The sequence below is a fragment of the Hypanus sabinus genome, chromosome 6 (genome assembly GCF_030144855.1).
Source record: "Hypanus sabinus isolate sHypSab1 chromosome 6, sHypSab1.hap1, whole genome shotgun sequence".
NCBI classification, from domain to species: Eukaryota; Metazoa; Chordata; class Chondrichthyes; order Myliobatiformes; family Dasyatidae; genus Hypanus; species Hypanus sabinus.
In genome coordinates this window covers 135,212,574-135,284,662 of record NC_082711.1, presented here as the reverse complement: position 1 = coordinate 135,284,662, position 72,089 = coordinate 135,212,574, and the positions used below count along the sequence as shown (strand labels likewise).

The window sequence follows — 72,089 nt, the reverse complement described above, 5'->3', positions numbered from 1 at the left end:
CTGAAAGTAGACAGTATTTTGGTGATTTAGTGCTCCATTTATAGGTGTTTCAGTATGGAATGTGTTGGAATATTATCACTGGAAGGGATTTATGGTGATTTAGCAAATTAATGTCTTCAGGAGTTGTTTTTGGTGAGTTAGACCACTTATTCCACCGCCCACCCACCCACCTTCCCCTTACTTAGTTTCACTTCACCTGCTAACTCATACTCTTTTCCCCCTTTCCCTTCTTCTTCTTTTGGCTTCTGTCCCCTTCCTTTCCAGTCCTGATGGAGGACAGAAACCCAAAGTCACAACTGTTCCTTCTCCTCCATAAATGCTGCCTCTCTTGCTGAGTTCCTGCAGCTCTTTCTGTGTGTTGCTCAACATTTCCGGCATCTTGTGTTTCGATTAGAAGAAGTTTTGCTCTATAATTTGAAAGGGCATAGGGTGAGTAGGGAAAGCATTTGTGATGAGAACTGTCACTTGATGGTATTTTACAATAATTTAATAACTGTTATAAATGGATTTTGTGGCAAGTTTGAATGTTGCTATTGGTAGTATAATGTGGCGAGTTAGAGCACAGCCATGAAACAGGGTTAGTAGTGAGCTGAGCACTATAGTTAGAAGGGAGTTCACAGTGTCTTAAAGAGTTGCCATGAGGAAAGGGTTAAGAGAGTTAGAGAACTGGTATTAATTAAGTCTTATAGTGAGCAGGAGTAGTGTCCATGATAGCAAGGAAGAGCTGAGGCTGGAGCCTCTATTGTACGGGTCATGGCGATTGCCATGATTACACACGTGAATCCTGTAGTAATCGATCCAAAGCTCCCCAGCCCCCCTGCAACATAAAAAAGTATATATATAAGAAGAAAAAAAAATACTATTCTCAAATAGAATAATATACATGTGTGTATATATATCACAGCAAAACACCATTCAACAATATTCAGGACTTCATAAAACACACTATTTACAGTTTCAAATTAAAATATGGTTATCACAGTCTAGAATGTGGTTTAAACCTAGACTGAGGTCATTATGGAGCAGTATAATGAGTTAAAGCACATTTGTTATAAGGGCTCTGTGGGGATTGTAACGGTACTTGAGGTAGTTCATAGTGAGTTTGAGCACTGCCATCAGAAGGTAACAGAGAATTAGACACTGTCAGAGAAAGTGACGGGAAGCCTGGTTTGATTATTGTCACAGAAGGGGGTTTGCTGTCAGCTAGAGCACTGTCAGTAAAGGGGATTGTGGTGATTCAAACTGATTTGACAAGACACGGTCTGGTGATGTAAGGGTATAAGTTCATTTGGAGCAAAGTGATTAGAACAAGGTCTGTAGGTCTGTTGTGAGTTAAAATCCCCATCACTGGGGGGTGCTACAAGACAAGAAGGGTTTATTATATGTCTGGGTTCTCTGATTAGAAGGATGAGTTATGACACTGTCATTGGAAAGAGTCTGTGTGAAGCTGAAGCCTATATAATGGAAAGGGTCAGCATGAAGCTGGATTCTATACATTGGAAAGCATCTGTGTGACATCGAATTCTATACATTGGAAAGCATCTGTGTGACATCGAATTCTATACATTGGAAAGCATCTGTGTGACATCGAATTCTATACATTGGAAAGGGTCAGTGTGAAGTTGAATCCTGTACATTAGAAAGGCTCTGTGTGATGCTGGATCCTATATTTCAGAAAATGTCTCTGTGAAGCTGGATCCTATACATTAAAAGGGTGCTTGTTGTGAGTTATTATTAAAAGTGAAGGTTGCTTGCTAGCCCAATTTCTATTGGTGCTGTTTATTATTATTTATTATGAGGGCTGAGGAGTGACCTGTAAGAAGAGTATAAGATTATGAAAGGCATAGACTTTATAGTTAAAATCATGTTTCCATTCTAGAGGTATTAAAAACAAGATGGTAAAGGGTTAAGGAAGAGTTTTAAAGAGCATTTGAGGGGAAAGTTTTTAACACAGATAATGACTGATACCAATCCTCATAGAGGGATCAGAACTGGAGAGAGTGAGCAGCTTCAAGTTCCTGGGTGTCAAGATCTCTGAGGATCTAACCTGGTCCCAATATATTGATGCAGTTATAAAGAAGGCAAGGCAGCAGTTTGAAAAGATTTGTTATGCCAACAAATACACTCAAAAACTTATGTAGATGTACCATGGAGAGCATTCTGACAGGCTGCATCACTGTCTGATATGGGGGGTGGGGGAGGTCTACTGCACAGGACCAAAAGAAGCTGCAGAGGGTTGTAAATTTAATTGGTTCCATCTTGAGTACTAGACTACAAAGTACCAGGACCTCTTCAAGGAGCGGTGTCTCAGAAAGGCAGCATCCATTATTAAGGACCTCCAGCACCAGGACATGCCCTTTTCTCACTGTTACCATCAGATAGGAGGTACAGAAGCCTGAAGGCCCACACTCAGAGATTCAGGAACAGCTTCTTCCCCTCTGCCATCTGATTCCTAAATGGACATTGAAACCGTGAACACTATCTACTTTTTAAATATATATCATTTCTGTTTTTTGCAGGATTTGAAATCTATTCAATATATGTATAATGTAATAGATTTATTTATTATTATTATGATTTTTTCCTTCTATATTATGTATTGCATTGAACTGCAGCTGCTAAGTTAACAAATTTCACAACACATGCCAGTGATAATAAATCTGATTCTGACACTGATTCTGTCTGATATGTGGAATGTGCTGTCAGAGGAAATGGCAGAATCAGCTAAAGAAGCATTTAGAGAGGCCCTAACTTAATCACAACAACCTATCTGGTATGTCGTTGGACTGTGGGAGGAAACCAGAGTACTCAGGGAAACCCTTCCAGTCCATGGGGAAGATGTACAGAGGCACTTTACAGAACAGTGCCGGAATTGAGCTCCAAACTCTGGAACACCCTGAGCTGCGATCGTGTCGTGCTAACCACTATACTACGGCAGAGCTCAAATTTACATTGAGTTTATTAGTTATCAAAAGAAAGGGTGTGAGGTGAGTGGGAGATCACATGGTAAGGGGTTTGTGATAGTCAGATCATGTTGTCCAAGTCCCGTTGATTAAAAGGAACAGGTGGAACTGATGCCAATGAGTTTAAACAAACGTTTACTGTAAATGGAGAGCCATTGTAGGACAATTCAATCCCATGGGCTGCCCATCCTCTGGTCTCCAGGACCCTTTCTACAGTCAGAATGAACACAGATGTGTCAGGGGCTTTAGGTGAGAGGAGGGTGAGTTCTGGGCTTTGGAACTTGAGCAATAATTTATGCTTCTGATGTCTATCTGTGAGGCATCATGTTTTGTGGTTAGCACAGTTCAGGAGATGGTGATCGTAGAGTACAAAGGATGCAGACAGAGGGGGAATAAATGACCTCTAGGCTGAACAGGAAGAGCACAGAGGTAGTTCAGACGGCCCCCACTCCGTAACCATTATTCTGTTTTTAATAATAATGGGAAATGATCTTCCCCTGGGAAGTGCAGCCAGGGTCAAGACAAACCATGAGTGGTTCAACTGTACAGCAAGGAAAGGAAAGGTTACAGTGGCATTAGTTATACGGGGAATTCTATAATTAGTGTAGTTGAGGGCATATCTGTGGTTGCAGGTATGACTCCAGGAGTTCATGATATTTCTGCTTTTGGACAGGACCAACTTAAAAGTGAGTAAGTAGAGGTATAAGATAGGTTTGTCAAATAAAATCGGTGAGTATAAGGTACCATTCACCTCATGAGATTATGACATTGTGGTAGTAGGAGAGCCGGTTGGAGTAAGGGCAGGAATCGACTCTAAATATTCCTGCATGCAAGGAGTTCTGGAGCTATGGGCAAGGAGAGAAAGGAGGGTGACTGTATAACTGAGTCTCTCCAGTTGTGCAGGAGAGAGACTGTGTCCTGGAACAAAGAACAAAATCTATCTGCTTAGAATTGAGAGTTAAAAATATGTAATTACACTCCTAGCAGATGATGGGAAGATTATTTATTTATAGGGGTATTACATAAGCCTTCAACTGTTGCAGGGTAGAGATAATGGAGAAATTCAAATATCTGCAGATAGAGTGATACAGCAGCAAAGTAAGAGGCATTGAGACACAGAAGTTTATGCACTATGTTCAGAAGAGTTCCTCAATTAATTTGTTTCTGGCCCAAGACTGGCACTGATACAGGGCAAGTGGAACAGATATGTAGGGGGACCATCATGCAACAGCCTTCATAATATCATAATATCTGGGGAAAGAATATAGACTCTTCAGAGATAAATAGCCAATTGAAAATGGGCCAATTTCAATGAGAAGATGTGGCTCTAGCCCTGGTATACTGTCATCAAAATTTGCCAGTCAAAACTATAGTTGATCAATACAAGACATTTAAGATAAAAATGTTTCCCCTTCACTGTAGATATCTAAGTGAGAAAGGTCCCAAAATGACAGCAAAAAGTTGCTAGATGACAAAAAATAGAGGGAGGAAAAAAGAGAGAAGAGAGAGAAGTACTTGATTGATGTCAGATTGTTAGCACAAGCTGAATACAAAATTCAGAGGAAGAAGTACCTTGTGATGCATTAGAACACCACCATCAGAAAGAGTTTGTAATGCTGTTTCCGTAAGAGTTGTTAATGAGCAAACTTGTGGTGAAGAAGAGAGCACAGCCTTCTGAAAATGTTGGTGTTGAATTGCAGTGCTGTCTTGGGAAAGAGTGAAATAGAGAGCAGGTTCCTAGTGACTAGTGGAACACACATTAGGAGAGATTTGTGATAGTCACAGCACTGTCATTAAAAGGGAATTGTCCTGAGATGGAGAATTGAAACAGATTCTGTTTATGGTGAATTAGAAGAAGGCGTGCAGTGAATTGGAGCACTGTTATTAGGCAAGATCAGGTGCATTTGTGTATGACCATAGGGCATGGGAGCAGAATTAGGCAATTTGGCCATTGAATCAGCTCTGCTGTTCCACCATGGCTGATTTATTATAACTCTCAGCCACACTCACCAGCCTTCTCCCCATAACCTTTGATGTGTTGACTAATCAAAAACACATCAAATTCCCTATATACAGTACTCAATGACTTGACCTCCACAGCCATCTATGGTAATGAATTCCACACATTCATCACCTTCTGGCTAAGAAATTCCTCCTTATCTCTGTTCTAAATAGATATCCCTCTATTCTGAGGTTGTGTCTTCTGGTCCTAGACCCCCCCCCCCACCCCACCGGACTATCGGAAACGTCCTCTCCACATCCACTCTATCTGGGCATTTCAGTATCGGATAGGTTTTAATGAGATTCCTACCCATTATCCTAAACTCCAGTGAGTACAGGCCCAGTGTTAAGAAATGCTCCTCATATGTTAACCCTTTCTTTCCTGCATCATTCTTGTGACTCTCCTTTGGATCCTCTCAGATGCCTACACATCATTTCTTAGATAAGGGACCCAAAACCGGTCATAATACTCCAAGTGTGACCTTGACCTTATAAAGCCTCAGTATTACATTTGTGATGCTTCTGATGGGTTGGATAGCTAACAGATGCACTGTCTTCAGATCACTGTTATTAGGTCTGGTTTGTCATTAAATAGAAGACTGTTATCAGAAAACAGATCTTTAGAAGATTTGCTTTTACAGGTTTATGGTGTGATTGGTCTAGTCATTAGAAGGGAATACAGAGCCATTGATTTTAAACAAGCTTTGTTATCAGAACACTGTTATTAGAAGTGATTCCTTGTAAAGGCAGTTGTCTGTCTCACCACAAACCCCATATAATGTCCCCTCGCAAACTCACCAGAAATCTAAGCTAATGACGCCTCTCCCTTCTTCACTGTATTTTCCCTTCTAATAACACAATTTCATCAAAATACAAGTCTCACTCACAACAACCTTTCTCTAATGATATCTAATTATTGTTCTCTATCAACCTATAAATTCCCTTCCAATGAAATATACAGTAGTTCTGTCATTAGACCTGTATTGTCACAATCACTGGATGCAGTTCCTGGTGATTCAGACAATTGACGTTGGCAGAGGGAATTCATGGTGAGTGAGGGAAAAAAGTCATTAATGGGGTTTGTGGTGTGTTGAACCCATGACAACGAGAGTATTAGTGCTGATTTGGAACTAGGGGCACAAGAGCATAAGTTATTGTACTTAAGGATTACTGGATATGGGCTAGATGGACTGGTCAAATCGGACTAGTCCAGGTGGACAACTTCACTGGCATAGATATGTTGGGAAAAAGGACTGGTTCTGTGCTATATCACTGTGACTCTGCTGGAAACCACTGATTTTTTAAAATAATATCTTTTATAAGATCTGTACTTTTCGACAAGCTCGTGTATTTCTTGCACTCACTGGTAGAGGCAGTTTATTGTAGCAGCTAAACTAACCACTTATCACCTTTCTCATTTTCCATTGGCTACCTATTAGCACATGATGTAATTTTTTAAATTATGTGGCCTATTAACTAATTCATTCCTCTCTGAGGAATTTTCCTTAGCATATCTATAAAAGTGATAGATTTTTCAGAGGTGCCATCTTAGCTTTTTAGCCTTTGCATCCATGTACCTCTTAGCATTAATTCTCAGCTCTTTACTTAGTTTGCTTCGTATTTGTGTGTTTGTTTGTACTCTAAAATAAGCTGAAATCCTGGAATGACAAACAGTCTTAATTCCTGACTCCTGGAAGAACCCTAAGGGTCAGAAAATAAACAAAGATCCAACAACTCCCAGACCCCTATAATATCTTAGCTGGTATAGATATGTTAGGACAAAGCACTGGTTCTGTGCTGTATAACTCTATGACTTTCAGACTCCTATAAAAGCTATTAAAAATGTTACTTCCTCTGTGTTTGTTGATAAAGTCTTGAACTTTTTTTTTGGATCAGAGGAGGTTACGAACGTGAACAATTGAGGTACACAACTTATAAGGGGTCCTGAGAAAGACCTATTTCCTTAGCGGATGAGTCAAATATCAGGAGGAACATTTTAGATTAATTCATAGGAAGATTAAATGGGACATTAGAAAGACGATTTTCAGCCAGATAATGGCAGAGGGTTGGAACTCACTGCCTGTACAGGCGGTGGGAGGAAGACCACCTCATCAGATTTAAAAGTCCTCAGAAGTGTAGATAAAACACCACAGATTGGGGATGTGTGCTTTGTTATAGTTTAGTAGTCCACCATACCTCAAGGGTAAACTGACGTGCACCAAATGGCAGGTTTCACCTCAGCTGGTGAAGAAATTGGTGAGGTGAAGTGTGAATGAGCAAGGTGTGCTTCTGTGAAATTCATTGCAGAATGGGTTAGTTGTGAGGGGTAGAGGTACATGGTTGTAAGTGAGGCAGGCATGAGGATCTAGAAGTTCAAGCTGGAGGAGCCTTGGCCCTAGCAATTGTCCAACAGTTGTAAGATTCTTGCAGCCATGTGTTTATGAGAGCAGAGGTGGAAGCATGGACGGGCAAGTATCTTTAGAGGCCATTCCTTTTGATGGAGTGGATTGAACTGTAGTAGTATAGGGGACGACAAAGTTTGTGGGATTTGCTTTGTGCTGACAAGGTTGTGATAACTGTCCAGAGCTGCAGTTGAGGACTTTGTGAAGCTAGAGAGGAACTTGGAACCTGAGGGGGAAGATTCATCTGTCATAGGACAAAACAGGATAAGAAAGGAATCTCTGTGAAGGAATATGAGCAGCTAGGTTCCAAATGTAAAATAAAAACAAGCTGATAATCTCTCCATTACTAAATGAGCCACATGCAAATTAACAGAAGTCTGGTAAGATCAAAGCACTGAAGGCAAGGCTCAACCAATGTTGTGGGAGAAATGGGACTCAGTTCATGAGTTACTGTAGAAAGATGGAGCTGTCTCATTGGGACAGGATCCAACAGAAACAGACTGGGGCCAGTATCCCAGCCCACTGAATAACATAAGCTGTAGCTGAGGCTTTAAACTAAATAGTGTTGGTATGATGGAGGAGGGTGTTGTATGAGCGGAAATTTAGGAAGGTCAAAACAATAGTGTAAAGTAGCTAACCCGAGTCAGTGAGTAAAGAACATACATGCAGAGAAGTATATTTCAAAGTTCCTGGAGCACATCCTTATCTTAACAAGGTCCATGTGTTGTCAGAGGGACAGCAAGTGAGAACATGGTAACATCCCGGGTGTAAGCAGTGTTACATCATATCATTACCATTACATCACTATCTGAACTAGAGATCACAAAGATGTTTGAATCAGTCACACCTTGACAAGCACTGGTAATTACAGGGCTGACCACCACCCCTTCCACTCTATTATTCACATCAACCTGACCTAAAGCATGAAGTGTTAACACTACAATACCAATATACTGTAGAAGCTCTTAAGGACCCATAAAGGCAGCTGTTCTCAGACAGCACCCAACAAACAATTTGTTAGCTCTCTCCATGATCCACAGGATAGTCAAGTTGAGCTGTAGCAACTACAGAAGTGTTTCCCTGCTGTCTGTCCCACGAAAACATCCTCTTCAATAACAGCCTCCCTCAATCTCGATTTTCCTCTCTAAATCTCAAATTCAATCCAATGAGAGACATGTTGGACATAATTTCCTCTAGGCAGCAACTCCCAGAAAAGTGCAGGGAGCTGCATCATTTACCAATCATTGGTTTCCTTGTCACTGCCAACGCCACTGGCTACAGCAACAGCAAATACCCTCCTCACATTTAGCTGCCCAGGCAAGATCTAGCAGAGGTTGATTGGGTAAGATTACTTACAAGGAAAGGAGACCGCATGTTCCTGTTAGGGTGCAAGGCAGGAGTTCAGGGCCTGCATGTTCCTTTAGGGGGCAAGACAAGGCTGGTAGGTTTTGGGGATCCTGGATGATGAGAGATATTGAGACTCTGATTAAGAGCAAAAGGGAGCCATACACTGTGCCAAAGCAATTGGGAACTAACAAATCCTTTGACTACTAGAAGTCCAGAAATGTATTTAAGACAGAAGTTAGGAGGACAAAAAGAGGATATGAGTGATCTGACCGGCGAGGCAAAGCAAATGCCAACAGATTCTACAGGTATATTCAGAGTAAAAGGTTGACTATGGCGAGAAACCTATCTTTTAAATCTCAGCATGGCTGTCTGTGTGTGGAAACAAAGGAAATAGGAGAGATTTTCAATAAATGTGTCTCTTCAGTTTTTGTTGTGGAGAAAACAATGGAAGCTAAAGGAATGGAGAAATGAATGGTGACATCTTGGATCTTACATGAATTAACAGCGAGGGCACATTGGATGCCATAATGTACGTTAAGGTGATAAAATATTCTTGGCTTTATCTGGTGCATTATCACACCCTGTAGAAAGGTAGAGAAAAAAATTGTTGGGCACTTCCAGAGATTTTTGCTTCATGTCTACTCATAGATGAGGTTCTGCAGGACTGGAGAATAGGTAATGCGGTATTTGTCTAAAAAGGATAGCAAAAATAAACAAGCAATGAAACTACAGACCAGTAATTCAAGACAATAGTGATGGGGTAAATTGGTGAAGGGACAGGATCTACCAAGATTTAGAGAGACAAAGTCTGACTTTTGTGTGAGAAGTCACGTCTGACAAACCTCTTGGAGTTCTTTGAGGAGATAACCCAAGAGGATAAATGGGGGTAACTTCATCCTTTGTAACTCCAGAAACTAATCAAAAGAAAAACCCAGAAGCCTGAAAAAGCTTTGTCAACTTTGACTTACTGTGGTGAGGTGCTCGCGTGTGATGTGGTGGGGTAATGACGAATGCCATTTACGTACATCTTACATACAACCCATAATGAATATTGTAAACAAAGAATGCTTAATCAAACAATATGTTTACAATATTACTCAAACGTTAAATACTCTGCACTTCTCCCTGCTTAGCTATAAACTCCAACTCAATATAGAATGCATCTCAACTCAAATAGGTCACGTATTGCTCTTAGCCATCTAGATTTTGCTCGCTCTCCCGCAATGTTCACTCTGCTCTCCACACTGAGCCTGTGAGATGGCCTCATGTCTGTGAGCTTCTCGGTGATTTGCTCCGCTAGTACGATGAACTGAGACCAATGCTTTGGGGCTACTCTGGAAAGCTCCAGGGAGTCGAATCTAAGACTCGTCCTGTTTCAGAATTCTGTTGCTTGCTTCTATTGTTTGCACAATTTGTGTGTTTTTCCTCATTCCCTGCGCATTGGTTGTTGTTTTTTTTAATTGTTTTTTTTTAGTTTCTTGCTTTATGGTTGTCTATAAGCAGACAAATCTCAAGGTTGGATAATTTATATTTTCTTCGCTAATAAATATACTTTGAATTTTTGAACCTTTGAAAAATATATATACATACACACAGTATATACTATATAATTCAACTACTATATACAGACATTCACAACTTAGTAAATTTAATTTGTCCCATTAAGGCCTAAAGATTTAATTACTGTGGAGAATTTTTTACACTTGAGGGACAATGTTTTTCCTGAGGAGAGGGGGTCATACTGCTTGGAATGTGAGACGTGGCTGTGTAACAATCTCAGGTTTTGCGGTTTCCTTCGAAGTGGTTTTAAGAGTTGACTCTGGGACTGTAGGAAGTGGTTCTGTCAGATCTGGACACCTTCCTTCTCTAACAATTGACGTTTCTCTCCGCAGCTGATCTATATGTCATCTCCAGATGACATCAGGCTCATTCTCCACTGTGTAGTAGAGTGGTCCAGTTCTGACTTTAACCTTGTCAAGTACCCGCCTTTGATCACTTCTGTAGTCTTCACCAGGACTGCTTGTCCGGGAGTGAAACATCAAACCTCCTTGTTTTAGGAGTCTTCAATTTGTCAAGCTGTTTGTCCTGCATCGTCCTCCTGAGATTGAGGCAGCGTCTATGGAAAAGAGTAAACAGTCAGCCTTTCTGGCTCAAGCTCTTCATCAGGGCTCACGAAGGGTCTCGGCCAAAACATCAATTGTTTACATTTAGAAATACCCGGCCTGCTGAGTTCCTGCAGCATTTTGTGTGTGTTGCTTTGGTAGGAATTGTACGCAAGCTCTCAAACAATAACAGTAGGACCCTGTGGAGAGTTATGGAACAGAAAATTAGAGGTAATTATAAAAAGAGTTATTAAATAATTATTGGGGACTTTATTCTGCATATAGCCAGGGTAAAATAATCAGTAAAGGTGTCAAGGCAAATTATTGAAGTGTATATCGGATGCTTTCCTGGATCAATGAGGAAGCAGTAAGAAAAATAATTATTTTTAATCTCCTATAGTTTCATAGTTAAGTGACCTTTGGGAATAGGGATTAAAATGTGATAGAACTTTATTTAAAGATTGGAACTGATTTCATTCGATGTGAAACGAGGCGTTTAAACTGAATAATGCAGAATAAACTGAATAAGGCATGACAGTTGGTTTCAGTAGATTGGGAAACTTTAATAACTTGATAGTGGTTTTCAGGAGACATCCCCCCGTTATGTCCTCCCCTCACAGTCTTCGGCAGCCCTATGTCCACCGTGGAGAACTTCAGGTTCCTGGGAATCACCATCTCTCAGGATCTGAAGTGGGAGCAGAACATCAGCTCCATCCTGAAGAAGGCCCAGCAGCGGATGTATTTCCTGCGGCTCTTGAGGAAATATGGTCAGCCTCAGGAATTGCTGCTGCAGTTTTACACCGCAGTCATTGAGTCTGTCCTGTGCACCTCCATCACTGTGTGGTTTTGAGCCGCCACCAAGCGGGATAGAACCAGACTACAGCGCACAGTGAGGACTGTCGAGCGCATTATTGGAGCCTCCCTGCCCTCTATTGTGGACCTGTACTCTTCCAGGTTGAAGAAGAGGGCGGGGAACATCATAAAGGACTCCTTCCATCCTGCACACGGACTGTTTGAACTGCTTCCATCTGGTAGGCGCTTCAGATCCCTCCAGACTAAGACTAATAGGCACTGGAGAAGTTTTTTCCCTACTGCGGTCACTTTGCTGAACAGTTAACTGCCGATTAGCTGTCGGCTAACTATTACTTGGATTGCACTACTTGTATGTATAATCTATATTTTCATTTATATTTATCATTATTATTGTTATGAGCAGAGAGACAACATCTGCCGGAAGTAAATTCCTTGTGTGTGCACAGGTACTTGGCGATTAAAGTCTGATTCTGATTCTGATTCTGATAAACAGGAGTAGCTAATATGTAAAAAAAAATAATATATAGTTTTCTAGTAATATTTATCATTTTAAGTTAAAAAAATGCCCAACGTGGAAATCTGGCAAAGTGAAAGATTTCACGAGATCAAAGGAAAAGGTTCATGATATTTCTGAAAAGAAAACGGTCACACTGAGGATGGGGAATATTTCCGAATTCTGCAAAAGTGGGCAATATCATTGATAGGAAAATGAAAAGGATGATATTAGGATACTCTCACAAGCCTATAAAAGTCAAGAAGTTCTGTTGTAGCTGTATAACACATTAATTAACCACATTGGGAATGCGTATGCAGTTCTGGTTGCTTTACTATAAGAGTGTGGAGACTTTGGGGAGGGTCAATAGGATGTTGCCTGCATTAGAGAGTATTTACTATAAGTTGGTGTTGGACAAATTTACATTGTTAGAGTTTGTGGGGTAACATGTTAAAAGTCTAAACAATTATGTGAGCTACACACAGCACAGATAGTCAGAGGTTTCCTCCAGAGTGAAAATGTTAAATAGAGGAGGGATTAGCATTAAGGTAAAAGGGGCAATTTTAAAAGAGACAGCAAGGCAAGTGTTTTACCTAGAGGGTTGGGTTTGCCTGGAATGTGCTGCCACGGGAGGTGGTAGAAGCGGATACGGTCGGAACATGCAAGACAACCTTGCTATGAGGAACCTTGCCTTTGACAAGCTTAGTCTTGAAGGTGAGATCGCATGGGATCCATGGGGAGCTAGTGGATTCACTCTTGGTTCAGTAGTAGAAAGTAGAGGGTGATGGTCGATAATTGTTTCTCAGGCTAGGAGGCCTTTGTCGACTTGTGTGCCACAGGGCTCGGTTCAGGGATCTTAGCTGTTTGTAATTTATATAAACTATTTGGATGTGAATGTGTAAGGCATAGTAAGTAAGTTTGTGGATGTTATTAAAATAGGTAGTGTCAGACAGTGTGGAAGGTTATGAAAAACCACAGGGAGATTTGGGCTGAGTGTTGGTAAATGGCTTTCAGTCAAATGTGAGGTTTGCAGTTTGGGATGTCAAACCAGGATAGGTCTCGTATAGTGAACGGTAGAGCCCTGGAGCGCTTTATGGAACAGAGTGCACAGTGAATACTAGGAGCACTAGTGCTAAGTTCACTAAAAGTGGTGTCTCAGATCGACAGGGTAGTGAAGAAGATGTCTGGCATTTTAGCCTTCACCGGTCAGGGCACTGAGTCTAAAAGTTGAGATGTTACGTTGCTGTTATATATGCAGTATATATTATGCGGCTTTGGCGAGTTTGCATTTGGAGTATTGTGTACCGTTCTGTTATTAGAAATATATTATTGAACTAAAAAGAATGCAGAAAGGATTTAGCAGGTGTGGTGAACTACATATACCTGTCTGGACACGCCCCCTGCTGACTGCTCCTGTGGCTCCTCCCACAGACCCCGGTATAAAGGCGATCGAGGCCTGAGCCTGGCCTCTCTGTCTCCAGGATGTAGTATGGTGGTCAACCACTGCTTGTTCCTTCTTCCAGTCAATAAAAGCCGATATCTCGCCTTTACGTCTCAGAGTGAGTTATTGATGGTGCATCACCAGGATCTGATGACAAGAATTTGATGGGGGCCTGATAACAAGGAGGGAACGTATAGACTAGGACTTAACTCCCTAGAGCACAGGGAGACCTGATTCAAGTATGTAAGATCATGAGAGACATGGACAGGGTGAAAGTCTTTTTCCCTGGGAGGAGGAGCTAACAACATGAGGCATAGGTTTAAGCTCAAAAGTGAGAGATTTAAAGGCAACATCAAGGCCAGCTCTTTTACGAAAGGGTGACGTGTATTTGGATTGAGCTGCCGGAAATAGTGGTTAAGGCAGATATATAGTTTTGGCATCATTTTAAAGCCATCTAGGTAAGTGCTTGGATTGAAATAGTTTAGATGGCTATGTATCAAGTGTGGACAGATAGAATTAGCTTCCTGGACAACACATTCAGCATGGGCCACGCCCCTTGGGCTTAACCGGCTGTTTCTGTGCTGTACTGTGCGTATTTCTCTACAGTCTCCACGTACCACACACAAAACACTGGAGGAACTCAGCAGGCCAGGCAGTATCTATGGAAAAGAGTTCAATTGACATCGCGGGCCGAGGCTATTCGGCAGGACTGACGTCGCCTGTACTCTGTTCCACAGATGCTGCCCAGCCTGTTGACTTCCTCCAGCATTTTGTGTGCGCTGGCATCTGCAGACTTCCTCGTGCTTGTGAGGCTCCGCACATCTTCGAATCTTCTTGTTCAGTGACTTCTACAAAAGGGTTTTTGAATGTGTTGCCAATGAAACGTATGTAATTGGAAGAATTAATAGCAGTGCTGGGCTTCAGGAGGTTGGAAGTAGGTAATTTTCCTAACGTATATGTCACTTTTGATTATAAGAGGTTGTAACAGGGAGGTAACTGTTCTTGAACCTGACAAGTGGAACTTTAGGCTTCTGTGCCTCCTTGTCCACTGGTAGCTGTGAGAAGATAGCATGGGCCGGATGGTGGGGATCTTTGATGAATCTTTCCTTCTGAAAACAATGCCTCAGGTACATGGTGGGGAGGGCCGTCGCGTGTTGGTGCTGTTTCTCGTGTACAGTATTTAGATTGTCAAGATGCAACCAGTCAGGCTCCTTTCAGGAGTGCATCTCTAGAAGTTTTGTTAGAGTGTTTGGTGACAAGCCAAACCTCTTTAAACCTCCTAAAGCATTTCCATAAACAGAGGAATAGGACTGGCTGGATTGTTCTTGTAGACTTTGTGGTGAACTATGTGCCTGTCTGGACACGCCCCCTGCTGACTGCTCCTGTGGCTCCTCCCACAGGCCCCTGTATAAAGGCGATCTGAGGCCTGACGCTCGGCCTCAGTCTCCAGGTCATTGTATGATGGACACTCACTCCTGGTTCCTTCTTCCAGTCAATAAAAGCCGATATCTCGCCTTACGTCTCAGTGTGAGTTATTGATGGTGCATCAGACTTAAACTGAATAGCCCCTTTCGTCAGTATTTTAATCTCTGACAGTCCTGATCAGGCGCTGAGGATTGGAATTTCTGTGCTCTTGCTCACATCTTATTTCTCAAATTTCACTTGTAAGTAGGATTTCTGCCATGTCTATGCACCGATTTAGAAGCAAGTCTGGAGGTTGTGAAGGGATCTTTGCAAGTGCCTGTCCTTTATATGTACACAGTTAGGACAAAGTTGGCTCGCTATATGCCTCAAAACAAAATCAGAAGTAATCATGTATCTATAATAAACAGTCAATTAATATTAATCTGAGAAAATCTGCGGATGCTGGAAATACAAAGCAACACATGCAAAATGCTGGGGGAATTCAATATGCCAGGCAGGATCTATGAAAGTGAATAAACAGTCAATGTTTTGTCCAAAACCCTTCTTCTGGACGCTCTTCGAGTCCTGAGGAAGGGTCTTGGCCTGTAACATCAACTGTTTATTTGTTTCCATAGATGCTGCCTGACCTGCTGATTTCCTCCAGCATTTTGTGTGTGTTAGTTAATTTTAATTCCTATTACACATCTAAGCAAATAAAAATAAAATATGAAGCCAACAATGTGTTTTTTTTATTCCAATGTACTTTGAGGATTGTAATGAAGTTCAGTAGTTCCATTTAATATCAGAGAATGTACACAATTCTTGTTCTTCGCAGACATCCATGGAAACAGAAGAGTACCCCCAAAGAATGAGTGACAGTAAAAACGTTAGAACCCCAAAGCCCCCCACTCCCCCCACACACAAAGAGCAGCAAAGCATTGCACCCCCTCCCCTACTTACTTCAGCAAAACGCATCACCCACCCAGCCAGCAGTAGCAAACCCCCAGAAAGACCACGGTCTGCACAAAAAAACCCAAAAGAACTGCTGGTTCACCCGGCAGGCTCTCCCTCTCCCTTCAGAAAAACAGTAATAAAGAGCACAAACATTTTTAGAACTGGAGGACAGTGTTTAGAGAGAAGACTAAACCAAGGCTAACTGCTCCAATTCAGAATAAAACAACAGCAGATCCCTTCACGACCTCCAGACAGACACCGCTCTGGTCAGTCTCCTTCATAGAGCCGTACACCAACTGACTCATGCCAACCAAAACTCCCATCTAAGTTAGTTCCATTTCTCTGCTTTTTGCCCCTATCTGTCAAACATTTTCAGTTCACGTATCTGTCCAAGTATCTTTTAAATGTTGCTGATAATTTGTCAGAACTGAGAGCATCATATTTCCAATTGCAGAGAACAAAATGAATATCTCTGACAGGTCAAGGAGCCGGAGAGATATTCATTTATTTGGAGATCCAGTGTGGAAAAGGCCCTCCCAGATCTTCGAGCCTCACCGCCCAGTGACCCCTAACAACCCCTGATTTATAGCCTAACCTCGTCACAGGACAATCTACAATGACCAGTTAACCTACTCACCAATATGACTTTGAACTCTGGGAAGAAGCAGGGGCACTCGTAAAAAATGCACGTATTCCATTGGGAGGATGTACAGACTCCTTACAGAAGGTGCTAGCATTGAACTCCAAGCTCTGTTGCCCTGGGCTGTAATACCTGCTACACTGCTCTCAATGGCAGTGATTGACAGTGGTAGTAAATATTTTGGTTGTTCCATCCTTCCCCACTCTCTCTAAGTTAAAACATGTTTGATTTTTAACTCGTGTCAGATCTGATGGAAGGTCGTTGATCTGAAATTAAATCTTTTATCGCTGTAGATAATCCCTGCCCCTTCCAGTGCAGTTTTCCTTCATTTTTCTCCCATTGTAGATCATTTGAGCCACTAGGTATTCCCTTACAGAGGCAGCAGACACCATTGTTAGGAGGACAGGTACCCAATGTCGCTGATTCTTCACCAATATAGATTTCCCCTGAGTGTAGGCCCATGTTAAACTATTGCCTAGTAACAATCTGTGGTGACAGGATCCATCAAAGAGTAATGTCCCACCACACTTCAAAACTCAGCAGCTGTGTTTGTTTTCAGTGCAGGCGAAGCCCCGCTGTGAGAAGCTGACTGCAGTGTGCGATTAAGAGAACTGCTTCTACCTCAACTGAAGGAAATGGCTCTGATTCACTGTGTGTTTGTTCAGAAAAGTAGATGGCGACTTTCTCTCTTCCTACTGTATGCCTTCATCAGCTCTCTAACTCTTCTGATAATTCTTCTTGGCATCCCCGGTGAGTATATTGTTAGGCATTACAGTACGTAAGAGACTACTTTTGAACCTCTAGTGTGATGGGTGGCTGGGTTGACAGTAAATGGTTAAAAACTCAATGGTTTTTTCCAACTCCCTTCCCAACATTACTCTTATAAAGGAGTAAACAGGCCTTCCTTTATGTGAGGCTCTGCTGGTTCAAATGAAAGCAATTGCTTTCACAAATCGTGATTGAACCACAACTTGGGTTGTGAAAGGATTAAACGAAATTGGCAGGAGAAGTGCAGCCGAAGAGAGGAATGAAGTGCATGGGGGGTCGAGGGTGCTGGGATAGGGAGCCCAGTTTTGGGTGAGGGCAGATTGTGAGACCAGTTGATTGATAATGGCTGGTTTAGAATGCAGGTATCTGAATGTATAAAGGTGGTAAAAGAGGGAGGTGACCTGTAGGCACTAGTAGATGCATGGGACTACGATGAAGTGACCATTCAAGCATAAGAGGAGAGTTGGCAATTTTATATTGTTGGATACAGATGTGGGATCATGAATTAGTGAGAAGTGAAGATATCGTAGAATTAATCTACTTGCTTTGCAGTAGGATTAAAAAAACATTTATTGGATTGATTTGCTTGATAAGAGACATATCCTGAGGGAAATAAGGAATAGAATGTGCCAGTATTATATGGATTTTAGAAAGGATATATAGAAAGAACTTGATAGCTGGAGGGAATGGATGATGGAAGGTCTTTAGCCTGAGCTGGAGAGTTTCAGTCCAGGAGGAGCAATGTTCCTCTGCACTGCTTATTCAATAAAATGGAAGTGTTCAAGTATTGCCTTCCTTCCAATAATTAAACATTAGCCGCATTGACGTATGCAACTCTGAATAGATTAGCAGGAGTATTTTTTAAGTTTCTTAATTTCTTTACATTTTCTTCTTACAGTTTAAGTATTAGAAAATAAACATTGGAAATGGGAAATTGAGTGAGTCAGTTGAAGGGGAGTGGATGAAGTCATGATCTGTAAAGACTACAGTGAACCACTCGATCATTTAGCTCATAGTTGAATATCCGCTCCATGTCTCCATATAATGGCGAATAATCCACAGAGAAGTTTATTTCCTATTCTCACTGCTTTCCTGATTAATTGAAATGTTAAGAAAAACCTTTTAAAGTGAGTCATATAGCGCAGACAAAGGCCTTTCAGCCCATCACATTCATGCTGATTATTAACACTGTTTATCCACTTACTACACTTGGTCTTTCGTCCCTTGGCCACTCTGTTGAACATCCAGATTCTTTTTAAAAGTAAGGAGAAGACTTCTGCCACCTTTTTAGGCACTGTGTTTTAGATTGCAAGCACTGCCAGGTGAAAATTTCTTTCTTTATGTTCCTCTTTCCTCTTACTCCTTTTCTTAAATCCACTCCCTCTATTTTTTGTTGTCTTCATTCTGGGGGAAAGTTTCTCACCGTCCACCCAATCTATGCCACCCTCTGCATTTTGTATTCTTTTTCAGGATTACCCTCAACTTACTTTGCTGCAGGCCCACCAATCTTGTCTCTCCTCTTAACTAAAACACTCCATTCTGAGTAGCATCCTGATATATCTTTTTGCACCCTTCCCAGTGCATTCATGTCGTTCCTAGAGTGTGGTGACCGAGATTGTGCACGGAACTCCCGCTGTTTCCTAAATAATGTTTTAGAAAGTTATGCCTTGATGTCCATGGTCTTATGTTCTCTACTCAGCACCTGAAGGCCAGTGTCTAGCATGTCTTCATCATCACCTATCTCCCCTACTACCACTTCATTAATCAACGCAATTGTACCTCAGTATGACTTATGACCCTACCATTCACGGCGTGTGTCCTACCCATACTAGACTTCCTAAAATACATCATTTGAACTTATTGGGGTTAAATTCAATCTGCCAGTGAACCACCCAGTTGACTAGCTGGCTCTGTTTTTTCCAGAAATACGTTTTTATCACTGCAGTTGTTTTATCTAACTCTTGGGTTTCTGGAAGGACAGCAATGCATTCCTAAGGCAACATTTTAATGTAATGCTCAACAATCTGCTAGAAGCACCATCTGTGGAAAGAAATTGTAAATGTTTTGGGTCAGGACTTCGGGTTGACCTGCTGTGTTTCTCCGGCAGATTGTTTAGAATTCCAACATCAGTAGTCCTTTGTGTCTCCAACGTTTTAATGTACATGGGTGATTATGGATAGGGATCATTGCGACCCTCTCTGAGGCTGATTGTTTGCTCCTCATCCGAAGCAAGAAGCTAAACCTGCCCATCCATGGCACTGTATACTGAACATCTCTCATCCACAGATTGACACTCTGGTAGCATCCACTAACATTGCAATCCCATCACGTAAAGAAAGATACTTTATACAGCAATGTGAAAATGAAAATGGATTCTTTCCTCGTGTGGCATCCAATTATGAACATTTCCACCTTGGTGGGGCATAGTATGATGTGATACCTTTTGCAAACATGTTTGCAGCAGAAGTTAGATGAAGATGTTCCCAGAATAGCCAACCCTGGTACTTTCAGGATAACTAGATCTTTACACTGTAGTGTCAGCTTCTACATCTGAATAGCCATTCTGGTAGGCTCAACAGATTACATCTCCACTCCTGACCAACCCCAGCCCCCTTCCCAATCCCCCGTGCCATATACAACTCAATATAACCTTGCAATTCCCCCAAGACCTCCAGGAGACACTTCAAACCCTCAAGCCCTCACCTAAGGCCAATAACCTAATCTGTGTTCCTGTCTATTGGTCAGCTCCCCCACCCCCCCGTCCACTTCCCCAATCTATGGCCCACACCCTGGGGTAAATCACTTGCCCAAACTCCAGCAAGGGATCTTTCCAGACCACTACACCCCTACACCACCCCAGCTCAGGGTCACCCAACCTCACCCATCAACCCCTGCCCCTCCCCAGTGAATGTTGGCCTCTCTTCACCAGTCTGCCCGGTCTAATCTTTGCCCCAATCAACATCATTAACAAAAGCCTCGGACCTTCTGAACAATGAACAAACTGCTGGAAGAGCTCAGAGGGTTGAGCAGCATCTCTAGGGGGATAGGGATATTCAAGGCCCTGCATCAGGACCGAAGGAGTAGAAGGGTTACAGGCAGCATCATGTCAAGGATGTCATCCCAAATCATTGACCATTCCATCCCCCCCCCCCCCCCCAACAAATGCTGCCAGCCCGCTGGGTTCCTGCAACAGTTTGTAGTTCGCTCAGATTTTAGTACCTGTAGCTTCCACACCTTATGCATTTTTCCTGGTTCTGTCTTTTTAAGGGGAAGGGAAGGAATAAAGTAATTGGACTGAGTGTCAGAGGAAGGAATTCCTGGAAAAGTTTAATTTCCAGCCATTTAGAGCCCAGATGTAACTTTGCATTTTTCAGCCTATAGTGCCCTCTGCTGCCTCTTAGAGAAACTGCAGTCTTTTTGTTCGTACAATGGAGAGACAACAAGCAAGTGGTTCCAGGAGCTCAGTGATTTGAGCAACGTAGGAACTGTCGGTGCTTCAGGTCAAAGCCCTGCATCAGGACAGATGTATGATGTAGGGTTTCAACTCGAAACTTCAATAATTCCTTTTCTCTCACTGACACTACTTGACCTGTTGAGTTCTTCCAGCAGATTGAAACACCAAAAGGGTGAATTTGAAAGATGAAAAGCTCACAAATTTCAGAAAAGTAGCTGTTCAAATATGATTTTAGAATCCTACAACTTGTTATGAGGTGATTGGATCCATTGTGCTCATGCTGGTTTTCCGGAAGAATTACCCAATCTGTTCAATTCCCCTGTTCCTACCCCCACCCCCAACAGCATTGTTTTTTTATTCATCTCCTGAATGTTCTGGGTGGCCATTCCAAGTACCTGATCAAACATGAGGGAGCGAGGTAGCATATGAACAGTAATCCCGAGTTAGGGAGCACAGCACCAAGTCGTTCTGCTGTGTGTGTGTTGGGAGTTCTGCATCCTATAATAAATTTGTCATAATGATTGGGCTGGGTAGAACGCACTGCCGCTCAGTATTGATGTTTCATGAAGAGATATTGTCAAATTAATTGCTTAAGAGATCTACATCCAACTTCATTTTTTTCAGAAACTGCTCATGTTTCAAAGCGCGAAGTCACAAGTAAGTAGTTTATCTTGAAGCCATACATTGAATATTTTAAAGGTGTATCGATGCAGTCATGGACTCACACACCACAGGAAGACACTGCCCCTGCACTGGCAAGCACCCATTTACAATAATTTAATGTTATGAATATTGTCACAAGATTCCTCGATTTAAAAACACTCATGAACATACACCCAGACATGTCCTCATAAAATATACATGCCTAATATACACAGGCATGGGAACAAAGTGTGAAGATGATTAAAAATCAATGTTTACATACACGTTGTGTAGAATTGGGTTAATTAAGGATATAAAGTGAATGGTTTGTCAGCAGATTTTGTATTTGGCATTTACAATACCTCATTCATGCTCACATCTAAAGAAATTAGGAGCCTCAGACCCCGGAAAGAATTGCAGCTCAAGATGCAAAAATAGACTCTATTGATCCCATCTTCAATAGTCTGAGTATGTTAATCTGATCAATATGAGAATGTTTGCTGGCTCAAGTAATCATTACCCCTTGTATAGGGTCATAAATTCAAGGAGGTTAGAAATAATCTGTGTTAGCTAAAAATTCTGATGAGTTAGATCACTACCACTGCACTGAGCTAATTCCTGGCTATCCTTTTAAACTTGCTATGCAATTCAGATTTTGTGAAGTTACACACAGCAGTTTAGAATATACAGTACTCTGAGTAAAGCCCTTCTTGTAATCCTCACCTCATCTTTTGTTTCCGATTTTAACAGTTTTCTGTACGGTCAGACAAACCCGATGAGCTTCTACTGAGAACCAGCTTGCATTATCAAAGCCCAGTAGTGATTTTCATTTCAGCCTGAGTGCTGGTTCCCTGCTATGAGGATTAGCAGACTGAGAGGACTTCTAGATATCTTTTGTTTGTTGGACAAAGGAAGAGTCAGGCAATGGACCGTTTCTTTTGCAATCACCAGACTCTCCTCACCCCGCCAGCACTTATAACTTGCCAAAATCCTTGGAGCACAAGGATATTCCCTTCCACAATGTCCATAACCAGAATTGGGGAAGGTCCTCCAGCAGCTTACAAAACCCAGTCATAATACTACAAACCACCACAAGGTACAGCATGTGTTATTTGTAGACAGACAAGGCAACATCCATTGTCAATTCTCTGTTTTCTTTTTGTTTTGGCTGAATGAGAGCAGGGAAGTTGCCTCAGACAGACATTGCCACCAAAATAGTTTTTTTTTGAAGTTATCTAAACTTAACAGCTTTCAATTGGAATCCCAGATTTCTTCAGGGAGATGTCCTCTGAGATTTCTTTTAACCTTAATCCATGGATTGGGCTTGAATATAGAACTTGTAGAGAGAGATGCTCAGTTGACGTGCAGACAGTAACTGAGGCACCATCTTGTCATGTTGTACGAGGAGATGAGATATCCAATGCTAAAGTGCGGGAGTCATTTGGATGTCATAATCCTCACCAATGGCTCCACTGCAGACCTAATCCCAGCACAGACAGGGGTCAAAGAAAGCTGCTGAGTCATAATGTCAGAGGGAGACACAGCTTGGAAACATGTCCTTCAGCACACCAAATATCTGCTGACTATCCATCTCCCATTTACATTCATCCTACACATCTTTATTTTCTCCTCATCCCCAAGGGTGGATGGTAGTGTAACAGTTAACACAATGCTATGCAGTACCAGTGACCTGGGTTCAATTCCCACTATTGCCTGTAAGGAATTTGTATGTGATCATGTGTGTGTATCTCTCTCTTTTCCTCCTCTTCCCCTTCCCCTCCCCCTCTTGCCTGTCCCCTCTTTCTCCTCCCCCTTCTCTTCTTCCTCCACCTCTCCCTTCCCCTAATTTTAGGCATCTGCGACATTTGGCCCATTGCACCAGGATGGCCTCAACCCGTGGCAGAACCATGATTTCAATTCAAGTTATTCATTAACAAGATGTTTTCTAAACACAAGGTCACTGGACCAGAACCCTTGTAACATGTTTATTTTTATTCTCCACATCCCACATATAAACTTACAGCGATGAAATGGCAGCTGAGATTCTTGCCAAATATGTTCGTATTTCTGCATGCACTTTGATTGCATATGAATGTGTGTAATCTTTGTTTTGAGAGGCAAATTCTGCATTGATGACTCTGGTTGGTAATTTACAGAGATTTTAAAATCTTGTTTATGTCTCACAGAACTAACATGGTGTTTTTCCATTGTAACTTTAGATGCTCCAATAGCAACCCCGTCAACTATAGGTAAGAGAAATGCATTGGATTAACATCTTCCTTTATTTCTAAGCTTTATTCACTGGTCATTGGCTAGTTCCTTCCTAATTGTCCTTGAAAAGCCAACTTAAAATTTTTTAGGGAGCAAATAGTTAAGATCTTCCATGATACATCTTGGTAGGAAATTCCAAACTTTGACCCACTGCTGAAGAAGGGACAGCTAGACAGCTCTAGTTGTCAATTGGTTGAGTGACTTAGAGCTGTGGTGGAGTTTCCATGTTCCACCTTCCTTGGGCTTCTAACTGGAACAGGTTTGGGACGTGCTCTTTGAGAACCCATGAGAAGCTGTTTTACATCTCAGAGTTGATACAGACTGCAACCACTCTGAGCTAATGCCGGAGAGAGTGAATGCTTTAAGTTCTTCCTTCTGGATGATGCTTCTCAAGTGTTTATGCTTAGTGAATATTACCTAACCCTTGAGCCTTCAGAAGGTGGCCGAGAATCAGGACCTTAGTCACCTGCTACAGTAGCTGTTCTCATGAATGAGTGCCAGATAGTGGTCAGCTCAGTCTTATTGGAGTCTAATTCTGATTTTTTTGCATCCCTCAACATTACAGCTCATCAGATGATGTGGTCAATATTACCTTCCATTTTGTGGAGTTTGCAGCATGTAAATTGGCTGCAGTGTTTCCTACATGACAACAGTGGCTGCACATGTCCTGGGGCCATTTGCTGTAGAAAACTCTGTAATGGTCTAAGGGAGTGAAGTCATAGAATTATAGAGCACAGAGACAGACCCTTTGATTGACCTAGTCCGTCCTGGCCTGGTCTTCTACCTAATCCCATAAACCTGAACCCAGTCCATTGCCCTCCACATGTCACTCATCCATGCACCTATCCAAACGTCTCTTTGGAAGTGTGCTCCAAAGTCTAATTCACCGCTCTTTTATTTTATCTCCTACCTTCCTCTCCTTTGCTCCTCTTTGGCATTATTGTTAACGTGGACATTGTGGGCAGTAAGGCCTGTTCCTGTTCTGCACCTCCCTATATTCCTCTGTGAATTGATAGAGAAGCAAACCAGAAAGTTCTTGAAAAATATATCTCCATTTTAAGAGAAGGTCAACAGTTTTCACGCTTCTTCTGTCTTTATTTCATTCCCAGAAGTTCGCTTGGTGAATGGGAGGAATCCATGTCAAGGGCTTTTGGAAGTTCTTTACAATGGTACCTGGGGCACAGTGTGTGATGACGACTGGGACATTGTGGATGCTAGCGTAGTGTGCCAGCAGCTGGGGTGTGGCCGTGCACTCTCTGTGGCAGCGAACCTGCCCTTTGGCAAGGGGACGGGGTTAATTCTGCTGGACAACGTGGACTGCAAAGGAACAGAGCTGTCACTGATCGAGTGTGGAAGCCTGGGCTGGGCTGTCCACAACTGCAACCATTATGAGGACGTGGCTGTCATATGCAATGGTAAAAAATTAGATTTCTGTATTAGACCCAAGAGCTTCATAGTTATCAAAGCCCCATCTTCTGAGTTAATTAGAACTTAAACAAGTGCCTCTTTTGACTTCTCAATTTTCCAACATCCTTTTCCTTTTGTGTTAACCTACATTAAACCACTTCAACCATTAATCTACAGAGTCTCTCGATTAAGAAATATCTCTTCAAATTCTTACTCCAGGTCAGTCCATAGATTTCACTCTCCCCCGGCTGTAACATAAGTCTAGATCCAACCATTTGCCCATAACTGATTTTAACCAGTCAATTTTTTGGCACAAGCACTGTTGTTGACAAATTCCAACTTCAGAAATCCCTCCTCAGCATCCGTCATTAACTCTCTGCATTACCATCTTTCCTCATCGAAGATGCTCCTTAAAATCTATTATACTGCCAAATGCTTCAGTATCCCCTTTAGTATAAGCACCTGTCAATTGTTGTTTGATAGCACTCATGTGCAGGGCCTCAAGCTGTCAATAAGCAATATAAATGTGTTTCTGTTGAAAAAACTTTGCATTCGACTGTAATGTTTTTGTCAAATCATTCGAGTCTTACTCTAGTATGCTTATCCTTCTATAACGATCCTTCTTACCTCGAGCTAGCTCAACTAGCCCTCACCATGTCAACCATGTTCTAAGGCGCAAAGTAAATAATGGCTGGTGGAACAAGTAGCCACATTGTCAGGATCCCACACACCGTTCATCATAGTGACTGCTTCTGGCTTGGAGGGTCCACTCCACTAAATCTATTGAATTGAATTGACCTTATTTCTTACATCCTTCACATACTTGAGGAGTAAAAATCTTTACGTTACGTCTCTGCCTATATGTGTAATGTGCAATCATAGTAATTTATAATAATTAGAACAGCCAATGCAACATAGAAATACACTCAAATCAGAGTGAATTAATCAATCTGATGGCCTGGTGGAAGAAGCTGTCTCGGAGCCTGTTGTTCCTGGCTTTTATGTTGCGATACCGTTTCCTGGACGGTAGTAGCTAGAATAGTTTGTGGTTGGGGTGACTCGGGTCCTCAGTGATCCTTCGGGCCCTTTTTACACACCTGTTTTTGTAAATGTCCTGAGTCATGGGAAGTTCACAACTACAGATGCGCTGGGCTGTCCACATCACTCTCTGCAGAATCCTGCTATTAATGGAGGTACAGTTCCCATTCCAGACAGTGATGCAGCCAATCAGGATGCTCTCAATTGTGCCCCTGTAGGAAGTTCTTAGGATTTGGGGACCCATACCAAACTTCCTCAACCGTCTGAAGTGAAAGAGGTGCTGTTGTGCCTTTTCATCACACAGCTGGTGTGTACAGACCACGTGAGGTCCTCGGTGATGTGGATGCCGAGGGACTTAAAGCTGTTCACCCTATCAACCCCGGATCCATTGATGTCAATCAGGGTTAGCCCGTCTCCATTCCTCCTGTAATCCACAACCAGCTCCTTTGTTTTTGCAACATTGAAGGAGAGGTTGTTTTCTTGACACCACTGTGTCAGGGTGATGACTTCTTCCCTGGAGGCCACCTTGTTATTGCTTGAGATTAGGCCAATCAATGTAGTGTTGCTGGCAAATTTAACTAGCAGATTAGAGCCATGGGTGGTGACACAATCATGGGTATACAGGGATTAAAAGAGGGGACAGTGCACAGCCCTGAGGGGCACCTGTGCTGAGGGTAAGAGGGGTGGAGGTGAGGGAGCCCATTCTTACCACCTGCTGGTGATCTGACAGGAAGTCCAGGACTCAGCTGCACAAGGCAGGGTGAAGGTCGAGATCTCTGAGCTTCCTGTCGAGCCTGGATAGAACTATGGTGTTGAATGCTAAACTGTAGTCCAAGAACTGCATTCTTATGCAAGCATCCTTCTTCTCCAGATGTGTAAGGACAGTGTGTAGAGCAGAGGTTACTGTGTCGTCTGTTGATCAGTTGTGTCAGTAAGCGAATTGCAGGGGGTCCAGTCTGGGCAATAACAAGCTGCAGATGTAGTCCTTGACCAGCCTCTCAGAGCATTTGCTTATTATTGAGGTGAGTGCAACAGGACGCCAGTCGTTCAGACATGTTACCCTCGTCTATTTTGGGATAGGGACAATGGTGGATAATTTGAAGCAGGAGGGCACTCTCCCCTGGGAGAGGGAGAGATTAAAAATGCCTGAAAACACACCTGCCAGTTGTGCCGCGCACATCCTGAGTACTTGCCCTGGGATGCCGTCCGGTCCCGCAGCCTTGCGACTGTCCACTTGTTGGAAACGTCTGCGTACCTCAGCCTCGGAGATGACCATGTTGCAGATTGTAGCAGCGGCTTTCCTCGGAGGCTCAGAGTTAGCGACATCGAACTCGTAAAAGCGACTGAGCTCCTCTGGGAGAGAGGCCGCGATGTTGGCGGCACCACAACATTTGCACAGTACATGAGACAAGAATTGGTGGGTGGATGAGAAGGAAAGCGTGCAGGTTTGAGATAATGGGCCAAAGAGCCAAAGTAGGCTTGAGCAAGGTTTTGTGTTTCTATCTGTCATCAATTGTTATGATCTGAAATACAAGTGACTTTCAGTTGGGATTTCCATTCGTGCTAAAGCAACAGAACTGGGATGCATCTAATTAATCTGAAAGATGTAACACAATATTATTAGCCAAGTGGTCTGCTGAATTGCTTACAACTCAGGAATCCTTTGTTTAAAACTCCCCATTGCCACCTCCCTCTCTCTCTGCTTTGTAAACATTAAAATTTCCACCAAGGTTTTGGTCAGCAGTGTTGAGTTCACCGTCTGTGGCTCTGAGCCAAAGTGCTGTGGACCCTGTCCCAAGGGAAGCGCAGAGCAGCGGCTGCCCCTCAGGGCCAGAGGTCCCACTTCAACCCTGACCACAGGTGCCGTCTGTTTTCACGCTGCTCCCCGGACTGGATGAGTTTCCTCTGTAAGTTCTAGTCGCCACCTGCAAACCAAGGATATGTGGCTTTGTAGGTTAATTTCCCATTCTAAATTACTCCTAGTGTTTGGGTGTGGGGCCACTGATGGGAATAGGAGGATCTGGTGTGATAGGTGTAGGATTCGTTGCGCCTGATCGTCTGCATGGACTTACTGAGCCTGTCTCCATTCTGTGTGATTCCAAGATTCTCCTTCTTATCCTGCAAAATACCTGGGGATCCTTCATTACAACAGAGACTAATTATCAAGTTGTTACCTTGTTCTCTAACAAATGACTTGGAAATGTTTTCACAAACATCCAGTGCCATTTTGTGCTGAATTTGCTCAAACCCAAGTATTGAGTTAGAACAGGCAAGGATATTGGTTATTGATTATTGGTTTAATCTGTTGAATATTGAAAGGCCTAGACAGAGTGGATGAGGAGAGGATTTTTCCTATAGTGGGTGAGACTAGAACCAGAGGGCACTGCCTCAGAATAGCAGGACTCCATTTAGAAGAGAGATGAGGAAGAATTTCTTTAGCCAAAGGATAATAGATCTACAAATTCTTTGCCACTGAAGGCTGTGGAAGCCAAGTCATTAGGTATATATAAAGAAGAGATTGATAGTTCTTGATTAATCAGGGGTCAAAGGCTAAGGGGAGAAGGCTGGAGAATAGGGTTGAGAGGGATTATGGGTCAGCATGATGATATGGCGGAGCAGACTCAATGGGCCAAATGGTCTATTTCTGTTCCTACAGTATGTCTTATGGTCCTATGATTTTATCGTCTTTAATACTGTCATGTGTACCGAGATATACTGAAAAAATTTGGATTGCATGCCATCCGCCCAGATCAGTGCATTGAGCTAGTATAAGGGAGACATCAGAAAGCAAAATTAAGTGTTGCAGTTATAAAGAAAGAGCAGTGTGAGCAGATAATGAGGCACAAGACCAAAACTATGTAGAATATTAGAGCAAGAATCCATCTTGACATACAAGTGGACTGTTCAATACTAGTAGATGGTTTCCTTGCAGAGTTGTAGACAGGTAGGGGAACAGCAGTCAGGATCTGATGAGCATTTGTACTCACGCTAGTGACTTGGTATTGAAGGAATATCCAACTTTCCTCACCCTACCTCTGGTCTTGTAAACCTGGAGATTTGTTCCTTCTGGTAGTCAAAAGGCCCAAGCCAATAAGCTGTACTATTTGTTGGGGTGAAACATGATGAAGATTCATCGTTGCATTCAAAAATGGGGCAGTTTGTATTGCAGAGTACTAAAGATCAAATCGTAGGGCTGGCTGAGATAGTGAAGCTCTGACAACAGATGTAGAGGGTGATAGATATGACAACTGTACAAGTGAGCTCTATTCCACGCTTAAACGAAAATAATGATCACAAGTCCATCACGGGTAAAACCTTCCCAACCATTGAGTGCATCTACATGAAATGCTGTTGTAGGAAAGCAGCATCCATCGTCAGAGATCCCCACCACCCAGGCCAGGCTCTTTTCTTGCTGCTGCCATCAGGTAGAATGTCTGAGATCCTCAGGACTTGTAGTACTACCATGTTCGAGAACTGCTATCCCTCAGCCATCTGGCTCTTGAACAAAAGTGGATAACTACACATGCTTGCCCTTCCGTTGAGATGCTCTTACAACCAACAATCTCATTTCAAGGACTGTATCTCATTATTTATTTATTGCTATTTGTTTATATTTGCATTTGCACAGTTTGTTGTCTTCTGCACTCTGGTTGATCTTTCATTGATATCCTATAGATTTGGTGAGTATGCCCACAGGAAAATGAATCTCAGGGTTTAAATGCTTTATATATCCTTTGATAATAAAATAGATTTTGAAGTTTGAACAATAATTTTAACCTTTTCTTAGATGTACATTAAAATTCACACAGTCACAGAAGTTTACCTCTGTGAATAAAGCCATTCAATTCACTGTCCATGAGAGACAAAATAAATATATTTCATAACATAAACAGTCTGACTCAGAACCTCTCTCCATTTCCAGGAATCAGAGTAAGCAGCGTAAAAGTCAGTGTGCATCATCTTTCAAAATGTTTAGTTGGAGATACAGTGGAGTTGCTGGACTGAAGATTCAACAAATTTCCTTAAAGATCACAAATGGGATTTGGAATAAGTTGACCGCAGGATCTAGAGATGGTTTCAGTTGCCAGTCTGGATCAAAGCATTCCTGCAAGCGTAGAATGGGAGGGTGCTTGAATTATGTTTTCACCCCTCTCCCACAGCTGCTTGCTGCTGTCAGAAGGCGTGCCCGGCTAGGGAACTTCACCCATCAGCATTTTCACTGCCTGGTTCACCTTTCATCTCCCTGGGCACAAGCAAATTCAGTATCGGTAATATTGGAAAGAGTGTAAGTAGGGGGAAGGACAGTTTCTAGTCCTGACTCTATCCAGATATTTGTTAAAATGTCATCTTTTCAGCTGGTTGTTAGAGCCCCTCATTGAAGGCAGAATTACTCCCCAATGCACTTCCAACTACCTTCAAATGCTTCCGTCCCTCCTTTCTCCCTACCCCATATTCCAGCTACCCAGCAAGCATCTTAGATAGTTCTGGACCCACCAGAATTATTTAAGTAACATTCTATTTCCAGCAGTTAGGAACAAAATCATGGGAAGGCTGTGATTCCTACTTTGTCACAATTACTGCCAGAAGATCAGGTAACAGATTTTCGGATCTCCATGATGTAAGCAGGGATTGTCATGATAAACGTACAGAGACACAAACCTCTGGGTCAAGTCATCTTTTCAATGGGTAATCATTTATGCAATGTTATCTTTTTCCCTTTTTAGATTTCAGTTCTAAACCTGCAAGCAAGATAAATGAAAGCAAACTATCAATGTGGGAATACATTCAAGGTAATTATTAAAATTACTTGTGTGTAATTGTCCTGCTGCAAAGTAAATTCTATCGTGTAAAGGTGGACAGAAGTCCTTAGCCATGTGGAAAAGAAGTGAAAGTGCTCTGAACATCTATATGACAGAATAACACACTCAAAATGCTGGAGGAATGCAGCAAGTCAGGTGACATCTATGGAGAGGAATAAACAGTCGACGTTTCGGGCTGAGACCCCTCATCAGGACTGTGTGTGTGTGTGTGTGTGTGTGTGTGTGTGTGTGTGTGTGTGTGTGTGTGTGTGTGTGTGTGTGTGTGTGTGCGCGCGTAGAGTAGATAAGAGAATAAATCAGCCACAAAGGGTCAGAACAGACAACAGCAAGCAAAAATACACACAGCAATAAAATCCAACTGCATTGAAAAAATTACAGTGCCTATAGAAAGTATTCACCTCCTTCAGAAGTTTTCAAGTTTTATTGTTTTACAACATTGAATCACAGTGGATCTAATTTAGCTTTTTTTTTACTCTGATCAACAGAGAAAGATTTTTTCATGTCAAAGTGAAAACAGATCTCTGCAAAGTGATCTAAATTAATTACAAAATTAAAACACAAAATAATTGATTGCATAGGTACTCACGCCCTTTAATATGACACACCAAATCATCAGTGGTGCAGCCAATTAGTTTTAGAAGTCACATAATTAAATGGAGATCTGTTTATGGAGACCTGTGTGCAGTCAAGGTGTTTCAACTGATTGTAGGAAAAATACTCCTGTATCTGGAACAGCTGGTGAGTCAGTATCCTGGCAAAAACTACACCGTGAAAACAAAAGAACACTCCAAACAACTCTGAAAGAAGGTTATTGAAAAGCACAAGTCAGGAGTTAAATAAAAGAAAATTTCCAGGTCACTGAATATCCCTTGGAGTTCAGTGAAGTCAATCATCAAGAACCAGAAAGAATATGGCACCGCTGTAAATTTGCCTAGAGCAGTCTGTCCTCAAAAACTGAGTGACCGTGGAAGAAGGGGACTAGCGAGGGAGCCACTTAGAGACCTATGACAACTCTGGATGAGTGGCTGAGATGGGAGAGACTGCACATACAACAGCTGTTGCCCGGCTGCTTCGCCAGTCGCAGCTTTACAGGAGAGTGGCAAAGAGAAAGCCAGTGCTGAGAAAAACACGCATGAGATCTCGACTGGAGTTTGCCAGGAGGCACGTGGGAGTCTCTGAAGTCAGCTGGAAGAAGGTTCTATGGACTGATGAAACCAAAATTGAGCTTTTTGGCCATCAGACTAAATGCTACGTTTGGCATAAGCAAAACACTATATGGCATCACTTTAAGAAATTATCCCCATAGAATTCCCTGAGCTAGAAATTTTAGAAGGTGACAGAGCAAGGTGCTCAAACACAAGAAAATCTGCGGATGCTGGGAATCCAAGCGACACACACAAAATGCTGGAGGAACTCAGCAGGTCAGGCAGCATTTACGGAAAAGATTAAACAGCCGATGCTTTGGGCCAAGACCCTTCATCAGGACTGGGAAAAAAGATGAGAAGAAGTAAGGTGCCCAGTCACTCACTGGCCAGTGGGAAATTGATCGTCGCTGGTAAAGAGTTCTCCCCATTGCTGTCATTGAGAGTCAATCATCCTCATCGAGAGTTAACAGCTAGAGAATGGATGGGACAAGATTGGGTAGAGAATATACTGTAGCATCAGGGAACTGTTCATTCTGAGTATAACCTGATTAAGTACTCTTATTATCTTTTAAACTGTACCTCATGAATTAATTAAACCCAGGTTCGTGAGAAAGCCTCTAGTAATAAAAAGCTCTCTTTTCTTCTTCCAGGAGAGGGCAACGTTCGATTAGTCAATGGCTACAACTCATGTCAGGGTAGAGTAGAGATTAAGTACAGAGGACATTGGGGAACGGTCTGTGATGACGACTGGGACATGAATGATGCCGAAGTGGTGTGCCGGCAGATCGGCTGTGGTACAGCCATATCTTCCACCACCAATTCCTACTTTGGATACGGAAAGGGGCTGATTCTAATGGACAATGTCAACTGTGACGGGGGCGAGTCATCATTGTTGAGCTGCCACAGTCTGGGATGGGGCGTGCATAACTGCGGCCATCATGAAGACGCAGGGGTCATCTGTGCAGGTATGGTTTTCACCAAAATGATCCACCTTCCTCACTCGTTCCTTCTCTTCCCAACTCAGTGCAGTCTCTCTGACACTATAACGGGTGTCTGCTCATCAAAGCTCTAAGTTCAGTGTCAGGCTCTGAGAATATCGTACGATAGGACATCATTATTCCCAGCTCATTTTGACTCAAATCCTTCACATTCAGTCTTGTTTATAGTAGATATGTTACTAGTGTTTCAAACATGCCTAGTGTTTCACCTCTTCCTAACCCTGTACAAATCTCCTCATGTTTTGATCTGCAAGAAGTATTTTTTTAAATCCCAATGTTATTCTAATCTCCACATACTGGCCCACTCACACTGAACACTACTCATTAGAAAACCTGGCAGACTATAACCCTATTTATTTATTAATTATTCATCACCAGGTTCCCGAGCCTAGAAATTGGATTTCATTGCTTTTGTGACTAAATCATTATCTACTCAAACCTTCTTCTTAACCAGGCTGTTAATTCCTCTACCTTATTCCAGAATTCTAAACCTGCTTAATCTTTTCCACTTGTAAAGTGTTTCAGCCCATCTTATTGTGATAGAGAAGCACTCAGTAAATGCACTGCTTACACACACACACACACACACACACACTCACTCACACACACACGCACGCACACACACACACACACATACAAGCACGCACGCACGCACGCACGCACACACACACACACTCACACACACACACACACACTCACACACACACACACACACACACACACACACACACACTCACTCACACACACACACACACACACACACACACACACACACACACACACACACACACACACACACACACACACACACACACACACACACACACACACACACACCTGTCATTGCACTGAGCATGCCCATTTCAGTGTCTTCCCCAGTATATTCTCATAATGGGTCCTAAACTGAGCCAATGTGCTTGGTTGGCTTTATGTTGCTTTTCCTGTCGTGCCTGGCAGAATATTTCTTTAGTAATGGGGATGTGCTAATGTGTCTATGTTGTTTTTATACTGTATTTAAGGTAGATACTTCTGTTTACTTTGTAATATGATTGTAATTACATTGCAGGGTACATCATATTCTAATTCTTGTGTAGTTTTAAGTTAACTTCGTTGGTAATTAAAGGTGGCATGTCGTAGTGCCTATAAAAAGGAGCTGTTCATCCTTGGAAGGGATGAGAGATGGGGGCTGCTGGGAGCTCACACTGCATAAGAATAAATACAGAGCCATTATTATGTTTTTTGCTAGATAATCTTTTGTAAATATTGGCAGTTTCCTTTTCACTATTTTCTCTAATTTTTGTATGTTTGATTTTTGACGCACCAAATAAACATCCTTGCACTAAAGTGCTAAGCGACTCCAGCCATATTTATCTTTGATCATAACCCACGTATCTGGCACTTATCATATTAAAAATCACCTTTCAATACAAGTTAGACACTGTCCAGTGTCAAACATAAGATGATGTAACTAAGCTCTCTGTTGCTCAGCATTTTAACTAAGTGATCTTTTTTGATTTTCTTCAAGATTCTTGGACTCCCACGGCAGTTCAAGTTGCTTCATCCACTGGATTTTCTACACCATACACAGGCACAGATTCTACTCCATCTACCAATCACAGTAAGGACAGTTGATATAAACTTACCCAAAGCAAATACTGAATGAAAAAAAAATAAAATCGATTAGTCTGTAACATCCCGGCACCTGGGTAATCATTCCCACTGTCTGAACGTGCTGGAAGGTTTGTACTTTGGACCATTTTCAAATGCTTTCCCTAAAAGATAATGGAGGAATTTTCAGAAGAAATGAGGTAATTGTGATTGAACTTCTAGTTGATATCTATAGGGTTGTGTTCTTGTAGTTTCTGCTGAGGTGTCAACTGAAATGATGTTCTGGTTTTAACCTGAAGACACTATTGAGTATTTTATACGGCCAGCCTCCTGCCCGGTAGTTCTCTTGCCAAAGATACAAATAAAGTAACAGTACATTTAACAATAGAGGAGGGAAGGATAGAGTAAAAAGAAAAGTGACATTGCTGGGCTGAGGGAAACTGCATCTGTCAGGAGTGGGTACGCCACAGGGGTAGGATCAGTCACGTGTGATGAGATGGTTTAGAGGGGTTTGCAGCTGGATTCAGGAGTCTGGGCTTTCAGTGGTTACAATGGGGAGATTGTAGAAGTAGGGTGGTTTATGAAAGCAGTACACTGCAGACATAATGCTTCAGTCTAGTAGAAGCTCTTCAGCCATTGATCTAGAAACAGTTCCTACAGATCTAACCCTTCCTTTGTCTTTACAACAAATGTTACAGGTAAAAGCAACCATCCTCAATAATATATTTCAATGTAATCTGCCTGATGAACTCCAACACCACCCTCCCACCATATACCCTCCCCCCCATCATCCATTGTATCCCTCGCAGTCATAGAACTACAAAACATATTCAAAACAGAAATAGGCTTTATATTGATGCTCATGCAATTCCTTATTAACAGCAGTATTATTTCTGGATCAAAACTTCACATAATTTTAAAGACCTCTTGTAGACCATCTATCAGTCTTGACCAAAGGGATCAGTTTATTCATCCTTTCCTCTGACATCTCTGTTGTTATCCTTGTGATTCTTTGCAGCATCCTTTCTAACTCTCTATATCCCTTTTACATTACGGTGACCAGAACTGTTCATCTTAACATTAGATACAAGTTTAGCATAACTTCCCTACTTTTCAAATCTATTCCTCTAATATTAACATTTATTATATGGTTTGGATTTTATATGGTCTTTCTAACTTGTGCCTTAACTTTTAGCAATGTAGTATGTTTGTGCTACAGGAGCCCTTTTTTTCTCAAACCAGTTTAAATCATCATCTTCCACTAAATCATATCTCTATTCTTTTTACCAAACTGTACTACCTCAGAAGTTCATTTGCCATTGACATGCCCATTCTGCATGTTCGTTAATGTCCTCCTGTAGTTTGCCGGCTTCCTCCTCAACCTTAAGTTTTCTTAAGGATATTATAGCCAAGATTGGTAATGAAGATAAGCTCCTGCTAACTATAGCATGCTCCCAATGGCAAGCATCTCCAATAGCCTCTGACAAGTCCAGCTCCTGGCCTTCATGTGCAACAGGTGTTTCTCTTCACACTTCTGACTGGTTTTCATCAACTTACTCCTTCAGCTCGTGGCTGCATTGATGGACTGCAGCAAAGCCAACTCGGATCTGGGTGAGGGCATGTTTGGGCTAGGTGAAGGATGTCCTAGGTTGGGGCACCACAGGGGCAAGATGGGATTTGTCGGGTGCCCCATTGGTGTAATGTTTGCGCTGTTTTGGCCTGTCAACTTCAGAGTCTATTTGTGGCTGTCCAGTTTCCCTGGTAGCTGTAGTAAGGCCTGGGAGGAGTGAGGTGAGGTCATCAATTCTCCGCCGGGTATGGGGGCTGCTTTTTGCTGTGCCAGTATTGGAGCCATTTGGTGCATTTGCTAGAGGAGTCAAGGTTTTTCAAGTTGCAGAAAGGTTTTCGGGATTTGAGTTAGGAGGTTAGAGGAGTTTATGAACTGGAATGCTGTTGGGCATATTTTGGATATGCCTGTGCAATTTGGCTGAAGCTGCTCTTCTACAGATCTCTTGGGGCTCATTGTTGGGAGCCACTGGCCAGGTGTGGATTTTAGGGTGCCTGAGATTAACCTCATACAAGTAATGATGACGTTCATGTAAACGCTTTTCTCCCAGGTGAGTGCGTAATATTTGGTGACTGAGAAACATAGTGCCAGGCTAGATGTTCGTAGGACTGGCTGGTTAGCAACCAGTTTGTTCCTGCTATCTTCCTGATCATGGCCATTCTAGATTTTAGTTTCTTTGCAATATTTTGAAAGTGGATCATGTTTGAGAAAGTTTGATCTAGTGTGACTCCTAAGTACTTTTAGGTGTGGATCGTTGGGTAGCTGTTTGTCATTTAGTTTGATATTAAGTTTAAGTTTGGTTAGTCGGTTGTCTAGATGAAATATGAAAGTTACTGTTTTGATGACATTCGTATTTAGGGACCACTTTGAGAAGTAGTTGGATAGGGAGTTGATACCTTGGGTAAGGTTTTATCAATGGATTTGACTTTGTTCGATTAGAAGGCTATGGCCCGGTGTATCTAAATATAGCAGATTTGGTTTCAGGGAGGACACAAGGGTATAGATTGATCAAAGTTAGAGCCAGAACTGACCTTGGGGGGGACGCCATTACAGAATTTCATAATGTGACTGGTGTCACTTCCTAGGAAGGAGAAGAAAGGAGGGGTGCCTGTCATTCTGTAGAGGAGATTTACGATCTTTTTACATGGGATGCTTCGGGCTACATAGAAAACCTACAACACAATAAAGGCCTTTTGGCTCACTAAGTTGTGCCGAACATGTCCCTACCTTAGAAATTACCAGGCTTACCTATAGCCCTCTATTTTACTAAGCTCCATGTACCTATCTAAAAGCCTCTTAAAAGACCCTATCATATCTGCCTTCACCACCGTCGCTGGCAGCCCATTCCACACACTCACCACTCTCTGAGTAAAAAACTTACCCCTGACATCTCCTTTGTACCTACTCTCCAGCACCTTAAGCCTACGTCCTCTTGTGGCAACCATTTCAGCCCTGGGTTTTAACATAAAGCCTTGGTTCCAAATGGTGTTGTATGTCGCGGATAAATCGATTTTTTAAAAAATTGCTCCGATTTTCTTTTTGAGATCAAGGCCTGATACGATGTATGATGTGAGTGCGAGAACTTCTCCTCTGGTGTTGCGATGTTGTCTGAAGCCAGCTTGGTCAAAGGCAGGCTACCGGAGGCCTAAAGTCAGTCGCTTCGGGCAAATGGGGCTCGTCAGTTCACCTAGGAGAAGGAAAACTCTGATCCCAAACCTCTGCTGCCTTGCGGCTGTACCCACTCATGGGGAAGGGTTTGGGAGTACGCCCTGAGGGGAAAATCCAGAGCTGTAGTCCCTAAGGCAGTTCTACGTTGAGTTTATCGCTGATAGACAACTCCTGTGACACTGCCGGTGCCACACTGTATCAATCTCTACCATTCCTTTGGGTTCATCAGATGTGTGTGGGGGGGTGGACCTTGCTACTTGGGTAACACTTGCTCTCCATATTGTACTGCCTTGGCTCTGCAATTCGACACAGCTAGGATACAGCTTCCATGGTCGACCCTGACCAACAATCGGCCCTGCAGGCAGACAATTGGTGCAGAGCCATGATGAGGTAGACTATGAAGTCAAGGGTCCATCTTATTGTAGTAAAGGATAGCTCAGTAGTCTTAAACCAGTAAGGTAGTGGCACACTCAGTTGCTTCAGCTTTCACAGGGTCAACTAAAGGTGCTACTGTCCTATTTAAAAGTATTTTTAATGATTATAAGATCCTGCTATAGGTTAAGAACTTAAAGTGCTACAAGTCTACGCCATCAGTGAGTTGCTTGTTGGAGGAGGAAATGAAGGAGCTGTGCATCATGCTGCTGCCTGAGTTGGAGGAGGCTTACAGTCTAATAGCGAGTGATCACCTTGGTCGCTTTTATTGTGATCACAAGACCCTTTTGGGCGATGTTAATGTGGTATCAGGTCTACAGAGTTATTGGTGGAGAGCAGGGGCGGCTGGCAGTGGAGCTGTGTGGCCTCAGTCACAGCGACCAGGAGAGAGCTGTCCGAGATGGTGCACTCCAGCGGGGCCGGGGTGCTGCCTCCCACCCACTGTTCACACTTCAGAAGGCAACAGCTATTGTGGTCAACTGAAGGTTTCTGTGACATTGAATGGCTTGAGTTTGGACTCTTTCACTGGGTGGCTGTATCTTGCTATCTTATACATGTTATGTGTGCTTTGACTGTTGGTGCTGTGTTTTGCACCTTGGTCCCAGAGTAATGCTGTCCCATTTGGTTGTATTCATGAGTATTCATGGATGGTTGAAGGACAATTAAACTTGAATTGAATTATAACAGTGGGGTAGAAGCTCTCCTTGTCCTTCAGCCTGTTGGTACCTGTTTTCAATCTTTTGTATTTTCGGCTTAATGTGAGGGATGACTGTCCAGCGTGGGAGTCATCTTTGATTGTGCTGGCTCTTTTATTGAGGCAGTGAGAAGTGTAGATAGAGTCTAGGGAGGGGAGGCTGGCTTCCATAATGTGCAGAGATGTGACCACAACGCTCTTGAGGTCTTTGGGATTGTAGTGAGTTGAGGTTGCCTGGGAGGCTGCCATTGATGTACGGCATGGTCAGCCTTTGAAACACTTTGTGATGGTGGACGTCAGAGGTGCTGGACAGTTTGCAGCTATGTCTCCTTGTTTGTGACTCTTCCACTTGCAAACACCTAGCGATTCCACCAACGTGTTCCATTGCTAATGGCCAAGCTTTCCTCCCTCCCTGAAGCCAGCAAACAATTGCTGTTGTCCTCAATTCCTGTCCATGTATTACAGCGAAACTTATCAAAGGTTTTCTGAAGATCAGAATCCAATCATTTCTCCAGACAAAGTGTGTATTGGCTTGGGTTTGGATTTGATTGTTTCCATCAATTTAACTTGCCACCCAGCCCAAAAGTGCAAACTACATGGTCAATCCGTTCATACTAAGTGTCAGAGAGGAAGTCTGGAAGTTTATTTGAAATGGACACAATAATACCCCAGAGATCTCTTCAAGATTCACAACTGACAATCACTCCTTGTATTTGGTTACAGATGTTACAGATCAAACTTTTGAACTGATTACAACCACAAAGCTGACAACACCTCAAAGGGGTAAGATCAATCATTTTTCATTCAAAGAAGTTTCTGTGCTGTTTAATCCAACATTTTACGAATTACATGAAATTTGTTGTTTTGGGGCAGCAGTACATTGCAATACACAATAATAAAAGCTGTACATTACAATAAGTAGAAAATAAATTAAATAAGTTGTGCAAAAAGACAGAAAAAAAATATTGATGTGGTGTTCATGGATCCATTGCCCATTCTCAAATCTGATGGTGCTGAGGAAGAAGCTGTTCCTGAAACATTGAGTGAGTGTCCTCAGGCTCCTGGACCTCAACTTTGATGGTAGCAACAAGAACAGGGCAGGTCCTGGGTGATGAGAGTCCTTAATGATGGATGATGCCTCGCTCATTGAAGGTGTCTTTGATGCTGGGGAGGCTAAAACCCATGAGGACGCTGACTGCATTTATAACTTTCTGCAGCTTTGTTTGATCCTGTGCAGTGGCTCCTCCAAAGCAGACGGTGATGCAACCAGTTATAAGGCTGTCCATGGCACATCTGTAGAAATTTGCGAGTGTCTTTGGTGTCATACTCAGCCTCCTCAAGCTCCTAATGAAATATAGCCGACATCTGTCTCCTTGTAATTGCATTAATATGTTAAGGCCCAGTGTAAATCTTCTTAAATGTTGATGCTCATGAATATGAAACTGCTCAGCCTTTACACTGCTCATCCCTCGATGAGGTCTGGTGCATGTTCCCTCGACTTACTCTTTCTGAAGTCCACAATCAATACTTCTACAGATCTTAAGTGTAAGGTTGTTGCTCCAACACCACTCATCCAGTTCATCTACCTCACACCTGCACACCTCCTTATCACTATCTTAAATTCTGTTAACAACAATTGTGTTGTCAGCAAATGTATGGATTGTGTCTGAGCTGTGCTTAGCCACATAGTCATGGGTGTAGAGTGAGAAGAGAAGTGGGCTAAGTACACATTCTGAGGTGTCCAGGGTCGATTGTCTGCTCGGAGAAAATAGTTATTTCTGATCCACAAACACTGTGGTCTCATGCTGAGGAAGGCAAGGATCCAGTTGCAGAAGGAGATACAGAGATCACTTGCCTGAATTAGGTATTACTATTGTCCAGGTGATCCAAAGTTGAGTAGAGAGACAGAGAGAATGCTTCTGTTGTAGACCTTGTGGTGGTAGGGAAATTTCAGCAGGTCCAGGTCCTTGCTTATGCAGGAGTAGATTCTGGCTATGACCAACCTCTTGAAGCACTTCATCACAGTAGATATGCGTGCCACTGGGCGATATTCATTGAGGAAGAACACTCTACTCTTCCTGGACTGTCGCCCTTTTGAAGCAGGTGGGAACATCTGACTGCAGCAGTGAGAGATTGAAGGCTCTCGCCAGGAGGTTGGCACAGGTTTTCAGAGCCCAGCCAGGTACACCATCAGGGCCAGATCCATTTCAGGGGTTCTCCCTCTCGAAAGATGTTCTGATGTTGGCCTCAGAGACAGCGATCACAGGATCACCAGATGCTGCAGAGATTTGCACAGATGTAGTCTTATTTTCCCTTTTAAAGCATGCATGAAAGGTGTAGAACTCATCTGGGAATGAAGCAGCACAGCTATTCACAATCTTCAATTTCACTTTGAAGGAAGTAATGGCCTGCAAATCCTGCCAGAGCTGACATGTATCCGATTCCATCCCTAACTTCAATTGGCATTATATTGTTGCTTTAAAATAGCCTTCCATAGGTCATACCTGGACTTGGCTTATAGTTCTGGATTACCAGTCTTGAAAGCCACAGATCTAGCCCTCAGTGGACTATGAATCTCCTGGTTCATCCATGGCTTTTGGTTTGGGTAAGCTCAGTATGTTCTCAAAGGCACACACTCATCCACATAAGTCTTGATGAAGCTGATGGCAACTGTGATGTACTCATTCAGATGCGAAGATGAATTCCAAAATATTGTCCAGCCAACCAGCTCAAAGCAGTCCTGTAGGTGTTCCTCTGCCACCCTTGAACACTTTACCTTGATCCTTGCCACTAGTGCTGCAGTCTTTAGTCTCTGCCTGCACACTGAGAGTAGAAGAGCAGTCAGGTGATCGGATTTTCCAAAGTATGTGCATGGGATGACACAGTGACTGTTCTTGATGGTTGTACAATAGTGGTCAAGTGTGCTGGCTCCTTGGGTTCTACAGATCATATGTTGCTGGTAGTTAATCAGAGACTTCTTCAAGCTGGTCAGGTTGAAATCCCCCCCCCAGTAACAGGCAAGGCATCAGGGTGTGCTGTTGTATGATTGCTGGTTATGATGCTCAGCTCCTGACGATAGCCTGAGGTGGAATGCACATCACTACCAGGACGATGGCAGAAAACTCCATTGGCAGATAAAATGGATGACATTTAACCACTAGATGCTCCAGGCTGAGTAGCAGGATTGAGATTGAACTGCCATGTCTGGGCACACAATGAGTTAATCATCAAGTACACTCCATCACCTCTGACTTTAATAGACTGAGCTGTCCTGTCTTCGCAGAGAACGGTGAAGCCATCAGGCTGCAGTGCTGCATCCGAAATGATGGAGGGTAGCCATGATTCTGTGAAGCAAAGTACACAACAGTTACTGATGTCCCACTGGTACGGCAATCAAGAAACACTCCAAGCAACTCTGCAAAAAGGCCATTGAATAGCACAAGTTAGGAGATGGGTACAAGAAAATTTCCAAGTCACTGAACATCCCTTGGAGTACAGTTAATTCAATCACCAAGAAATGGAAAGAATATGGCACAGCTGTAAATCTGCCTAGAGCAGGCCAACCTCAAAAACTGAGTGGCCATGCAAGAAGTGGACTAGTGGGGAAGGCCACCGAGGACTCTGGAGGAGCTACAAGCTCTAGTGGCTAAGAAGGGAGAGGCTGCACATACTATTGCCCGGGCGCTTCACCAGTTGCACCTTTATGGGAGAGTGGCAAAAAGAAAGCCACTGTCGAAAAATACTCACATGAAATCTCAGCCAGAGTTTGCCAAAGGCATATGGAAGGTTCTGAAGTCAGTTGGAAGAAGGATCTATGGTCTGATGAAACCAAAATTCAGCTTTTTGGCTATGTTTGGTGTAATACAAACACTGCACATAATCAAAAATGCACAACCCCTACCATGACGCTTTGTTGCATCATGCTGTGGGGTTTCTTCATTCAGCATGCCCAGGAAAGCTTGTGAGGGTAGAGAGTAAAATGAAGGCAGCAAAATACAGGGAAATCCTGGAGGAAAACCTGATGCAGTTTGCAAGAGAACTGCAACTTGGGAGAAGATTTGTTTTCCAGCAAGAAAATTACCCCAAGCATAAAGCCAAAGCTACACAGGAATGGTTTAAAAACAACAAAGTTAATGTTCTAGAGTGTCAAGTCAGAGTCCAGACCTCAATCCAACTGAGAATTTGTGGCTGGACTTGAAAAGGACTGTTCACTCACAATCCCCATGCAATCTGACAAAGTTTGAGCAGTTTTGTAAAGAAGAATGGAGAAAAATTGTAGTGTCCAGGTGTGCAAAGCTGATGAAGACCTATCCACACAGACTCAAGCTTGTCAAAGGTGCATCTACTAAAAACTAACTTGATGGAGGTGAATTTAGATCACTTTGTAGAGATCTGTTTTCACTTTGATATGAAAGAGTCTTTTTTCTGTTGGTCGGTGTCAAATAAGCCAAATTAAATCCACTGTGAGTCAATATGTAAAAAAAATAAAACATGAAAACTTCTGGGGGGTGGGGGTAGTGAATACTTTTTATAGACACTGTACAATTAGGTCCCTTATTTCATTGTCTTGTACCAATATTGAATGAGTTTCAACCCCGATTAATGACTGTATGCCAATGGGTTCGATGTCTCACCTTGCCCTATTCAGATTCCTTGCCGAACGATTTAAAAATAGCGTGTGCCACAGAAATTAAGCCTAAAAGAGTGATAACTGTGTGAATATTTTTCCAGCCAGATCCATTCGTTTGGTGAATGGGAACAACAGCTGTCAAGGCAGAGTGGAAATATTTTACGGCAATAACTGGGGAACTGTGTGCGATGACGACTGGAATATAAAGAATGTGGCGGTCGTTTGCAGGCAGCTGGGATGTGGTAGTGCCATCACAGCTAAGGAGCTAGGCTACTTTGGATATGGAAGTGGGCCAATACTGCTGGACAACGTGAACTGCAAAGGCACCGAGTCCTCCCTGGCTGAATGTTTTAACCTTGGATGGGGAAAACACAACTGTAGGCACCATGAGGATGCAGGTGCTATTTGCGTAGGTAAGATTAATGTCAACAGTGACTAGCTTTATGCAGAAGGAGATATTCGTGTGTAATATAGTGCTTTCCACTGCCCCACATCAATGTGTTTTACAACCCATGAATTTCACCAGTTTCTATGTTATATCACCTTCACGAGGTCCACAGCTTTATGGTTCTTTGGAGGCTTGCATGCCTCAATGACCCGGAGAGCTATGTTGGCTGAATTCAGGGCTCTATGCTTTGATTCTTGGTAAGGTCACCCATGCCAAACAGGTCAAAGGTTCAAGGGTTCAGCTCAGGGCTAACGACCCTGACTGGTAACTCACAATTGTTCTGAAATCAGCAATGAAGAATCCTGAAGGATCTTCACTACTGCCTAAATAATGGGCAAAAGAGAAAGAGAGAGAAGTATTATTAGTATACATGGCAGCACAATGAATTGACAGATAATTGGCTATGGCAGTGCTAGAAGAATGTGCTTGACCAGGACACACCATGAGAATGAAAGACAGTGGCCATGGGAAAACATGCCACGAGAATGTTTTTATACATCCAAGTGGAATTGCCTCACCTTTAATGATCGCTTTTCATCACAGTGTTTCATTTCATCAATACTGCTACTAAGATGATGTGGTCAAGTGCACAAGGTTGGGCTTATATTTTCCAGCTCGGGAAAGAGACCGATAGTAGAGAACCAAGATAACGCTACCTTGCCAGTGAAGAACATACCAAATTTTTCATAGACAGTGTTTGAAAGTTAAAGCTGAACCTCACAGACTGAATGGGAAATAAAATCAATAACTTGGTTATGAAAATTCTTAAAGCTGGGAAGTGAGTGAGTTACCATCAGTCATTGGAGCAGAATTAGACCATTCATCCCATTGAGTCTGCTCTGCCACTCTATTACAGCTAATTTATTAGCCCTATCAAATATATTCTCATGCCTTCTCCCCATAATCTTTGATGTCCTGACTAATCAAGAGCATGTCATCCTCCGCTTTAAATATACTCAATGACTTGGCCTCCATGGCCATATGAAGCAGTGAATTCCACAAGTAAACTACCCTCTGGCTAAAGAAAACCTTCCTCAACTCTGTTCTAAATGGACATCCCTTTATTCAGAGCTGTGCCCTCTGGTCCTAGAATTCGCTACATCCTCTTCTCATTCACTCTATTTAGACCTTTCAATGTTCAATAGGTTTCAATAAGATACCCCATTATACTTCTAAATTCCAGTGAGTACAGGCCCAAAGCCATCAAATGCTCCTCCTATGTTACTCGCTTCATTCGTGGAATCATTCTCGTGAACCTCCTCTGAACAATGCCTTATAAAACCTCAGTATCAGATCTTTGCTCTTATATTCTGGACCTCTCAAAATGAATGCAAACATTGAATTTGCCTTCCTTAGCACTGACTCTGCCTGAAAGTTAAACTTTAGGGAATCCTGGCTGAGAACTCCCAAGTCCCTTTGCAGCTCTGATATTTGAATTCTCTCCCCACTTAGAAGTTGTCAATGCCTTTATTCCTTCTACCAAAGTGCACGCCAATACACTTACCTACGCTACTTCCATCTCCCATATCTTTCTCATTCTCACAATCTGACCCTCTACAGACTACCTGCTTCCTCAACACTACCTGCCCCTCCACCTATCTTCATTTCATTCACAAACTTAGCCACAAAGCCATCAATTCTATCATCCAGATAATTGACAAATATCATGAAAAGAAGCAGTCTCAAGACCAAATCCTGCGGAATACCACTAGTCACTCGCAATCAACTAGAAAAGGCCCCCTTTATTCCCACTCTTTGCCTTCTGCCAGTTAGCCAATCTTCTAACTATATACACATCTTTCCTGTAATACCATGGGCTCTTATCTTGTTAAGTCACCTCATATATGCCACCTTGACAAAGGCCTTCTGAAAATCCAATTAAACAGCATCCACTGACTCTCCTTTGTCTACCCTGCCTGTTATTTCCTCAAAGAATTCCAACAGATTTTGGAAGTGAGATTTCCTCTTAAGGAAACCACGCTGAATATGGCCTACTTTATCATGTGTCTCAAAGTACCCCAAAATCTCATCATTGATAATGGACTCCAACATTTTCCCATCTGCTAACTGGCCTATAATTTCCTTTCTTCAGCCTTGCTCCCTGCTTAAAGAATGGAATGATATTTGCAATTTTCCATTCCTTGGGAACCATTCCAGAATCTGGTGATTTTTCAGAAATCGTTATTAATGCTTCCACTGTCTCTTCAGCTATCCCTTTCAGAACCCTGGGGTGTAATCCATCTGGTCTGGATGACCTATTTACCTTCAGACCTTCCAGCTTCCCAAGCACCTTTCCCTTAGTAATAGCAACTATTCTCACATCTGCTGCTGACACTCTCTTATTTCTGGCATACTGTTAGTGTCTTCCTGAGTAAAGACTGATGCAAAATACTTATTAAGTTCATTTACCATTTCTTTGTTCACATTACTACTACCTCTCAAGAATCATTTTCCAATGGAATGATATTCACTCTCACTTCTCTTTTGATATATCTAAAAAAAACTTTTGATATCCTCTTTTATATTATTGGTTAGCTTTCCTTTATTATTCATCTTTACTCTTCTTATTGATTTTTAGTTGCTTTCTGTTGGTTTTTAAAAATCTCCCAATCCTTGACATTCCTACTAGTTTTTGCTCTATTATATACCCTCTCTTTTGCTTTTATGCTGTCTTTGATTTCCCTAATCAGCCACAGTTATGTCACCCTCCCTTTAGAATACTTCTTTATCTTTGGGATGTATCGATTCTGCACCTTCCAAATTGCTCCCAGAAATTCAGTCACTGTTCTTCTACTGTCATCCCTGCTAGTGTCCCCTTCCAATCAACTTTGGCCAGCTCCTCTCTCATGCCTCTGTAATTCCATTTACTCCATTGTAATACAATACATCTGACTTTAGCTTCTCCCTCTCAAACTGCAGCTTGAATTCTATCATCATGATCACAACTCCTTAGGGTTCCTTTCCTTTAAGCTCCCTAATCAAATCTGGTTCATTACACAGCTCCTAATCCAGAATTGCCTCTCTCCTAGTGGGCACAACCACAAGCTGCTCTAAAAAGCCAACTTATAGGCATTTTACAATTCCCTCTCTTGGGATCTAGCACCAATCTGATTTTCCCAATCTAACTGCATATTGAAATTTCCAAAGACTATCATAACATTTCCCTTTTTGCATGACTTTTCTATCTTCTGTTGCAATTTGTATCTCATCCTGGCCACTGTTCAGAGGCCTGTATATAACTCCCATCAGGGTCTTTTTGCCCTTGCTGTTCCCTACTCTACCCAGAAAGATTCTTCATCTTCTGATCCTATGTCATCTCTTTCTAAGGATTTGATTTTCATTTTTTATCAATAGAGCCACCTACCCTCTCTGCCTACCCGTCTATCCTTACAAAACAATATGTACTCTTGGATGTTAAACTCCCAACTATGTTCTCAAGTGATGCCCACGAAGTCATACCTGCCAATCTCTAACTGTGCTACAAGATCATCTACAGTATACTGCGTACATTCAAATATTACATCTTCAGTTCAGTATTCATCACTCTTTTCGATTTTGCTCCCATGTTATCCTACTAAATGCAATTTTTCTCTATCATTTTCCTGTCCTTCTTCAAAGTCTCACTGCATCTACCTGTCTACCCACTGCCCCATCCTCAGCACAATCATCCAGTTCCCACCCTGCTGCCAAATTAGTTTAAACCCTCCCAAACAGCTGTAGTAAACCTGCCCACGGGGAAGAGATCCCAGTGATCCAGGAATCTGAAACCCTGCCCCCTACTTGAATTCCTCAGCCATGCATTCATCTGCCAAATCATGCTATACTTACACTCACTGGCATGAGGCACAGGCAGCAATCCCGAGATTACTACCATAGAGGTCCTGTTTTTCAGCTTTCTACCTAAATCCCTATACACGCTCTTCGGTACCTCCTCCTTCTTCCTACTTACAGTTTGCCATTGGTACCAATTTGTACCACGGCCACGTTGATACCAGAGCAGCATCAATGAAGAGAGGGAGATATAATTAAGAAAGAAGAGGGGAGGTGAGCAAGGCTGAGATGCAGTCCTATAGAAGGACAGGGAGATTAAATATTCTGTAACGTACGGCAGATAATTGCTTTAAAAATCCAATGCTACTTTGGAGTTAACGAGAACCCTGTTGTCAACATCTGAACAATTGCTGCTAATCAGAGTCTCATTGGGCACAGCCAGATTGGAAGAGCAAGTTGGAGAATGGAAACACTCACTTCCTGATTCCACTAAGCTCTTCCACCATACATGGAGAACAACCCACGAATACCCTTCACTTGTTTTTTAGATGAATTCAGCTTCAACAGAAAGCAAGATGCTTCATAACACTACTTGTAAAAAATAAAATCCACTCAATTGGTAACCCATCCACCGCTCTAAATAATTATTCTCTTGATCCTTACTGCACCGTAGCTATGGCGTGGACTGTCTGCATAAGACACTGAAGCAAATCACCTGCAGTTCTCCAACAGCACCTTGTGAGGTCTACCTGTGCGGTAACAGGTAGCAGGTACATAGGAATGCAATCATTTGCAATTTCTTCCTAAGCTTCACACCACCCCAACAAATGTATTTGCTCTTATCAGTTTAACAAATTATAGCATTACTACTGTGAATCTGTTTACAATTAAGACAAGGTTTCCATGCTCAGCATGTGCTCTATTTTTCTGTTGTCTTAGGGTTTCCTTTAAAGAAGCACATGAATGACCAAAGATAGAATTCCCTTTTAATATTCCTGTTGAATAAACATAACTTAACAGCACTTAAAGCTAAAATTATGTGTTGCCTGTTCTTGCATTTTAGAATATAAAGCTTCTGAAGCAAGTGGTTCTGGCAAACAAGCACCAGTAATTACCACTACAAGAACAACGGAAGTGTTAAAGGTTACAGAAGGTAGGTGCCCTATTACTGGCGTTAACAAATATTTGGAAGAGTATGCTGTGTAAAATCAGCTTTTGAAATTGTGGGGATGTTGTCACCGTTCAGCCTTGATTTCAATAGTGTTGAACATACAGTATCAGCATTGACTAAACTTCTGCTGTTTTTCACCGCATTCTTGATATCATATTTCACCATTATTCCTTGGCTGGGTGTCTCTATGGATTATTCTTTTACTCTGCCTGCTACCGGTGTGTGTTGCAGAGCTACTGAAAATCAATATCATAACTGGAAACCCATCTGTATCTCTTCCTGCATACTTTACACATTTGCACACTGCACATATCTTAGGGATTCAGGCCGCTGTCCTTCATTCGCTTACCATTAAACCAATTACAAAAGTAAAGCTTTATACTCTTTGTCCATTTTAGCTCATTGTTTGAAATATTAGGAAGTAAGTAGTGGCACTTGAAGCCAATATTTACTCCACGCAATATCAAGAAACAGCTGAAAGCACTGGATACTGCGAAAGCTATGAGCCCAGACAAAATCCTAGCAATCGTCCTGAAGGCTTGTACTCCAGAACTTGCTGCACCACTAGCCAAGCTGTTCCAGTACAGCTACAACACCAGTGTCTACCTGGAAATGTGGAAAATTACCCAGGTATGTCCTGTACACAAGAAACAGGTCAAATCCAACCCAGCCAATTACCGCCCTATCAGCCTACTCTCAATCATCAGCAAAATAATGGAAGGGGTCATCAGCAGTGCTATCATGCAGCATTGGCTTGTATGACTATCATCCAGTAGCACTCACATCTACGATAATGAACTGCTTTGAGAGGTTGGTGAAGGCTAGAATCAACTCCTGCCTCCGCAAGGACCTGGACCCACTGCAATTTGTCTAACACCACAATAGGTCTACAGCAGCTGCAATCTCAATGGCTCTTCACGTGGCCTTAGATCTCCTGGACAATACATACAAATATGTCAGGATGCTGTTCATTGACTCAGTGTTTAACACCGTTAATCCTACAGTCCTCGGTTGCTGTATCTCCCTCTGCAACTGGATCCTCGATTTCCTAACCAGAAGACCATAATCTATGCAGATTGGTAATAACATCTCCTCCTCACTGACGATCAGCACCAGCGCACCCCAGGGATGAGAGCTTAGCCCACTGCTCTACTCTCTCTACACCCATAACTGTGTGCCTAATAGCTCAAGTTCCATCTATAAATTTGTTGATGATACAACCATTGTTGGCAGAATCTCAGATGGAGACGAGGGCATTCAGGAGTGAGATATATCAGCTGGTGTCAGCAACGATCTTGCACTCGACATCAGTAAGACCAAAGGTCTGACCGTGGACTTCAGGTAAGATGAGGGAATACAAACCGTCCTTATAGAGGGATCAGTTGAGGGAGTGAGCAATTTCAAGTTCCTAGGTGTCAATATCTCTGAGGATCTAACCTGGTCCTGACATATCAATGCAGCTATAAAGAAGGCAAGACGGTGGCTACATTTCATTAGGAGTTTGAGGAAATTTGGTTTGTCACCTAAAACTGTCAAAAACTTCTACAGACGTACAGTGGAGAGCATTTCAACAGGATGTATCACTGTCTTGTATGGGGGGGGGGGGGGGTGGCTACTGCATAGGATAGAAAGAAGCTGGAAAAAAAGTTCAAAAATCAGTCAGCTCCATCATGGGTACTAGCCTCCACAGTATTCTTGGTATCTTCAAGGAATGGTGCGTCAGAAAGGCAGTATCCATTATTAAAGACCTCCATTACCCAGGGCATGCCCTCTTATTGCTACCGTAAGGAAGGAGGTACAGAATTCTGAAAGGGGATCCACTCAACCATTCAGGAACAGGTTTTGTCCTTCCGTCATCAAATTTCGAAATGGACATTAAATCCATGAATACTACCTCACTTTTTAAAATTAATTCTGTATTTGCACAATTTTTAACTTAACTATTATATATCTATTTACTGTAACTGATTTATTTACTTTTTCTATATTAATCATACATTGCATTGTACTGCAGCCACTAAGTTAATAAATTTCATGACATGTGCCGGTGATAGCAAACCTGTTCCTGATTCAGATGCGATGATGTATCTCAGCAGGGCCAGGTAATTCATTACAAGAGAGGAGCAAGGAGTTTTTAAAAGCCAAAAGGTAGTCAGAAAGCCCCATTACAGTCACTGATTGCCCCTCATGGTATTTTGTTCTTTCACCTGTCTCTACACTCCACGTGCACATAGCGGGTTATCTGACTGGTGTTGGGTGCATGGGCACCGCTAAGTCAGTTGTGAACCTGCTGCTGTACTCTTCATGGAATTCATCCTGGTCCATTGTCACCAGTACCTCCCGATCTACAAACATTGGATTTGCAAATTGGCTCTATAATCTCATAGATAGTTTGGACAATATCTTTGATTTACAAATGTTTGCTACAACAAAGTGTGCCATTGGCACACGCTGTACCCAAAATACCAAAAAATGCATTTGCCCAAAACTTATCAATTTGCAATGTTTTGCATAATGAAGTAGAAGCAGGCCATAGCGGCTGAATATTTCAGATCACTTAGCTGAATGTAAAATGGTGAATGAGGCTCTGGAATGAGGGGTTAACATTCCCAAACAATACAGTCCCTGCTCTCTTAGCATTGAGAGAAGCCTTGCTGAGATCCTTGTATCACAGCATTAAGCTGAGCTCGCTGATCAAAATGAACACTCTACAAAGCCCAGTGGTCAACTAGTGATCCTGTCTCCAGGCCAATGTAGTCAGTTTTTCCTCTCTCCGTAAAAATCTAAGCCCATGGGGAAGGATTCACTGATCCACAGTTAACTTACAGAAGCTGATCTGCACATGAACTTCTGGAGGCCACGCAGTCACGTGTCAATAAAGTAATGCAGCAACTTGTTTAAAGGGTTCAGTTTTCCACTGGAGCACTCATCGAGGTGTTGAATTTATGAGGGGTACAATTTTCAGGGGTGAATATTTTTGAGGAAATCAGTTTGGTACCAGAAGTTCCACTCATGCATTGAACACAATTATTCATAGGATATGGAAATAGTGGGGCACGTAGGAGCGCAGAAGAACAGTGAAACACACATGTGGCTTTAGACCACCTGGATAACACAAACACCTATGTCAGGATGCTGTTTAATACTGTTACTCCCACAATCCTGATTGAGAAGTTGCAGAGCCTGGGCCTCTATGCCTCCCTCTGCAACTGGATCCTCGACTTCCTAACCAGAAGACCACAATCTGCGTGGATTGGTGATAACATCTCCTCTTTGCTGATGATCAGCACTGGTGCACCATAGGGGTGTGTGCTTAGCCCACTGCTCTACTCTCTATATACCCATGATTGTGTGGCTAGGCATAGCTCAAATACCATACATGAATTCACTGATGATACAACCATTCATGGTAGAATCTAAGGTGGTGATGAGAGGGTGTACAGGAGTGAGATATGCCAACTAGTGGAGCAGTGTCACAACAACAACCTGGCACTCAATGTCAGTAAGATGAAAGAGCTGATTGTGGACTTCAGGAAGGATAAGATGAAGGAATACATACCAATCCTCATAGAGGGATCAGAAGTGGAGAGAGTGAGCAGCTTCAAGTTCCTGGATGTCAAGATCTCTGAGGATCTAACCTGGTCCCGACATATTGATGCAGTTATAAAGAAGGCAAGACAGCAGCTCTACTTCATTACGAGCTTGAAGAGATTTGGTATGTCAACAATACACTCAAAAACTTCTATAGTTGTACTGTGGAGAGCATTCTGACAGGCTGCATCACTGTCTGGTACGGAGGGGCTACTGCACAGGACCGAAAGAAGCTGCAGAAGGTTGTAAATCTAGTCAGCTCCATCTTGGGTATCAGCCTACAAAGTACCCAGGACACCTTCAGGGAGCGGATTCTCAGAAAGGCAGCGACCATTATTAAAGACCTCCAGCACCCAGGTATGCCCTTTTCTCACTGTTGCCATCAGGTAGGAGGTACAGAAGCCTGAAGACACACTATCAGAGATTCAGGGACAGCTTCTTCCCCTCTGCCCTCTGATTCCTAAAGGGACATTGAACCCTTGGACACTATGTCACTTTTTTAATATATAGTATTTTTGATTTTTTGCACAATTTTTAATCTATTCAATATACATATACTGCAATTGGTTTAATTATTTATTATTATTATTATTATTTTATTTGTGTTTTTATTCTTCTATATTATGTATTACATTGAACTGCTGCTGCTAAGTTGACAAATTTCACAACACATGCCGGTGATAATAAACCTGATTCTGATTCTGACTTCTCTGTCTTTCAAAACTTTTCCTAAAGGACAGCATAACTTTTTTTGCTTATGTGCATAAGGGCTAAATGCATTCCGATTGCCTCCTGTTGAGATGAAGATGCATTAAACAAGGCTACCTTTTTTAGATGATATTATTTGTTTGTTATGTGCTATGTCGTGTGACATAGGTGATCAAGGCCATTCCATAACCATGATTGTTCTTGGCAAATACTTCTACAGAAGTGGATTGCCATTGCCTTCTTCTGGGCAGTGTTTCCACAAGACAGATGACCCCAGCCATTATCAATACTCTTCCAAGATTGTCCGTCTGGCATTAGTGGTCACATGACCAGGATTTGTGATATGCACCGGCTGCTCATCCGGCCATCCATCACCCACATTCATGGCTTCACGTGACCCTGATCAGGGAGGCTAAGCAGGAGCTACATCTTGCCCAAGGGTGACTTGCAGGGCAAGCAGAGGGAAGGAGTGCCTTACACATCCTTTGGTTGGGATGTATCTCCACCCCAGCACCCTTTAGATGATACAACTGGTCTTAAAAATCAGTGGGTTCAATGTCATCTGAAAGTCAAGCCACTTCTATTTATGTGAATCATAGTCATCAAATCACATAATGATGATGATATCTGCTTCAGCATAGACTCAGCAGGCATTGATCATTACTAACTCTCAAACCCAAGTTTGTTGCAAAGGTTCACTTTGCAATGAAATTCTGCTGCTAAATGATTTATGTCAGTTCATAGGAGTGGTATGAATACATTCAAAGTCAGTACTTATAAAGTACTTATCTCTGTGTGTTATAAGTATGTTCTTGTCTGGATCCCAACCTTTCATTATGTAGCAAAAGCTCCAAGGAAGCTGTGATTTAATGCAAATCCATCAGGGCATTTCATTGTCTCCATGTTGAAAAGCAATATGTAAGTTAAAAAAAATGAACACAAAGGGTTAATGGAAGTGTAACAACAAATCTGTTTCCTTAATTGCCTTGTGACCACCTTGTAGGTGGGCTTCAATGGCTTGACACAATGACATCATTTCCCTCCATGACTCTACAAGTGCCCTGTCTTCTATAATCCAGACCACGGTGCAACTGTATCAATCTCCAGCGCAGTGGCGGGGCGGAGGTGGGGGGGGATAACCAGCTCCCACTCCCCCCAGTCTTCCCTCGGTCAGCTCAGTCTGAGCAGCGTGTAGTGTCCACCCCTAGGGCATATCTGGGGAGCTTCTGAGGAAGAAGGATGAGATTTTTGAGTGGCATCTCCGCTTCCATAGGAGAGCAGTCTACTCTGGGAGCCCGTGTCCTGAAGGAGAGTATTTTGCTGACATCATCATCAGTCCTTTCTAGGAAACAGCTGAGTGCTGATGTGTAGCACCTCCTTGTTCTCAGAGCAGGTCAACATGCTCCCAGGTGAATCTCAATGTCAAACGAGGACAATGAGCACCTTATTGAATTTATTTTTTTTCCCAGATGTGGCAAAATATGCATATATTCACGAGGAGGATTCATGTGAAGGCTGTGGCTTTGCTGCAGTGGCATTTTTTCCCAACCTTTCATCTCAAATTTAATTTCATATTTATTTTACAAATGCAGCATTTTCATAGAATTTATGGAAATTATTGATGCAAAAGCTGGGCTCTGCAAAGCTGGTGCAAATTGATTGCATTTTGTGGGAATTACAATTAATTATGTACATTTTCCTTTCCACAAATGGTGAGCAGATTAAACTAGAAATTAATTTCACGGCGCGGTGTGAGCCCTGTCTCCTGTGCGGGTAGAGAGTCACCTCTCGGTGTCTCTGATCTGACCTTTCTTTCTGTTGTCCTATAGAGTCGCAGATCCGACTTGTGAACGGACGTCACCGATGCGAGGGACGGGTGGAGATCTTCCTGAGGTCGCAGTGGGGGACGATTTGCGATGATGCCTGGGACTTAAGGGCTGCTAAAGTGGTCTGTAGACAGCTTGGCTGTGGCAATGCTCTGGCTGCTAAAGTGGAAGCCTATTTTGGGCAGGGCACCGGCATCATTCACCTTGACAACTTAAAGTGCAGTGGGCATGAGAGTTTGCTTGTCCAGTGCTCACACATCGGCTGGGATGTCCACAACTGTGACCACAGGGAAGATGCCAGTGTGATGTGCACTCTATGAACATTCCCATTGCCAGTGCCTGCCTTTAGCCGCTGGGAAGGGGGCACACTGAATATATGTAAATCTATAAATGTGTAAATAATTCAAAACTACCAAACCAAAAGTTCCAAATAATGTGCACTTTATATCTTTCAATTATTATCTCCTGTCACAGATTTACTTCCCAAATTTATGAAAAGTAACTATTTGCCTCCCCTGCGCATGCTGATGGGGAAAGAACAATTGAGGGATGCACATACTGTTTCTGAAGGGGATGAGGAAAGGACATAACCATTGGCATACTTGCTTCATTTCTGTCTGAATAAAATGACATGTAATTAGTTAACTCTGGAATGAAAAACTTAGTAGACTGATTCTGGAAATCTGGAACTCTCTCACACATAAAGCTTGGTAGATTCAAAATTTCAGAACTGAGATACCGATCAGATTTGATAAGGCAAGGATATTGAAGTTCAGGAGGTTGATTGGATTTAACGTACATATCATCCAGGATCTAAGTGAAAGGTAGGATTGACTTGACTAAGTGAAAGGTAGGATTGTCTCCTGCTGTTCATATATTATTATCAAAATACGTATGATTCACCATATTCAACTCAGAGATCCATTTTCCAGTGGCATTCTCAGCAAATCTATAGAATATTGCTATTACAGGATCAACGAAAGATCAACCAGGGGGCAGAAGACAACAAATTGTGCAAATACAAATATAAATCAATTGCAATAAATAATAGAACATGAGTTAACAAGATAAAGAGTCCTTAAAGTGGGATCATTGGTTATGAAGGCATCTGAATGGATGGGTAAATGAGTGTAGTTATCCCCTTTTGTTCAAGAGCCTGATGTTTGTAGGGTAGCAATTGTTCTTGAACCTGGTGGTGCGAGCCCTGAGGCTCATGTGCCCTGTTGTGTTCCTGAATTAAGGAGTATCTTGTCTGGCAGCAAGTGTCTGTTGTCGGCTGCCATTGTTGAAAATCAAAACAAGAACTGTGAATGCTGGAAATCTGAACTAAAAACAGGAAATTCTAGAAACATTCGGCAGGCCTGGCAGCATCTCTAGAGAGAGGAACACAATTAACATTTCAGGTGGAAGAGGAAGTGAAGAGTCTTCAACCCAAAATGTTAACTTTGTGGCTTTCTCCACAGATGATACTTGACCCAATGGATGTTTTGTTTACTGTATTTGGTTGAGGCCTTCAGCTCTGATACTGCATCATGAGCCAATCATGCAGACCAAGTGAACAGTCGCAACCAGAAAGGGCAGGAAACTCATCAGAACTACCGAAGTATAAATATAGAAAAACTAATAACATGGGAGGAGGGTGTTATCAGCTAAAATTAGCTAGCATTTTACTCAGAATAATATAGCTTCTAGATCATTCATCTCAAGGCCCAAAATTTGATCACCCACCTGATCTCAGCCTGCAAGGAGACTTTAATAACCTGTAACTAACTAAGGTAAATGTCTGAAAGGACATTCCCATTATTGTCCAGTTGGAGTGTGGGCATAGGATGGAGTCAGAGTCAGGATATACTCACTACCCCAGCTCACAGACAGGGAGAGAGCAGGTCTGTCAAATGAAACAGGCCAACCTTAGTTAATGCCTGTAGATCCTTACCCCGAAATGAGTCAGCATCTGTGGTTCTGAAAGGGTTCTATAAATAGCATTTAGCTTCTGAAGCCGTCTGTTCCTTTATGTGCCGTTTCTCTCAAACACTAGGAAACTGAAGCTTCCATTAAACTCTGCAACAAACATTAAACACTGCAACTTCCTTTTGTCTCCTCAACAACTGTTAAAGTTTGCAAGCTCCATTGAACTCTGTAACAAGCATGAAGAGAAAGGTGGCTGGGCCAGAGTTTTACTTTAGTGCGTACAAGAAAGATCTTTTCTGGTGGATTTGCATTCATTGCCAGCTGCTGGGACATTTCTCGATTAATATTTATATATCTGTGAACGACATGTACCGTTGTCACGAAAGGAAGTGATATACAGTGAAGCAGAACAACTCATGCACCTTGCCAGTCCTTTTCTTTGCTCCTGATTATACAGATATATCATGAAATATATGCTATAAGAACACAGTTATAAACCAGAACCTGCGATGCCAAGTCAGGAACGGAGCAGCCTGTAGGCAGTCTGTCTGTGAATGTCTAGAACAGTCTCGGTAAAACCTTTTTCTACAAAGGGAAGTGGGAGAGACTAATTGTGTTATTGGCTGAGTCCACAAGGCACAGATTATCTCTGACAAACGGCATTGTGGAAAAATAGCCTAGAGAATGGAAATAAGGCTTTAACTGTGGGCAGCACAAAGAAAAACGCATAGATGTTTTTCCAAATGCAATTTTGCTAGTGGTTGCAGTTAGTACACATAATTAGTAGCTACAGTCAGTGAGTCCAGTTAAAAATGATAGTTATTAAGTTTAATCTCTGTTTTTGATTGTTCTTTAAGGATTGTGATTCTTTTCAGATTTTGGAGTTGCTATATTAGTGATATTTCACAGTGAAGGGAATAGGAAGTAACCTACATTTCTTATCCTAGCCCCAAGAATGCCTTAACACTCATGATTTTACAGTTGTTATATACAATGATAACTCTCCAAGTGCATTTACTGTGAATAATTATTACCAGTGCAGCCCATGGTGAAGGCCCATGTTCGTATATGAATGGAAGGATAATATTGCTGTTTGATAATGCTCTTGGCAACGTTGGATTGAGTACGGAATGCTGGTGTGGATTCGAGATGAACTCTATGATTTGCTTAGTGAGTTTGCCAAGTGTTAGCTGAGCAGAGAGCAGAAGGTCATAAGAGATAGAAACAGGATGAGGCATTTGGTCCCACCTTCGATAAGATCACAGCTGATCTATTGCCCAGTGCTCATTTTCCAGTGCTAACCTCACATTGGGCCATTCCCTTCATATCAGGAAATCACACTAAAACCTACTTCTTTTTACAGTTGATGTCCATTGTGCAAATGTTCCTTCTTCACTGGTAGAATTTACTGAGAGGATAGTTAGAGTATTTATTGAGACTTGCCTCTTCTTCCGGGGACTGATAGAACGAGCGCAATGGCTGCCCGCTATCCTGTTCTTCTGTGCAAAGTACATTGCCGGCACCACCTGGCTCATCCGCAGGTGAAACCTCAGAACCATGCTGTTGCCGAAAGTCAGTACTTCCGAATAAACAGAACAGTGAGGAGATTGGAGTTAGTGTGGGCCGCTCATGATGGAAGTGGGCTATGCATTGTAAGATCTTGTGACATACAGAATACGCACGTGGTAAACCCAGGCTTTCACAGCGATCGGATTGAATTTTGATTTGGTTAATTTATAAATCACTGATTGAGTTGATTCAAAGAATAGTTTATTTGATGAATTTGATCAGCCTGAACTTTCTTGGGGCATTAAAATCAAGCTCAGTAGCAAGAAGAACAATTGGCAATCTCTCTGTGGTGTGTACTGAAAAGTCAGTGGACCAAATAAACTCTGGAACTCTAACTTAGCATTTCCGAATACAGCTCTTCCTTTGTTTTCAACTTTGTGAAACATGCATGGTTCACAAATCGCTGCGATAAGGGGCTCTGTGGTTTCATTATTGCCACAGTACTGTATCTTATTCCTCTTCGTGAGCATTCTCCATCCCAGATACTTCTTCAGACTTCCTGCTGTAGGGAACAGTGGCAGCTGCGAGCTTCATAATATGAAGAGTGCACTTGATTCCAGAAATTGTCTTGGTTTATGTTGACGATGCAGTCACTATTGCTGCGTGATTATGTATTTTGTATACTGTGTGCTTTTGTTTACTATATTTCAAACCTACACCAAATAAAAGAAATGTGAAAAAGTTCTGAACTGCTTTGATGGAAACTGAACTTTTATTGATTGGTCCCCAGTAACTTTATTGCCTAATTACCATTCCTTCTTTCAAGATGATGTCTTTGACAAAGCATTCATAAGGACTCCAGAGTTTATGCCCAATGTCACAGTGGGCAGTGCTGCAACTCCCGACTCTTTAAAGTTAAAAGCCTTTTATCGAATATTGTTCAATATTTAAGAGACTACTAGACAGGTACATGGAGGAATTTAAGTTGGGGGGTTATATGGGAGGCAGAGTTTGAGGGTCGGCACAACATTGTGGGCCGAAGGGTCTGTAATGTGCTGTACTATTCTATGTTCTATTTGTTTCCATGCTCAACATTGGTTGATAGAGGAACCATAATTGCAAGGGCACGGAAGGGATCTCAAGGTCAAAGTCGAGCTTATTGTCATATGCACAAGGACTTGTACAGGTGGCACATTAGCACATCTGTACCAACAACCTGGGCTGATTACCCCCTGCTGTCTGTAAAGAATCTGTACATTCTACCTGTGATTACATGGGTTTACTCCAGATGTTCTGCTTTCTTCCCATAGTCCAAAGACGTACCTGTTAGTAGGTAAATTGGTCCTTGTAAATTATCATCTGATTAGGGAATAATTAAATTCCTTGAAGTTCAGGAGAATGTGGGGGTTTGGGGAAATTTCATAGAAATATCCAGACTGTTAAAAGGCTTGAACATGTTAGAATGGCAAAGTTATCTCCTGTGGTATGGGATTCTAGGACAAAAGGGCATGACTTCAGGATTAAAGGAAGTCCTTACTCTGTTAACTCTGTTTCTTTGTCCACAAATGCTGCCTGACTTGTAGAGGGTTTCTGCATTTTCCGCTTTTACTCTAGATTTGCTCTGTTTGTTTAGAAGGAGGAGAAGATGGCAACAAGCACCATTTTAAATTTCTCCAAGGACTCAATGTTTGCCATTAAAATGAATATCTTTCAATTGTTCTGATACTGGGTCTTTCAAATATCCCAAACAGAGCGTGGGTCTCTGGAGCCCACAGTGTGGGAGCTGTGTAGCCTCATTTCCAGTGAGAACTAGGCCTCAAGCAGTGGGCTTGCCTGTGGCTACAGTACAGGTGTGGAGACGCTGGAGGCTTCTGTGCTTGGTTGGGGGCTGGCCTCTCCCATCGGTGCAGCCCACCAGGTCGGATTGTTGGGAATCGTACCATCGATTTGCAGGACATGTAGCTCAAGGTCTTGGACTACAAATGTGTTTTTTTGCGTGATTATGTTTCTTCTTGCTTGTTATTTTGTATGTGCTGTGTAAGTTTTGCATCTTGGCCCCAGATTAACGCTTGTCTCATTCAGCTGTATCCATGTGTGGTTGAATGATAATTAAACCTGACTTGATTTGATTCTCTGAATGCCATGGAAGTATATCCTTCTGTTCCTCCAGGATGTACCCAGCAGTAACTCCAGCCAGGTCCTCGCTACATGGTAATCATTTCTTCTCTGCACCTCCAGTTTACACTTGTGAATTCTCCTCTTAGGCAGAGCAATGTTTGCCTGATGTGGTTGAGTGTCATGCTTGCTGATGTGGAATTGAGAAATCAAACTTAATTGGGTTACTATTGGAAGAGTCCTGATCATTTACATCTTCTGCTACAACTCATATACCTTTGCAACTGCAAAACCAATCATTTAAAAAAATCTCATTGATGTGGCATTTGTCACATTTGTAACCTGACAACAAACAACTCGACATTTCCTTTACTTTAACCTCTCATGCTTTCCTTTCTAACTCCATTCTGTTACTGATGGCTATGCCTCAGTTATCTCCCTCTTGCTCCCTCCCTACCCCTTGCCACCTCGCTCTCTCCTTTAAGATTATCATTAAAACTTTAAGTTGATTAAATGTGCTTCCAAATACGTTGCTGGTAGTGATATTAAATTAAGCCATTGATTAAACCATGTAATAAACCCTAATGAGCTTTTGAGAGCATTGATGACATACCTTGGCATCTGGTGATTCCAACAATGGCCCCACTGATAAGCAAGGTGATCTTACTGGGTAGGTCAGAATCAGGTTTAATATCACTGGCATATGCCACGAAATCTGTTGTTTTGCCACAGCTGTATATTGAAATAAATAATAATAAAACACAATACATTACAATAAGAAATAACGGGGGGTGGGGGGTGTTTGATAAGTTTGTGGCCTAAGGTAGAAGGAGTCAATTTTAGAAAATTTTAGAAAGAGATGAGTTATAAAGCTCTCATTACATGCACATGCAGTTCAACTCTTTGAGTGAAAATGCAGAGAGTTTGAAGTTAATAACTCATCTCCTTCTACCTTAGGCCATGAACTTATCGATCACCCTTGCTGTGGACCACTTCTGGAGGTCCAAGATGACAACTTCTACAAAGAAGGGATCCGTATGCTCCACGACCGCTGTGCTAAGTGTGTAAATGTAGGAAAAATAAATGTGCTAGATTTTCTAAAATTGACTCCTTCTACCTTAGGCCACAAACTTATCAATCACCCCTCATATATTTTAAAAAATTAAATCAAATAGGCAGCGCAAAAAGAGAGATAAAAAGTTAGGTTGTGTACACGGGGATATTGTCCATTCAGAAAACTAATGGCAGAGGTGTTCCTGAAGGGCTAAGTATGTATCTCAGGCTCCTTGGTGATACAATGCGGGACGGCATGTCCTAAGTGATGGGGGTCCTTAATGATGGACTTTGCCTTTCTGAGGGGTCGCCTTTTGAAGATGACTTCGATGCTGGGGAAGCTAGTGCCCAAGATGGAGCTGACTGAGTTTTCAACTTTCTGTAGCTTTTTCCAACCTTGTGCTGTGATGGTGATGCAACCTGTTAGAATGCCATCCAAGGTACATCTGTAGAAATTTGCAAGTCTTTGGTGATGTACCATCTCTTCAAACTCCATGTAACTGCTGTTGTGTCTTCTTTGTAATTGTATCAATATGTTGCACCCAGAATAGATCTTCAGAGATGTTGACACTGCTGATCCCTTGATGAGGACTGATGTGTGTTTCCTTGACTTCCCCTTCCTGAAGTCCACAATCAATTCCTTGGTCTTACTGAGGGTCAGTGCAAGTTGTTAGGACAACACAACCAACTGATCTATCTCACTCCAATACTCCTCATCATTACCATTCGTCTGAGCTCGAGGGAATCAAGTCCTAACCTATTCATCCTTTTCCTGCACCTCAGGTTCTCATGTCCTGGCAACATCTCTGCATTCTTTCATCTTATTTATATCTCTGCTGTAGGTAGGCAACCCAAACTGCACACAATACTCCAAACTAGGCCTCACCAACATGTTATACAAATTCAACATAACATTCCAATGCTTGCACTCAGTATTTTGATTTATGAAGGCTAATATACCACCAGCTTTCTTTCTGATCCTCTCTACCTGTAAGGCTTCTTTCAACGAATTATGGGTCTGTATTTCTAGACCCACTTTTCTACTGCACCTCTCAAAGTCTTACCACTCACCACGTAAGTCCTACCTGGTTTGTCCTCCAAAAGTGCAACACCTCAAACTTCTCTGTGATAAATTCCATCTGCTGTTTTGAGCTTATTTTCTCAGTGGCTCAGATCCCACTGCAAGCTTTGAAAGTATTACTTGCAGCCCACTATACCCCCCAATCTTGGTGTTATTTTCAATTTTGTTGATCCAATTTACCACACTATCAAGGAGATTGTTGTTGTAGATCAAATGTCCATAAGACTATCAGACATAGGAGTAGAATTAGGCCATTCAGCCCATTGAGACTGTTCTACCATCTCATCATAGCTGATTTATTACTCCTCTCAATTCCTTTCTCCTTTCTTTGCCCTGACTAATCAAGAAGCCTCTGCTTTAAATATGCCCAATGACTTGGCCTCAACAGCCATCTGTGGCAATGAATTCCAGAGCTTCAATGCCCTCTGTCTAAAGAAATTTCTCTTCATCTCTGACTTAAATGGACATACTTCTATTCTGAGGCTGTACCCTCTGGTCCTAGACTCATCCCCACTATAGGAAACATGCTCTCCACATCTACTCTTTCAAGACCTTTCAATATTTGATAGGTTTTAATGAGCTTACACCTCATTCTTTTAAAATCCAGTGAGTACAGTCCCAGAGCCATCAAACATTTCTCATACGTGACCCTTCCATTCCCTGAATCATTCTCATGAACGTCCTCTGGACTGTCTCCAATGCTTTCTTAGATAAAGGGCCTGAAACTGCTCACAATACTCCAAGTGTGGTGTTACCAATCCCTTATAAAGCCTCAGCATTATTTCCTTGCTTTTCTGTTCTAGTTCTCTGGAAATATCAAACAACAATAGACTCAGCACCAATCCTTGCAGCACATCAGTAGTCCCAGGCCTCCAGCTAGAGAAGCAACCATCTCCTGCCACACCCAGGATTATCCCACAAAGCTATTTTCTAATCCAATTTACTGTGTCATCTTCAATGCCAAGTTGATAAGGTAGTAAATTGAGCTCACCTGGGAGTGAAGCATCACAGCCATCATGATGTTAGGCTTAGCCTTGTAGGAAATAATGGCCTGCAAACCCTGCCAGAGCTGATATGCATGTGATCCTGTTTCTAACTTCAATTGGAATTATTCTTTTGGCTCTTCAAATGGCCTTTCAAGGGTTATACCTGGATTTCTGATATAGTTCTGCACCAGTGGTCTTGAATGTCACAGACCTAGACCTCAGTAGACAACGAATCTCCTGATTCATGCACAGCTTCTGGTCTGGCCATGTCTGATATGTTCTCAAAGGCGCACAGTCATCCACAGAAGTTTTGATGAAATCTCTGACAACTGTGGCCTATTCATTCAGATTCAAAGATGAATCCCTGAATATTGTCCAGTGCAATGACTCAAAGGAGTCCTGTAAGCTCTCCTCCACCTCCCTTGACCATACCTTGTTATTCCTCACCACTGGTGTTGTGGTCTTTAGTCTCTGCTTGTACATTGGGAGTACAAATACAGCCAGATGATCGGACTTTCCGAAGAGCAGACATGGGATGGTATGGTAAGCGTTCTTGATGACATACTACAGTGGTCAAGTGTGTTAGTTTTTCTTGTCTTGATGAAGAGACTCAGCTCGATACATCTATTGTTACTTTCCCTCCATAATGTGTCTGACCTGCAGAGTTCCCTCAGCATTGTATGTGTGTTGCTCAAGATTTTCAGCATCTGTAGAATCTCTTGTGTCTTAGTTTGTTACCATGTTGCTGAGGAAGGGATGAAATGGCACCAGTAACAAAATGGCTTGTGAGGAATGACACCTTTCCAATTTTATTCCACTTTATGATGTCTGACCTTCAAATCTACCTGTAGCAATCAGCTTCGAGCACATATTAATTAGCTTAACAGGTACATTGAGCGGGACAGTAATAGGCAGCTGGCATGAACTTTGTAGTTCTTCCTCCAGGCCACCAGGTGGGGCTGCATGCGCAGAGTACAATGCTGCATGTCAAGGGCATTGCAAAACTGGCACAACCAGCCAATGTGTTTCTGCTGCTTCATTCTGATCAGCAGAGAAAGCATCTATGGACAATCTGAGCCAGAGGAAATTAGATCAGAAACCTTGTAAGAGAACTTAGCAGCATATGTCAAAACCTGTGTGAATTTACAAATAATGTTATGTCCACCATGAAAATTTGACATTCTGCTGAGCCTCAATCCAATTAAGCCACTAGTTCCAGTTGCTATAGCAACTTCTATTTATTGGTCACTGTCATGTTTTCTAACTTCAAAACATTAAACTGCTTAAAAGGAGGACACGGGAGTACAGGAATATGGGTCTAACTTCGAGTTTCCTTTAAGTGAGACACGCACGAATCACGTGGTAGCGTGATGATGCATGCAATTCATGTATTTATACATATAACTGGTAATATGTTATTTAAACAAACAAGAATGCTTAATTAATATATATACAGCTGTGATTTCTTGTCCTGCTTTCAGTAACTTGATCAGTTTATTCAAATTCAGGGCTTCACTTGGAATCTCAAGATATAATTTGTGGGTAGTTTGTACATCTTATGCCTTTGTTCAAGCTAGACAGAAACTAACTCAGAATCTGCAAAAACAAACGTGATGTAAAACACCTGTTGTAATGCACCTTTCAGGATTCAACTTTGTGTTGTAGACATTTGAAACACAATTGTGTGATTTCGCTGCACATGTGACAGGTTCTCATCTCCGCATTCCTCCTTGATAAACCCTGCTTGTTGTTAGAAAAGTTGAGATTGCCAGCAGCAAACTTCTGTGAGAGAGCCCCTACATTGTCAGTTCCAGTGCTTTCAGTGGGGCTTTCCATTGCAGACTCACATGGGTAACTTGTACAGGAAACCTCCAGAGCACCAATGAAGTTTATTAATTACCCAATACTCCAGATCAAATAAGGTAAGATAAAACTTTATTTATCCTGAAGGAAATTATTGTTGCAAGGTTGCTCAGTCAGAAATATATACTTTAAAATACAAAATGTAAGCATTGAGGTATGGGAAAATACAAAATGTGCATTAAGAAGTAATAGTGCAAAATACGGATGTGCAATGAAACCATGTACTTATATACGTAAGCAGGAGGAGTTGTAAAGTCTTATAGCCCCAGGGAGGAACAATCTCCTGTGGCGTTCAGTGCTGCACCTCCATGCAATCAGTCCGTCACTACAGCTGCTCCTCTGTTTGTCCACTATGTCATTGAGGGGTTGTCAATAATGCTTCGTAGCTTCTGTAGCCCATCCTCCTCTCAGGCACAACTCCCACGGAATCCAGTTCCACCCCCAGAACAGAACCAGCCTTCCTGGCGAGCTTGTTGATCTTCTTGGCGTCAGCTGCTCTCACTCTGCTGCCCTGGCAGACCACAGCGTAGAATACAATGCTGGCCACCACTGAGTCATAGAACATCTGTAGTATAGTACTGCACATGTTGAGTGACCGGGATCTCCTCAGGAAGTACAGTTGGCTCTGTTCCTTTTTGTACAGTGCCCCTGTATTTTTAGTCCAGTCCAATTTATTGTCCAGCTGAGTTCCCAGGTATCTGCAGTTCCAGACAACTTCCACGTCTGTTCCCTTTGTTGGAGATGGGAGTGCAGGAGGTTTTCACCTTCCTGAAGTCCACCACCCAATTCTTTGTCTTAGTGATCCAGCCCACACCCCTCAACAAAGTTGTCCACCACTCGTCTGTGCAGCCGGCAGCTGCCGAATTGTCCGAAAACTTCTGCAGGGGGCAGGCGAAGTCCGAGGTGTAGATGCTGAACAGGAAGTGGGGCAGAACAGTAACCTGAGGTGCCCCTGTGCTGCTAACCACAATATCTGATACACAGCTATGCAATCTCACATAGTGTAGCCATCTGTAATCCAGAGAGTTTCCAAGCAAATTCATACTGGCTTTATTTAAGTCAGCTGACCTTCCATCTTCAATCTCTCCTCTCCTCTTCCTCCTGTAGCCATGGCTGAACAAACTCTCTCCCAGTTTACTTACAAATGTATTGTTCAGAATGTTAGCCTTCAGCCTTTGGCTCCACACTTACCCCAAAATTCTGCAGACACTGATTTGCTCACCAGTCTCTTAACTTCAATCCTACTTCAGTAAAACTATGAAAATCCACTATCCCATCATTCGGAAATCCCGATGGCTTGGTAGTTGGTCACTAGACCTGAATTCCCCTGTTGCCTAAACTCACCGATGTGCCAGTTCCTTTGTTCCCTTTAAACTTGCTGATTTCAGTTTCCCATACTCAATGGGGCTTTGATTCCTAAACACACTTCAAGTTAACTGGGACTCCCTTTCCCAAGCTCCCTCTCAATTAATTCGGACTCCAATTAGAGTGTTCAACCAGAGTGCAGAAGTTAACAAACTGTGCAAATACAAAAAGAAGAAACAAAAATAATAAATAAATAAGAACATGAGATGAGCGTGGGTCTACTGGTTGTGGGAACATTTCAATAATGAGGTAAGTGTAGTAGAGGGGTAATAACTCTTCCTGAACCTGGTGGTGCAAGTCCTGAGGCTCCTGTACCTCCTTCCTGATGGCAGCAGCAAGAAGAGAGTACCTGGTGGTGGCGATCCCTGATGAGGGATGCTGCTTTCCTGTGACAGTGTTTCATCTCCAAGTGCTCAATGATGGGGAGGCCTGTACCCCTGATGAACTGGGTCGTAGCCTTGGTGAATAAACTCTTCTCAGGCTTCCATCCAGGTACAGGTATCAATAATAACTGATATTTCTTTGACAAACTCTGCCATCTTCATCAGGGATGGTGCCTGAGTATATCTAGTCTGGTGGTATTTATACCCCCATAGTCCATCCCTCCTAACTGGTTAGTTCTCATCCAATCAAGTTTCCACTCTTCCAAACATGAGGAAATCTGCAGATGCTGGAAATTCAGACCTTCGGAAGGGTCTCGGCCCGAAACGTCGACAGTGCTTCTCCTTGTAGATGCTGCCTGGCCTGCTGCGTTCCACCAGCATTTTGTGTGTGTTGTTCCACTCTTCCACCTTGTTTACAATTGATGCACAATTTTTAATCAGAGTGAGACCTTCAATTTTGTTAAAATTCTTACCCTCTAGTTTTATTTCAATGGCTTCCCTTACCAACTGGTCCCAAAAGCCAATGGCACGGCTCATTAGCTTCATACCACTAAAGTCAATCCTATGGCCATTGTGAATGCAGTGTTCTGCTACTGCAGATTTTCTCCAGGTAACCCATACGGATACACCCCCTGTGCCAGCCAACCTGAGTCCCAGGTCACCTTTGACCTGCAAAAGCTGTGATTTGAGCTTCCTTAGGGGTTTGTGGATGGTTTTAATCCAGTATTTCTTCAGGACCCTGGTGATTCTCCCAGAAACCATTGAAATACAGGGAAGACAGGCAGTAGCCTTGTTGTTAGGTTTCTTGGTTGTCCCGTCAGCCCTTTTAAGGGCCCGATGGACACGCAGTGGAAATCTGCATCAAGGAGCACAGGAAGTGTGTTCATTTAGTCTACCCAGAAAAATCAGTGGTAATAGGACTTTGCATTCGACTTTAGGATTGGCCTAGGATTGACTTTAATGGCACAAACTTTGGAGAACACTAGTTAAAGGAAACCATTGGAAATAAACCTAGAGGAAAGGAATTTTAACAAAATTAAAGGTCTTGATCTAAGTAAGAATTGGAATTCAATTGTAAACAAGAAGGCAGACCAGAAACCTGATTGGATAAGGACTAACCAATCAAGATGGATGGACTATGGGAGTATAAATACTGCCAGAATAGACATGCCCAGGCATCATCCCTGATGAAGATGGCAGAGTTTGTCATAGAAACATTGGTTATAATTAATATTTGTACCCAGCTGGAAGTCCAATAAGAGTTTATTCATCATTTGCTCCGGGAAACTTGGTGTTTCCATACTAGGGCTGTGATGCAGCCAGTCAATATACTCTCCACCTTACACCTATAGAAGTCAGTCAAAGTCTTAGATGTCACGCTGAATCTCCACGAACAACCGATGAAAGGAAAGGCACTGCCATACTTTCTTCGTAATTTCACTTACATGCTGGACCCAAGTTCTCTGAAATAATAACACCTAGGAAGTCAAAGTTGCTAATCTGCTCACCTCTGATGCTCTGATGAGAGTTTGCTCACTCCTTAACTCAGAGGCATGTGCTGCCACCGGCATGTGGCCCTGAAGGTGGATTTCATTGCTAGCAGCATAATGGGGGCTGAATCTAGAGCAAGTCTCTTCCCGCCAGTCAGCAAAATCCAAGCACTTCCTCACTGAGGTGGCACGCACTGGCCCAGACACCGGGAAGAAGTAGGATCCCAATACCTAGTTGCGAGGGGAAGTAAGAGTCGCACAGTGGTGCAGCAAGAAGAAGCACAGGCTCACGGGGAGCTGTGTGGAGTTTACGGGTTCTCTCTGCGACCACGTGGATTTCCCCGAGGGTGCGTTGGTTTCTTTTCACATCACAGAGATCAGTAGGTTAATTGCCCCTAATGTGTAGGTGAGGGGTAGAATCTGGAGAAGGGCAGTTATCTGGAATTAAATGGGCTCAGTGTAGCATTAGTGTAAATCAGGTATTCCCAACCTTTCTAAGGCCATGGACCGATACCATAACTCAAGGACCCCAGGTTGGGAACCCCTGGTGTAAATGGTGGTTGATGGTTTCTGTGAGTGCAATGGACAGAGGGCCAGTTTCCATGCTGTCTCTTTGAGTGACTCTGATTGTGAGAGAGAAGAGAAGAGAAGTGCTGTCAGCCTTGCCCACTGGCCAGAGCCAGGCTTCTCCAGCTGCAGTGCCTGCCAACAGAGTTGTTTGCAAACTGCTTTTGCATTAATAGATAATTACTTCAGTCGACAAGACCGCGAGCAGCCTGCAGAGGTTAAGAGCATGAATGAGGAGTGTGGGAGGGGCCAGTGTCACTGCGGTCTGCCGATAACTGACGTTTCTCACCATCGCACATCCTGTCTGCTTTTCCTTCATTTCCTGCAGTGTGGTTGTGGTTTCAATGAGTCAGCAACTTTTCAGCTTGGGCCACCGTCCAGTGCTGTTTCTGCTCTTGGTGGAGACACACTGCTGTAGACGGTGGAGCCACTGTCCCACATCTCCAGAGAGCCAGGTTTGGTCCTGGCTTCCAGTGCTGTCTCTGCAGAGTCTGCACGTTCTCCCATGCCTCCTTGAGTTTGCTCTGGGTGCTCGAGTTTCCTCCCACATCCAAAGAAGTGTGGGTTGGAAGTCAATTGGGCACTTTATATCATCCCTAATGTGCAGGATCTTCGAGGAACTAATGGGAATGCGGGCAGGATAAAATGGAATCAAGTGAAGGATTAATGTACATGGGTACTTGATGGCCATTGTAGAATTGGTCGGGCAAAGGGCCAGTTTCCCTGCTCTATAACTCTTTTGGTAATGGCTTTGCTTTATTATTAAAGTCATAGAGTCATAGGGCACTACAGCACAGAAACAGGCCCTTCAGCCCATCAAGTCCATGCCAAACTATCATTGTCCCATTGACCCACACCTGGTCCATAGCCTTCCATAACCCTCCCATTCTAGTTATTTAATATTTCAGAGGGTGGATGAGGCAACCATGGCTGACAAAGGAAGTCAAAAACAGCATAAAAGTAAATGGAAGGGCATATAATAGGGCAAAAATTAGTGGGAAGTTAGAGGATTGGGAAGCTTTTAAAAACCAACAGAAGGTAACTAAAAAGCTATTAGGAGAGAAAAGATGAAATATGAAGATAAGCTAGCCAATAATATAAAAGAGAATGCATTTTTCAGCTGTATAAAGAGTAAAATTAAGAGTTAGATTTCAGACCGTTGGAAAATGAGGCTGAAGAGGTAGTAATGGAGACTGAGAAATGGCAGACAAGCTTGGTATTTTGTGTGGAAGACACTAGCAGTGTGCCAGAAGTTCAAGAGCATCAGGGGGCAGAAGTGAGTGTAGTTGCTAAGGAGAAGGTGCTTGGGAAGCTGAAAGGTCTGAGGGTAGGTAAGTCACCTGGACCAGATGATGTACACCCCATGGTTCTGAAAAAGTAACTGAAGGGATTGTGGAGGCATTAGCAATTTTCTTTCAAAAATCACAAAATTCTGGAATGGTTGATGAGGACTGGAAAATTGCAAATGTCATTCCACTCTTTAAGAAGGGAAGGAGGCATAGGGAAAGAAATTTTAGACCAATTAGCCTGACTTCAGTGGTTGTGAAGATGTCAGAGTCTATTATTAGGAATGAGGTTTTGGGGTACTTGGAGCACATGATGAAATAGGCTGAAGTCAGTATGATTCAATTCAGGGGAATTCTTGCTGGACAAATGTGCTGGAATTCTTTGAGGAAGGAGCAAAGACGAGGAAGAATTTCTCTAGCCAAAGGGTAGTGAATCTGTGAAATTCATTGCCAAGAACTGCTGTGGAGGCCAAGTCACTGAATATATTTACAACAGAGGTAGATAGGTTCTTGATTAGTCAGGGTTTTGAAGGTTATGGGGAGAGGGCAGGAGAATAGGATTGAGAGGAATAATAAATCAGCCATGATGGAATGGCAGAGCAGACCTGATGTGTTGAATGGTCTAATGTTGCCTAACTATGTCTTATGGTCATCCACGTGCATATCCAAACTTCCCTTAAATGTTGAAATTGAACTCATATCCACCACTTCCCAAGGCAGCTTGTTCACTACGAGTACCGAGGGGGTCTGGGCGGAACACCACATTTTGGAAAGAAATGAAGGTGAAAATGACGAATGTTAGTGAAAGAATATTTAGAGCAAATGAAAATGCATAGCTAACCAATACTTAGCTTCTAAATTGAATGGTTTGTGCCAAATTCCGAGGATCCATAACTGTCAATATTCTGCACTCTTTGCTCTAGTCTTGGTGCTTGGACCATTCAAGCTTAATTTTAATTATTAATTGCCTCAGAAAGGCTGACTGTTCAGTATACAACAGAAGCAAGTATAGTGATTATGCTTAATGTTCCTGCACCACCCAGCAAGTCAGAAGTCCTAGAGATAGCTTATACATTTATTTCTAAGTTACATTTTGCTTTAAAGCTTATTTGACTGACAAAGAAAGAATTAAACCCATGTTTAAACCCTCAAGTGAGGGTGCCCATTGTGGGTGACCTGGTGATTTCTGATGCTGTTAATCTAGGGCTGCAGGTGATCAGGGAATGGGTGGTAGGAGAGAAAGGATGAGGAGGGGAGTCCTAC

The 72,089-nt window shown here is 42.5% G+C and overlaps 1 protein-coding gene across 1 annotated transcript; it reads left to right on the top strand.

Annotated features, from left to right (window-relative positions):
* Positions 1–17,163: 17,163 nt before the first annotated feature.
* Positions 17,164–55,907, top strand: LOC132395081 (scavenger receptor cysteine-rich domain-containing group B protein). Its single transcript, XM_059971394.1, has 11 exons — positions 17,164–17,310; positions 21,407–21,439; positions 23,644–23,673; positions 24,805–25,110; positions 30,865–30,930; positions 32,756–33,070; positions 34,629–34,721; positions 39,796–39,855; positions 43,804–44,115; positions 48,985–49,074; positions 55,221–55,907. Exons 1-11 carry the CDS (start codon positions 17,196–17,198, stop codon positions 55,535–55,537), a joined length of 1,737 nt encoding a protein of 578 aa, XP_059827377.1. The 5' UTR covers positions 17,164–17,195; the 3' UTR covers positions 55,538–55,907.
* Positions 55,908–72,089: the final 16,182 nt, after the last annotated feature.

Coding starts and splice junctions, on each gene's coding strand:
- LOC132395081 (XM_059971394.1), top strand. CDS start 17,196: ATGGCTCTGATTCACTGTGTGTTTGTTCAGAAAAGTAGATGGCGACTT. Junction 33,071..34,628: donor CGCAGGGGTCATCTGTGCAG/GTATGGTTTTCA, acceptor ATTTTCTTCAAG/ATTCTTGGACTCCCACGGCA. Junction 39,856..43,803: donor GCTGACAACACCTCAAAGGG/GTAAGATCAATC, acceptor ATATTTTTCCAG/CCAGATCCATTCGTTTGGTG.